We start from the raw sequence: 72089 nt of genomic DNA on the forward strand, positions 1-72089 counted from the left end.
TCAAGCTGTTGCAGGTGGCGTGGAATGCTAGCGTGTTTGGGGTGTATAATGATAACTCCCCATTTTGTACATAAAGCATGAAGATCTTTCTGAAATAGCTCACGATGGTCAATGTTTGAGCATCTGTTATACAGTTGTGGATTTTGTAAGTCACTTTACATTATTGTATATTAGCTAACTAATTGTTTTATACCCATGCATAATGTACTATATTTTAACAATAGGCATATGGCTGAGACAACTATGCGAGCAGGGAATGTCGATGTGTATGGATTTCTCAAGCCATAATCTATACAAAGATTTGGGCAATCACATTTTTTTGAATTAGAAGATTATATTAAGAAATGGATGCAGAATTCACAAAGAGATGTGTACCCAAGAGCCTACTTGAATGTGTAAGTTAAACTGAACAAATCAATTTAAATCATGTATGATTTATAATAACTTAATGTTCTCCATTGCAGTGCATATTGGCAAATGGTCGTCATTTTGCCTAAGGACAATGTTGTCATCTGGTTTTGTTCATTGCACAATAGGCCAAACAACTACTTGAAAGGAATTATTAATAGGTCGGTTGTATTTTGTAATACATTTACTTTATGATTACAATTTGACATCAATATTTTTATTGTATAATACACATGCATGTTCCTTTTAATCGGTACTTTGAAGGGATTCAAAGACAGTCAAGGAAGTAAATCCAAGGCTGTTGCTAGATGGATCGTAGTTAAAATAAGTCATTTAAATAATGTTTCATGTCTTCAAATTAATTTTTATTACGCTTCGGTTAACTTTGAATATCTAAATATCCTATTCAATTTAGTGTAATAAGCAAAAAGGAAGCACTGCGTGCGGGTACTACGTAATACACTAGATGTCAACAATAGTCCTAGGAGGGTTCAAGGATAACTGGGAAATGGTAACTATTTACTTCAAAACTAATTCAATTTCTTATAATTGTTATTATTTACACTCATTTATTGGAAAATCAATGTTGTTAGTAAAAAACAACATCGATTTTTTGGAAAACCGATGTTGTCAGCAAAAAACAACATCGATTTTCTGCAAAATCGATATTGTCAGTTGATTAACAACATCAGTTTTCATAAAAAACCGATGTGGCTTCCAACATGTTTTTTTGTTTCTTTTTATGATACCACATCAGTTTTTCTACAAAACCAATGTTGTGTAATTTACTTAACATCGGTTTTGTAAAATCGATGTTAACGTTGACACTTTTAATGTCGGTAGTTTCAACATGGATTAATAACCGATGTTGAAAGTTCTTACTAGCCGATGTTAAAAGCCTATATTCTAGTAGTGTGGCTTGCATAGTTGATATGGTGGGTTGGTGATGGCAGTGTTTTGACTGGTGGTTATGGATGAAGTGCTCTTATAGTTAGCACCTCCTTGCCTTTTTGCTCCTAAAGTCTTCAATATTGTCAACCGGCCTTGTGTGTTAGGGGGGACTAATTGAAAACTCTCGATGATGAGAATGTGTATCCATGTAGGAGTGTTGTTTGCTCATCCTCCCATTGCTATGATGCCTTCCTCATTGGTTTGTGAGGAAGCATCCCATTGCTGTTTTTTCCTTTATGGTGTCTTCCACAACGGTGTATTCAAGTCTTAATATCTATTCCTTCATAACTATTTGTGATATGTATGAGAAATGCTATGGACCTATTGATAATATAAAAATAGTTCAGTTGTCTTTTATGGACGACCTATTCAATATAATTGCTGCATATATTTTAAACATAATTTGTTGTGTCGTCTAACTCGTAATTGTTGATCTCAAGATTGTCCTTTCGTGGATGACTTGTCATAGTGAAGGATAATAATATAACACGTCCATTCGTGGATGATCGATTGAAGTAAGCATAATACCTTAGTGATAATCATTTCACTTTGGAGTCATCCTTTCTAGGACAATCGATTGAAGAATCATAAACTATCTATTGTAATAGTTTTACCTTGGAGTCATCCTTTCATGGATGACCAATTGCAGAATCATAAACATACTATGTCGTGATTTCCTTACTTTAAAGTTGTCCTTTCATGAATGACCGATCGAATGCACTTATATGTATCCCAAATTAACCATGTGGGTTAAGTCTGGAAATAAGAGAAGTGATAGGGAAAACCCATGGAAGATGAGTATCTTAGAGAGAGTCTCTCTAAGATGGTAGCCTGAAGAGGTGAAAAAAACACTTGTATTGTCTCTCCTATGACCAAGTGAGTGTCGTGATTAAGTGAGTTTTGCTTTCCAAGAGTAAGGAAAATCATTTTGTGGGTTAAGCATACCTGAAGAAATGAAGAATACTTGGATTGTCTATCCCATGGTGTTGTGGTTGAGACGAGCTATCTCCAAGCCAAGACCAAGTGCGATGTTATGGTAAGGGAGATTTTATGAAGTCCAACAAGTGGTTGGCAGTTGTAAATATCCAACAGGTTATTAGTTATGTTAGTGGAAAATCTCATCTTGAAGGGTGAGGACTAGATGTAGCCCAAGGTTGGGGTGAACCAGTATAAAAATGCCTATGTTGAATACTTTCTTCCTTTCCTCTTTGCATTATGTTATTTGTTGTCATATATACTGCATCTGCATTAGAACGTTCTAAGCATCAGAATGACATATATTAGAATGCATACATGGGAAGGTTTTCATAACAAGCTTATTTGTTTTGTAAAATGGCTTATCTAAACTAAATCATGTTTATGGTAACAAGATTTGTATTAAACCATTTCAATCATATGCATCAAAATATAAAAGCTTTCATAAAACATGAAAACAATTTTGTGCATGAAAAGCTAGAAATAACATTCTAAATAATAGCTTTCTAAACACAACATTTTGAGTATTGAATTTACATAACATAAATTGAGTTTTTCATAATAACAGTATTTTGAGAAATGTTTTTATTTAAGTAATGAACTTCTGAACATGAGAAAATGTGCATTGATATTAGGTTCTCATAATCATATCAAACATTTAATAATGAGTGTTGTGACTAACCACATAGAAAGCTTAGTTACCTAAGTGCTTGAACCTTTATGTCAAGACTTTCTGAACACTAAGGTAATATTGAGTGAAAGTTCATAAAGGTTAAAGTTTCAAGAAAAGTTGGAAAAGTCATAATTCAACCTCCTTTCTTGTGACATTTAGATCACTTCAATTTGGTCATTATAATTTGAGATCCATTCAATTTACTCAAAAGCATGAATTTGTGAAATATTTTCCAAATATTCAAGTTGTTTTTGAAGTTTCTGAAGGTTGTCAACTAGGTAAGCAACATAGATTGCCTTTTCCTAGTTCAGCTACATGGAAAGCAAGTGAAAAGCTTGATTTAGTCCACTCTGATGTTTCTAGACCTATGAAAACCACTTCAGTTAATGGCAACAAGTATTTTATTTTGTTCATAGATGATTTTACAAGAATGACTTGGGTTTACTTTCTTAAACAAAAATCTGAAGTATTTTTTTGTTTTTAAGAAGTTTAAAGCCCTTGTTGAAGCTGAAAGTGGTTGTCTTTTAAAGAAACTCAGAACCAAAAATGGAGAGTATACCTCTGCTGAATTTTATTAAATTTGTGATGATTTGGGATTTGAGCATCAATTGATTGTGAGTTATTCACCCCAACAGAATGGAGTGGCAGAAAGGAAGAACAAACAATTTTTTGATATGGCTTGATGCATGATTTTTGAGAAGAAGTTGCCTAAGACATTTTGGGCATAAGCTGTAAACATAACTATCTTCCTCCAAAATAGACTCCCTACAAGAGTTATGGAAAGGATGACACCCATTAAAGTCTGGAGAGGAGTCAAACCATCCATTAGACATCTAAAAGTGTTTGGTTCACCTTGTTATTGTTATGTACCGAATTTGAAAAGAAGCAAATTAGATGAGAAAGATGAAAAAGGAATTCTAATATGCTATAGCTCAAAATCTAAGGGCTATAAAGTCTATGAATTGATTCAAGCCAAGTATTTGTTAGTAGAGATGTAAAGATGGATGAAGATGCTTATTAGAATTGGGAGACTTCTCAAATGGAAAGGCATTTAGTTTTTCCTTCTTTTGAAAGCACTAGTGAAGATTAAGAAAAAGAGATTGATGAGGATTTTGTGCTGAGAAGCACCAGGCCTATTTCAGAAATTTATAATAGATGCAATGTTGCTATAGTCGAACCTACCAATTTTGAAGAAGCTAGTAAGTTTGAAGAATGGAACCATGCTATGAAGGAGGAGATGGCCACCATTCAAGACAACAAGACATGGCAGCTACTTGACTGAACAAATTTATGTAGCTCAACCTGAATGCTTTGCTATGAAAGGAAACAAAGACAAGGTGTATAAACTTCATAAAGCTTTTGTATGGGATGAAACAAGCTCCTAGAGCTTGGCACAACAGAGCTGATGCTTACTTTTGCAATCAAGGTTTCAGGAGGAGTGAAAATGATGCAACTCTTTATGTGAAAAGGTTTTTCGATGGTGGCTTTTGAATTATCTTTTTGTATGTTGATGATTTTCTAATGACTAGAAATAATCAACAAGAAGTGCAACAATTTATGGAGGAGATGCCAAATCAATTTTAGATGTCCAGCTTAGGAGAAACGAACTATTTTCTAGGCTTGGAAGTGCATCAAACTAAAGATGGTATTTTTTCTTAATCAAGAGAAATATGCTCATGATGTTTTGAAGTTTAGGATGGATAATTGCAAATTCGTCCCTACTCCTTTGGTGCAGAATTTGAAATTGTCCAAAGATGATGAAGTTGAAAAAATAAATGCTTCTCTTTGTAAAAGCTTGATTTGAAGTTTGCTTTATCTCACTTCATCTAGACTAGATCTTATGTATGTAGCCAACACTTTCAAGATTTATGAAAAGTCCAAGTGTGTTACATTTTGTAGCAACAAAGAGTGTACTTAAGTACTTGAAAGGCTGATGTGCCATCATTTTCTTCTATTTTCTAAACCCTTTTTGCACCATTTTAATTATTGATTGGTCTTAATTGTCAATTAATTAGGCAGTTTTATTATTTGGGCTCATTTAGCTAATTTGATGTTTTTAATCTAATTTCAGGAATTAATGAAACATTGGGCTTAATCCGGATTTTAGTTGTGGACTTGAAGAGGGCAAATAAAGCAGCGCTTACCTTAGTTAATATCTAATTAGGAAATTTCACAATTTTATTTTATGTTATTCAGTGTTTATTTCGTTTTGGGTCAGAGTATTGTAATAGGGCCCAGTGACTTTGAGTGACTCTTTTTAAATAGCTGCCTTGGGATTCGTGCAAGGCATTCTATTCTGTTATGCTATTCATTATTCAGAGCTTTGTTTTAGGGTTTTCGTTTTTCTGTTTTGATGCTTCTGAGTTCGTAATGCAATTTTACGTTTTCTGCTTCTAACTACAATTTCGTTCTTGCTTCTTCTTCTACTCTCATTTACATTTTTGTTCCATTTTACATTTCTGTTCGTTTACGTTTCTGTTCATTTACGTTTCCGTTCATTTACGTTTCTGCTTCATGTTTCAATTGCGTTTTCTGTTTGAATCCATGGAAGGCTAGATTTTCTGGTGTTGTTTCCTTTTGAGGACGAAGCCCAACTCTCTTTGAGGTTTCGCTTGTAATGTGGTTTCCTGGCAGTTCTCCCTTCACCAGTATCCCAAATTCGTGAATATTAATCAGTGCACGCTTCGTGTTCGATTAATTGCCTTTGAGCCTAACTTGCGTTCATGCTTAATGGACGAAGGGCTAACTGGTGTATGTGGTGCCTAATCACGTATTGAAAACCCTAAGTTGATTTTCGCTTAGTAAATTGAAATAGGGTGGATTAAGTGGTTGACTGTTAGGGACGAATTCTCCATAACCCAGGATAAGAGAATGGTTTCTGAATCAGAGGAAACAACCCGTTTTTAATATTAGTAGTTTCGTATTCCAGTTTACTTGTTCTGCTCTTTAATCACAAAACAAACAAACCCCCCCCCCCCCAATCGTTACTGTTACTGCAAGTATATTATGAACATTTGGTTTGTCACTGCTCGTTGGGAAACGACCTAGGATCACTTCCTAGTTACTGCATTTTCATGTTTATTTGATTCGGGTATGACCTCGATCAAAGGCACTATTGAATTCAGAATTTGGTTTAAACCCAATGAAAATGGAAGCTTGTTTGGCTATGTTGACAATGATTAGGCTGGAAACCTTGATAACATAAAGAGCACAATTGAATATGTTTTTTCCTTAGGCTCTGGCATGTGAAACTCAAAGAAGTAGACATTGTAGCTCAATCCACTATTGAAGTTTAATATGTAGCGGCAACTACAACAGCAAACCAAGCCATTTGGTTGAAGAAAATTATTGTGACAGCAAATCATCAATTCCCATTGCTGAAAATCCAGTTCAGCATGGAAAGACAAAGAACATTCAAGTGAAGTTTCACGTTGTTCATGAGGCTGTCAAGAATTGTAAGATCAAGCTCATTCATTGTAGTTCTAATGATCAAGTTGTTTATATACTAATCAAAGCTCTTCCTAGAGAAAGATTGAGAAGCTTAGAGATTCGCTTGGAGTGTCCATCAAAAATTTCATGGAGGAGTGTTAATGCTACTGAAATTTTATGATGTCTTGTCTCTGATACTGGTGCTATATTTTGATTGTATATTTTTATGCTTAATGCAGTAGCCAAAGTCTTTAAGACTAAAGTACAAGTATAGGGCTTCGTGTTTAAGATGGCTAGATGAGCATTTAAGTAGATTGGTTGAACTAATTGTTGTCTTTACTTTTTTGTATGCATATATTTGTAACTTAGACAAGCACTATGTGTTGCATGAATGAAAGCTCTCTACCTTTATGAGTTGTAAAACAATTAGACGTTAGTTAAAACTTGACTAGACGGTCCTTTGTTTTGAAAGCATTTTTTCTTTGATTTCTAAATTTGAGAGCTTCTTGTGCCAACAATTATAATGGGAATTGCACGAAGGTCCATTGTTTCTCTTTGACAACCAATTCATGGAGTTGCATTATGGTTGCTATTTGGTATGATTTCTATCATTGGCAAAGACACAAGTTGCTCTTGAATGGGGCTCTTCATTGGTTGGATCAATCCTATGATTATCCTTGGGTAATTATTGTATTTGATGAGAGGAAAAGGAGTTTATCAAAGATTCCATAGCCACATGGTTTAGCTGAAGATGACTGGTTGTAATTTTTGTGGATCATGGGAGGATGTTTGTGCCTCTATGTCTATGATAAGTTTATCCATTCAATAGGGATGATGAAGGAACACAAAGTATGGTCATCTTGGATGAAGTATTTTGTTCTGTCAACTACTAACTATGATCATCTTCTCTCTTGGTTCTCCCCAATATGCTTCACTAAAACAGGCAAAACTTTGGGATCAAGTCAAATTAAAACATTAGTCAGACTTAATAACAAAGGGGAGTTGCTTAAGTATCACAAATGTGAGCATATGATCAAAATTCTTAGTTTATTATATTTTGTGTACGAAGAGAGTTTGCTATCAACACCTAAAGAATTTGAGAAAACAAGTTATATGCAAAATATATGATTCATAGCCTGTCTTGTAATCTCCCATTTTCGATCAAAGTACAAGTTAATTAGCAAATCATGGGTGGACTTAGTGTATACTACTTGGTATCATCAATGCTTTGATAGTAAATTTGTCTTATAGACTTTCACATGATTTTCTGGTTTACTTTGTTTTTATATTTAAAATTTTCTTGCATGTCACTAGTTTAATTTGTTTCTCATATTGATCATAATAAGCCTTATACCACATAGAACTTCATAATATCCCTAAGGATACATGCATGGGAAATGAATGAAACAATTATAGCTTTAGCAAAACCTTCCTAATATTTCCATTCATAATTTATCTTCCTATGTTCAGATTTTACTATCTGCATAATTTTTACATGACCGTGAGACAAGAAGCTCACTTAGTTAGCAAACTTATCTTTATATGAGGAGTTTCTGTTATATGAAAATTATGAATATTTAATTAAGTTTAGAATAAACTACACGTCTCCCTGAGGTTTGTAAAAATTACACATGTCTCCCCTCTGTTTTCAGACCTACCAATTACACCTTTCTATTCCCCTTTTTGTCTCCCTAAGGTTTGTAAAAATTACATAAGTCTCCCCTCTATTTTGAGACCTAACAGTTACACCCTTCTATTACCCTTTTGTTTAATCTATTTATGTGATCGTGAATAATAAAAATAATTGAATCAAAATTCATTTATGCATTTTTGTTATTCCTTTTTTACCCTTCCATTGTAACAAAAAAATTAACACTCTACAACCTATGAAAATGCACACACCTACCTCTTTGTCCATGAAACAAACTCCTACCTTCTTTGTCTCTACAACATGAAATGCATCATGCACTCCACATCCTCCATCGCCTCCACCTTCCTCTTCACCCCCACCTCCTTCCCTTTGTCGCCTTCACCTGAAATATCATTTAGGAAGGGTTGACACTAGTTAGGGTTCACAAAGGAAAGGTGTTTGGGTGGCTGTTGTTGGGGTTTGCACTTCTCTAGTTGCAAGAGGGTTTGGGCAATTGTGGTTCAAAGCACAATTGTTGGGATTCTCTTGTTCTTTGGTTGTAAGGGTCACAATTTATTTGTATAGCTCTATATTGTGGGACTATACTGGCCCAAATGGTATGGATAATTTTGACCCGAATTATGCACAAAATGGACCACTTCAACCCTAAAATCCCACTTTAGCCCTAAAAATTATCATTGTGCATAAGGTTCTCTTCAACATGTAAATTTTCATTTAATTCATAAAAAGATTTGAGTCATTAGATGCAAATAGTTCTAGTATGATAGTAATGAGTTTTCTTAGGTGTAAGTTTTGGTAATTGGTTAGTTAATTAGTCACTTAGTGACCTTAATTTGAATTATCAGAAGCCACGCCACAGTATATTAGTTATTTGAAACTGTGCAATTGTGGTGTGGCAATTAGTTGTTGACTTAATGAAGATTATGTCTCAAAGCAATGAGGAAAGGGTTTGGATATGCATTGAATTCTATGCATGTTTAGGTGCCATATGCTAATGGGGATGTCGTGTTGCAGAGGGATAATGTGGAGGTGGGTGCTGGTTGAATTCATTGGAGGGGCTGGATTAGACAAACACACCACAAGTATTTGTTGACAAGTTTGACCCCTTGTTTTTTTTTTTGTATTTTTGAACCACATTGAAGGAGATGGACAAGTTGGCTTACATTTGTCCTATCCTAGGAAATGTGGACATTTTGGTCAACTATATGGAGCTTCCTTATGAACCTGTTAGTGTGAACGAACCTAAGAAAGAACCTAAATTAATTTGCTTGTTAATGAACATCGTGATCTTAGGTCCAAATCTGTCAATGTACCTATTGAGTGGTTAAAAAAAGGAGTTAGTGATGTTGTTGCTATAGATAAAGTCTATGTTAGTGACGAGGACATGACCTAAAATGGGGTTAATACTAGTATAGAGTCATCTGAAGCTGAACATGATGACATTGAAGATGATGTTGATTTGGTTAATGGTAATGAGAGTGATAAATTAAGTGGCTTTGAAAAGAATGTTAATGTAATAGGTGAAGTGAATTTGGATGATGATATAAATGAAATATATGTTGAGAGAGGTATTTTGGGAAAACCTTTTGAGAGGCAACCAGATAGCAAGATCAAGTTTATAAAAGGGCAATTATTCTCAAATGTATCTCATTTTAGGGAAATCCAGAGTGATTTTTCTATTCAAGAAGGATTTGAGTTGTATGGGGTTAAAAATAAGCCGTCAAGAGTGACTTCTCAGTGTAATGCTAAAGGATGTACCTAGAGGATCCATGCATCCCCAACCCCAGATAAAATAACCTACCAGATCAAGTCATACTATGGTAAATACTCTTGTATTCAAACAACAAAGAACTTTGAGGCAACATCCATGTGGATTGCAAAGAATCTTGAGATCTTAATTCTTCCAAATCCCAATATTAGTTATTCAATAATGAAGCAAGCATTGCTTGACAACTATGGAGTTGAACAAATAAAACAAATGCAATTGTGTTGTGCCAAGAATAAGGTCCACCAAACCACTAAAGGGGTACACTCTTTGTCATACAATGTTTTGCCTCCTTAGGTGTGGGTAGTTCTAAAAACAAATAAGGGGAGCTTAGTAAAGTTTGAACTGAAACCTAGGGTGCCTGGAACCTAGGGTGGGCATGAATACTAAATTTAAGAGGATTTTTGTTTGTTTAGATGCCATGAAAAAAGATTTGTAAGAAGGTGCATGCCTTGGTTTGGCATTAATGATTGCTATTTGAAGGGGCCATTTGGAGGGGTATTACTATCTGTTGTTGAGCTTGATGGAAATAAAGGCATGTTTCATATTTCATTCACAATGGTTGAGATTGAAAATACAAATTTGTGGAAGTTTTTTCTCACTTTGTTAAGGGAATCATTGCAATCAGTTCCTGAATGGAAGGATGACTTTGTTACTATCATGTCAGATTAGAAAAAGGTATGTGACATTAACAATTTTTCATTTCCAATGTTATTTTGTAAAATGTTATTAATGATTTTTTTGTGTGTTGCAGGGTCTTTCCCAAGCTGTAACAGAAACTTTCCATATGCAAGACATAGGTTAGATTTAAATATAAATTAAACTAGTTCTATGAAATTTGTAAATGATTACTACATGATTCAAAAACTTGTTAGAATTTTATTTCACGTTAGGTTCAACTTATAGACCAAGTGTAACTCAATCATGATGTAATAACTAAACTATCATCCAGGTCATCTCCTAAATGAATAAATGAGGGATTTCATGTAATTATCCAACTAAGAACTAAGTTTTTGCATTCTTTTTTGTGATTGTCATGAAATAAATAACATAAAATAAATTATAATAAAAATTAAATGACAATAAAATAATTAAGTAAAGATAGAAATACTAGACTTGGATGGTGACGTCAATCTTGATGAATGAATATATTGTTTTGGACTTGCAATTCGCTCGACCCACTATAACTTCATAATTTTCTACTTATCTTTCTTGCCATCCTCAATTCACTAATGTATTCTATCCCAGATTCTAAACTACTTGTCTAATACCTAATCCCTTGGACATACTAACACAAGCAATCGACATTAATGGTTGAGAATTAGCGAGGCTTAACCAAGATTATTCTATCCCTAGAGATAATCCCAATTAAGTACTTGATTCATGTTCGGGTTTCTACAAGACTCCCCAAAGTGCAAGTCAATTCTTGAATTCATCTGTAAGATGGTCAATTGAATAAAAGCATTAAGTATGGAAACAAATAAAGAGCTCAAGATGAAGTATTGAATTGATAGAATTAAAATGAAACAAGGTTCATCATTTCCTCTCCTAGGTGGAAGGAATTGCACTCATAAAAATAACACAATGAAACCTAGAATGTCTAATGGAATAATGGAGGTGTCTAGTAGGTGGAAGTCTAAAATATAATTATCTTCTTCTTCAACTGATTTATCCTTGAAAAATATCTTGCTCTTGATTTCCCTAGCTTTCATCTTCAATTTTCATAATTTTTCCTTCTAGAACTTTCAGCTGATTTTGGGCCTCTAGAACTCTGGCCAGAATGACATGTTTTTGTTTAAAAACTACCAAATATTCATTAAAAATAAATAAAACAAAAAACTCTACCTTAGACAAAGTAAAAACTGAATTTAAAGCTAATTTGATTCAAAACAAAACCTACAGTTAACTAAAATGTCAAATAAATGTCACAAAATACATATGAAAATCTGGTAAATTTGACATTTATCAATATGTTTTATTTTATTTGTAAATGACTACTGCATGATTTTAAACTATTTTATGATTGAACATGTAGGTTTTGTTGTAATGTTGAACCGCTATAAGACCAAGTTTAAATCTCTTTTGTTGACTAGCCAATTTTGGGCATGTGCCATGCATACACTAAGGCCAACTTTGATAAAGCACTTAATGCTTTGAGAAAGAACAACAATGAGTTTTGATTGGTTTTTGGATGAAGATAGACCAAAAACTGTTAGAGATAGGGGGAGCAACATGAGCAACATGAAGACTTAAGCTTGAAGCTTGAAGAAGAGCTTGAAGATGTTTTGTCTTTTGCATGCCCAACTCTTTTGAGTGGCATTTGTATTGGTTGTTATATTGAATATTGCATCTTAGTCCATATAATATCTTTTGTACATCATGCATCATCATGAGTAAGTGAGAAGAAAGTTTCTATGGTTGGAAAACTTCTTCAGAAGGCAAAACTCTCTATTTTAATCAATTACAACCTTATCGTAATCGATTACACAAGTTGTTTTAAGCTTATAGAGTTATGTCTCGTATCAGTTTAATCGATTATATGCTTATCATAATCGATTACATAGCTGTTTTTGAGACAATGACTAATTTATTCAAGAGTCTCTGCTTCAAAAGTAAACAAGAACACTTTAATCAATTACTTTGAGTATCAAATCGATTACATTGTTCTGGAGCTCTTTCCAGGTGTTTGGAAGAACACTTTAATCGATTAAAAAGATAATCTAATCGATTACTTCATTGAATTAATCAATTACCTTGTAGATTTAATTGATTACATGCAGTTATAATTGTTTTCTTTATAAATAGCCACCTTGTGTTCTCTCTAATAACACAACAAAATAAGCTTCTGAAGAGCTAGGATCACGTGTTGTTATTAGTTAAAGAAAGAAAAGAAGAAAAGTGCTTAGAAACAATAACTCACAACTTCAAATTGTAAAGATTTTTTTGTGATAAGTGAGTTGTGTTACTTTCTTGAGTTCAAGAAGCCCCCTTATTCAGTCAAGCAAGGTTTTTTTGGAAAGGATTGATCAGGTTGTGTATACCTTTGACTCTATTTTTTTGTGTATGGTTTTACGCATCTTCTGTTTGTGTATGAATCTCTAAAGGCATGCTAGAATAAGTGTTTCTAGTTTGGGCTAAGGGTAGGTTTCTCTTAGGCTCTTATTCACAGAGGACCCTAGAGTTGGGTGCCTAAGTCTCTTTTTCTGGGGTGGGAACTGAGATGGCTTGTGATTGCTTGTAAGAATTTTATATGCATAATGAAAATCTAATTCGGGTTTTGGATTAGATAACTTGATTAGCTTCTCTAGTGATAGAGAGTGAACCAGTATAAGAAGATTATGTACTTCTTTTCTTGATCTTATCTTTCTTTCTCATTTTGGTCTTAATTAGTTTACTAAAGGTTCAAGAAAATATCTTTGTGAAATAAAGAACTTTGACAAGGATCTTGTGTAAAGGGTGGATTGATTTAGTATGGATTTAGTTCGGTTTATGAAAGTTTTGTGATATGATCCATGCAAAAGAATTTTTTGCAACTCTAGTTTTAGAAGTTTGTTTTGTTTTGAAAACCAATTAACCCCCCCCCCCCCTCTTGGGTTTGTGAGTACCATCATCTTTTTCAAAAACAACGTGGAGGCACACATATCACCCTCTATGTAGGAGTAGTCATGTCACAAACAGTATTTGTGAAGTATTTAATGCTTGGTTGGGTGATGTTAGAAAGAAAACAGTATTATCCATGCTTTAGTCTATAGTTTGTAGGGTCATCATAACTTTCCAAAAAAGATATGAGACAGCAGCACTAGTCAAAATCATGTGTCACCTATTTGGATAAAACCATGCGGGAAAGAAGGTTTTTGGCTTTGAAAAATATGGTGGAAATGATGAGTTTCAAGTGAGTGATGAGTACACCAATTTTGTGATTAAGTTAAGGGACAAGATGTGTAGGTGTAATGAATAGAACCTCACTAGATTGCCATGCAAACATGTATGTGCATGCACAGTGTACCAAAGAGAAAATTTTAAGAGTTATTATGATGAAGTTGTTACAACTTCCAAGTTGTTGGTTGCTTATGGTGAAGTTATTCATCATATGCATGACATTGATGTTAATTCTAATAGGGGAGATTATCCTGATATTGGTCCTCTAACTTTGAAAAGACTACCAGATCGACCAAGAAAGGCAAGAAGGAAAAGTAATGTTGAGGGACCTTCAGGAACCCAACAAGCAAGAAGGTCCAATACAGTAAGGTGTTTTGCTTGCAAGCAATTTAGACACAACTATAGGACTTGCTGAAGGGCTCTAGTAAAAAAAAATTCTATAAAACAAGTTAGTGCATTAACAAAAATTTGAATTGGCAAGTAATTTGTTGGATATGTAATCTGACATTCATTTGTTTATTGAAACTCGATGTTAGCAACAACAAAGTGGGAGCAATGTCAATGCTGAACCTAATGGCAACAATGTGAATCTAGCACCTTTGCAAACTAATGTACTTGCATTACAACAATCTAGACTGACTAGGGAAGTATATTGTTTAAAAACCTTATTGTTGAATTTGAATGATTTATGTTGAACTTAATTGCTTATGTGGTTCATATTGTTATATGTTGAACATGACTCTGTCATATAATAGGTAACACAATCTGAAGCTATCGATGCATCTGTTGCTTCCAACCAACTAATCAACATAGACAATGGTGCAAGGAAAAAGAAGAGGAAGAGACCAAGAGCCAAGCCTAGGAATGTTTAGGATCATTGTTATATTTTTAAAGTTAGTCATTTTACTTATACACAAACTTACTTTTTTTTGTTGTGGGAAAGAAGCCAAATATTATTACACATTTGCAGGGCCAAATATTTTGTTCAAAACCAACATGTTCTTATATATTGTGTTGTTCCTATTTTTTTAGAACAACCTTGTTCCAAGAATATTCATCTTCAACATGGCTATTTTGTCAAACAAGCTTGTTCTAACTACATAGCATGCAACTTGATGGAATCAACTTGTAAGAACCATGATATTATATTAATGAAGTTTCTTATTTCATTCAATGTTGTCAATACATATGTGTAAGAATGATACAAAGTATGTCCTTTTTTTAGCAATGAAATGAATTCAATTTGGTATTAGTCAATATGCCAGTGCATAGAATTATTAGGTTGCAAGACTATTTTTTTGTGTTATTGGAATTCAATTATGCTTTTCAATCGTTGGAATTCAAGCGATCTATTAGCAAGTGTTTTCTTATTATAGAATTTTTTTTCACGTATATGCTCAGATTCACATAATATAATTTTTCATTACAAAAAAGATGTATACCAGATGCGAAAATAGGAACCAAGTTATTATACCAAACACATGTCATGTAAACAAATATGACAAATAAGTTGTTAGACTAAACAACCACCAACAAAACAAAGAACCATCTAAACTTAGTTACAAAATTCTTAGTAAGGACCATCTAAACTTCAACTTACGACTACCTATACAATAACAATGCCAACAACAATTACAACTACAATTATGAAACCAATTAAAACTCATAAGATGGTCTTCATTTTGTCATCTTCTTTCTTCAAATCTTCGATGTCCATCTTAAACAATTCATAAGATGCTTCACCTTTACGATGCCAATGTTAGTTTTATGTTAATTATCCTCGGTTTCATTTTGTCAACAAGAAAGGTTTCATAGTGAACCTATTTCTTATGTAATAGATTTCATAATCTAAGAATTCCAGGCTTCCATTACGTAAGAACTAGCATTATTTTTCACTGAATCATTCAAAGTTCAAACATTCTTTTACCTTTAGTGTTAGTTTGTATTCTGTATCTTGTGCTTTCGTTTAAAAGAGCAGTCCCATTTACTTACCGACCACCTAAAACATTACGACGTTGGAGGAAGACTAAACCTTGAGCAATAGGATATGATTGGCTCATTTGTTTTAAAATTTGTAAAATTAATTTTTATGAAATTAACGTTAAAATATAAGTGAATATATGTATCTAAATCTCAGTTATATACGATTAGATATTAGGAATATATTGGATACAACATTTACTGAACAAACACAATATAGTATATCACGAAAATTACTTCTACATTGATTAGATCATAGGCTTAGTGAGCTGTAAATCTATAGTTTATAATCCCCCATCCCAATTAATCACTACTCCATAAGTATAATCATGCTGCTATTATTAAAGTTGCTTCAGAGATCTCTGACAATGTCTTCTATGTGAAATGACAAGCACACTCTTTCACATTGAATTTTTTAATTTTTATTTTTTTTACCAAAAAAACTTATGTCATTCTATTCATAATAATAAAATAAAAATTTAAATATTTTTGGTCCCAAATATATACTTATTTTTGGCATTTGATCCCTAACAAATTTTTCCTTCGAATCAAGTCTCTAATATTTGAAAACTTTTGACCGAGATCCCTGCCATTAATTAGAATTTGTTATTTATTTATATGACTGTTAATCAGACACATAAGCATGTCACATGTAGTATTTGTTTGAGTCGGGAATTACAGGTAGGAAAGATGAAGGGTGATGACCCTCTTCCTCTTCCTCCTCACTTTCTATATCCTCCTGTTCTTCTTCTCTCTCTCCTCTGTGCACCCTTCTTCTCCTTCCCCCACCCATTTCCACATTCCCAATACTGAAACCTCATTCGTGGCTTCCCTTGACCACTTCCTCACCCAAGCTCAAACATCCCTCAAAGACCACACAACGTACAATGTTACAAAGCTCGACGACGTCATTTTTTGCTCCGAGATAGACAGGCTGTACTCGGAGACAAAGTCATCACCACCCCTCCAACCCTTTTCTTCCACCACCCCTCTTCTTCTTCACCATCACCAACAAAGTCATCACCTCTGATAACTATGAAATTTAGATTTAATTGATAGTCAATTTTGACTAAGAATGATTAAAATTCCTCTACTATACTGTTGTTTTTAATGAAATAATGATGATTTTAACACCATTTTAAATTTTGACTAGCAGGATTGATCGAGGTCGTACCCGAATTAAATAAACATTAAAAATGCAGTATCTAGGAAGTGATCCTAGGTCGTCTCCCAACGAGCAATGGTCAATCAAACGTTCATAACAAATAGTAATAAAATAGTAACGAATTAGGGGGGGGTTGTTTGTTTTTGTAATTTAAACAGCAAGCAAATTTGAATTAGAAAATAACATAATTAAAACATGTTGTTTCCCCTTGATTCACAAGCAAGTCTCTTATCCTAGGTTATGAGAATTTATCCTTAATCAGTTCAACCACTTAATCCAACCCTAAATTAAATTACTAAGAGAAAATTAACATAAGGTTGTCATTATGTGATTAAGCAACACATACACCAATTAATCATGAACGAAACTGATCATTAAGCATGAACGTAAATTAAGCGCAGAGACAATTAATCAAGCACTAAGCATGCATGGATTAATAACAACAAATGCAGAGTAATTGGTGAAGAGGAAAAACTTATCAGAATTCAATAGTAATAACAAAACCTCAAAGAGAGTTGTGCTTGATCCTCAAGAGAAAATAACGCTGGAGACTTAGCCTTCCATTAATAAGTAGAAAACGAAATTGTAGATTGAAGCAAAAACGAAATTGTAGAAAACAAATTTTATTCTACGTGAACAGTGCGCATGAACAGTAAAAACTGGAATTCTAAAACCCTAGAATTATTCTCTTCTCCAAAAATTCTGTAAACTAAAACCCTGGTGCTGTTATATAGGTCCTCAGCCCCAAAGCTTACAAATCTATTTTAATTCCAAACCCATAAACGAAATAAAATAAAATCTGGACAAGATAAGATAAGATTGGATGAAATAAAATCTGGACGAAATAAAATCTAGATGAAATAAAATCTAGATGAAATAAAATCTGGATAAGATAAAATTTGATAAAATAAAATTGTCTGCTCTTTTCAAGTTCAAGCCCAATTTTGGATTCAAGCCCAATTGCTTATAATTCTCCTGAAATCAAATTAAAAACACAAAATTAGTCAAGTAGGCCCAAATGATAAAACTGCATAATTAATTTGACAATTAAGGTTAATCAGTAATTAAAATGATGATAAAAAGGGTTAAGAAATAGGAGAAAATAATGACACATCAAGGATACAAAAGAATGAAATAAGTGCTTTTGAGGAAAAATTGATGAAAAAACTTGAAGAAAAAGCCTTGAAGAAAAAGTCGAAGATTGGATCAGCACAAGCTTAGCACGAAGAAGACTCACAAAGAAGCCCAAAGACACACTTAGTGCGAATCCTGCGGTAAGCACGTGATCACCGCCATATTCGCTAATCCTAGAAGGCCTACTTAGCATGATGTCGCATTAATTTTAAGCTACCTTAGGCCTACAAAAGGAGTAGGAAGCAAAGGAGAAAGACACACCGAGACTCAAAACTCTCTAATAAATACATCCAAAGCCTGAGCATCTCTAATAGAGGAAATCTTCCTTCTATAGCTATTCCTCCTTCTCTTCCTTTATTCATCCCTCTTCTTCTATCCATATCAACCCCTACAGTGTAAAGTCTCTCATGACTACGAGAGACTAAACCTCCATTGTTGGGAGCCTAGCAGGCCAACCTCTTGTAATGTAACTCTTCCTTACTATCTATTTAATGCAATTCCAGTTTTTATTGTTCTTTTCTCTCCTTTATTGTTGCTGATTATGGTCTGATCACCCATACTCATGCATTGTTTAGGAAGTAATGCATTGGAAAATGGTTATTTTCTAAAGAACTGGGAAACGATATCTAAATGAAATCATTGCTAGGAATAGAGTGATGTTTGTTTAGCATATTTCATGCATTTTTATTCTTAATGTGATTTACTATTTTATCTTTGCAAAGGAATTTGGGAGAGAAGATAAATTAGGTTCTTCATGAGAGGAACCAAAAATAGAGTATCATAATAGATGTGGGTGAAATCTGAGATAACATTAAATAGAGAAAAATTATCACAGGTAGTTCTGGCATGCTAGGACCCAACATATTTTAAATTCTGAATTATCTTTAAGCATTCAAACTTATTATCATTATCTTTATCTTCTACTTTTATTATCTTTTACCTTAAAATCTCTTATCTATTTTATCTTCTACTTTTTTATCTTTAAATCTCTTATCTCTTGAAATTTTTATCTTATCTCCTACCTCTCTTTATCTTCTATTTTAAATTTTTTATCCTTCTTATCCCTTACTTTCTTTAAATTTTGCATCTACAATTATTCATTCCTTATCTCTTCTATTCCTTGAAAATTGGCTTTGCATCAATCTAAGTACAAACAAAGTTCATGTGGACTCGACACTCATACTTCCTTTTTATTTTATTACTTGTGACAAATTGATATACTTGCCAACAAATTAACAACCACCACCCCCAAAACCACAACAACCCTAACCACAACCTCACTCAAAACCTTCCTATCGAATTCGCAGTCAAGCGCAATCAAGAAACACAACTATTGTGATCTCCAGCACCACCGCCATTGCGAAACCCAACAAGCCTCACCATGAACTCAGAGCAAACCCCATCATGAAACCCCCCATGAAGTCCAACTACGAACCTAGTGAAGCCCACCAAACAAAATCGATTTTTCTTTTCTTGGTTCATATTCAGATTTGTTGTTACTATTGTTGTGGTTTGATGTTTTTTTGGGGGGATTTTAGGTTTTTTTTTGGAGATATGTTCAAATCAGTGTTTTTGTTTTCTCAATTTTGTGGTTTGATGTTTTCTTAATTTTGTTCACCATCGGTTGCATACTGGTGGGATGAGGAGGATAAAGGGTAATGGAGACAGATAGGAGAAAGAAGAAAGGGACAAAACAGGAAAAAGAAAAAAAAAAGTAAGAAAAAGAAAAAGAAAAAATATTGACCGTCATTTTAAAAGATAAAAAATCTAACGATGTAGAAACACAAAAATAATACAACATCGTTTTAACGTTTTTTTTTTAAATCCTACGTGTAATCCCACTTAGACAAAAATTACACGTGACACTACATGTTGCATGCCTACGTGTCAGGTTAACGGTCACGTAAGCAAATAACAGATTTCGACTAATGACAAGGACTTCGGACAAAAAATTTCAAATATTAGAAACCTGATTCAAAGGAAAAATTTATCAGGAAACAAATGCAAAAATTGGATATATATCAAGGACCAAAAACATATTTAAGCCTAAAATCAATACAATATGATAAATACTCAAAAAATTAATGACTAGCATGAAATTTAGATGACCTTGCAAAAGCAACTTAGTTATCTTGCCTCATGATAAAAACAAACCATGACATTTTGACATACTAAGTTCTACAAATTGCCACAATAGAACCAAACTCGGTGTAATTAGGATTGATATGATACAGAGCATAAACTAATTGCTTGCAAACTAATTAATAACCACATTTTGTGACTTCACGAGACCAATCCATTTTAGAGCAAGAAGTGCAAGTACAGTAACCTCAGCCTCATCAATGAGATCACTAACAAGCAAGTGCTCTAAACCTTCAACAAAATTTAAAATTGAAAGAGTTTTTATCTCTCAACCAAGGATTGTTTCAGACATTTATTTTATAAGCATTTCCAAACCACCATCTCGAGACTTCATTGACGACAACTCATGAAGCATGGATGCTACCCCAAATTAAACTTAGGTTATGGCCCAACCGAGCCCCCAAAAAGTTCCCTTGTGGAATATATTTGGATTTGAAAACTAAATGATAAATATTAATTTCTTGTCACACTCTTACTCTCACACCAAATCAGTTACCAATATATCATTCTTTTCTTCCCACCCTTGGTGGCTAAAATTGATCAGACAAAACTGAAACGCAATAGTGGAAAACATCATAATACCTTCTTTAAACACTCAGAATGAGACTCTATTATCAGGCTTTAGATAATATCGGAGTTCATGATATTAGCAAACTAAATCCACACAGCTTTGGTTTAAACTACCGAAGAACAGAATCAAACCATTTTAAATAATCACACATCCACAGCATTTCATATATGAAACCACAACCACATTAGCAAGTTATTAGACTATTAGCAAGCTAGTAAAACAAATGTAGTGTAAATACGAAATGAAGTTCTGTCCAAACAAGAACTTCGATTTCAGCAGCAGGATACTTGCTATAATTTACGGTTCTAAAAAAAAAACGTGACCCAAAATACACAAAATACTGAAAACAAATGTGAATTCAAAAGTGACTAGTTCACTCCATTTACTCTGATATCCAAAAGTAGTGTAGCATAAAACCCATCCGAAATTAAATGAAGGGAAAAATTCAAATCCTAGAGCCTACGCTACATAACTTCATATAAGTCATCATGGAATAATATAAGCAAGGAAGAAGCACAAAGCCACAAATACTCAAAGCATTTTAACAATCCCCAAAAGATGGAGTATATACTGTCTAAGTGCATCGGAGGTGATTGCTGAGTTGGCAAAATACCAAAGTGCTTCAGAAGAACTCTGCGTGGAGTATGTCATCAGCTAAAAAGCACGCTGCATATGAACCAAAAATAATGCACGCACGTAAATGACCCAAAATTAGTGACATTTTCGTGTTAAAAGCAAACATAATTTAACCAATCCGTACTCCAAATTTAAAATCATTGTGATGATAAAATACCTAATATATCCTAAATGACAATGTTTGTAACAAGTCCATAAATAAGCTGAAGACACATAAACAGCTAATGATTTATAAATAAACATAAGCTCATAAATAACATTAAAGAAGACATAAATCCGGAATCTATACTCAAGGAGCCGAAGTTGGATCAACCGGTGGTTTTTCTTCATTCACAAGAAATGAGAAGCTTCATCAATATTGCTTTCATTTATATTCACATATTCACATTTTGCATAGTGTTTTCTTGGGCATCATCATCATTGTCCATAGTGTTGTCTTGTGCACCATCTTCATCATCATCCTAATCCAAATTTAATTGAACTATGACAACATCGTTAATGATAAAAAAAGAATTTAACAATTCACATCAAGTGATACCCATAGTAGTTAAATAGCATATGGCGGCGCGAAGCAGCCACCTCCAAAAAACGCTATAGCGGGATACAGGTAGTAGGATGACTGCTATTCTTTTTTTAGTTATTACGTATATTACTTATTATTAAATTATTTAGAAATTTTGTTATTAATTATTAATTTATTATATCACATATTTTCATTATATAATTTATTATTCTTATTATTATGTAGTTAATTATATTATGCTTTAAATATTTTTTATAATTTTTAAAACTATTATATCTTTATTATTATTATTCTTTAGTTCATTATGTTATATATACTTTAAATAGTTCTTTATATTTTATTATATTGTTATATTTGTTGTTGTTATTATTATTTATTAGTAGTATGTTATGTTTTACATAAGAAAAATAAAGCTAATGAACTCAAATTGAGGCCCAAAAACTCAAAACAGACAAGAGAAAAAATAAAAGGAACACCCAGAAATGAAACCCCAAGACCGAGCCCACTAACATGCAGTGCTCCTATGGAGGAGGAAGACAACGCAGATGGGTGTGTGAAAGGCCAACGACGGCATGACGGAAGCAGCAGAAGCTGTCGCTGGCAACGGTGAATGTCGCAACGCCTTGTCCAACGACGATGAGGGTCGCATGCAAAACCCACAAATTGCTGCGATTCTTCGCTATTTGCCCCGCTAATAGCGTCGCGACAGCCACTAGAACCAGGCGCTCCACAACGAGTGTCTTTGGAGCAGTAAGGGGCCGCTCTGCAACCGGACGATCGCAGCACTATCGTGCACGATTGACTACTATGGTGATACCAAATATCAGACAATGAAATTATAAGTACAGTGTAACAAAGAAACATACCAATGTCATCAGAAATTGGTTGGATGGACATATTTGCAAGGTCATTATGTAAAGCCTCCACCTCTTTATTAGTTAAGAATGGTGGTGACTCCTCCAATATCCTATTAAAATGATCATCTAATGCTTAAAAATTAATTGGGTCATAATTTTGATGCCTTAGACAATTCCTAATTTTATCAAATTGATCATAAGTAGACATTAGAAAATCCAAGCACAAAAAATATACAATCAAAAAAGAAAATATTATTTTTATTACAAAAAAAAAGAATGAATATAATAATACCTTTGTTGCAACCTCAAGTTGTAACGAACATAAATAATATCATTAAGCTTTTGATGCTCTAACCTATTTCTTTTATTTGAATGAATATGCTCAAATATACTCCAATTTCGTTCACAACTTGAAGCACTACAAATTTGACTTAGAACACGAATAGCCAACTTTTACAAATTTGATGCACTACATCCATAAGATTCCCACCATTCATCTAAAATATTACATATGATAAAATAAATCAATATGTCATCAGTCAACTAAAATAAAGATTAAGAATCACAAAAAAAAAGTTATCAACATACCTGGCATCACCGTATTCCGTTCATGTGTAGCAACTAGTCTCCCAAAATCTAACTCGGCATTTTTAAATATTCTCATTTCACTTGTCAAATTAGACTACAAATCAAGTTCTCCATGAGCACACCTTTCAATGACATCCAAAAGGCCAGATGTTGTGGACATATGCTATGCAAATTCTTCATTGAATTGACAAGCTGGATTTAACCAATAATCGGCAACATGTATACTTGTACAAAGTTAAAATCCCAATGCCTATCCAAGATATTCAAGTCAGGCTCTGCCTTCTTATTTTTCTAAAACCTCATGATCATCTCCTCTTTGGCTTTATACATAGCTTGGCAAAAACAATCCATGGCAGGTTTATCTTTGCCGTCAACAATATATAAAACACAAACCAATGACTCCATGAGCTTCACAATATCAACACATTTTTTCCAAAACCTGGAGTCTAAGATCTGTTCCGCAAATTTTTTTGCCCTAGATTCTTTGGCATAAGCTGAGCTTGTCCAATCTCTAGATGTTACCATGGCTCTTAGTGCATCTTTATGAGCCAATATATTTTGCAAGACAATGAAATTAGTGGCAGACAGAGTTGGAGCTGGACGAAGTATATCTCTTCCACCTGTATATTTTTTCATCAAGTATAATGAATAACAATGATTGTAAATATACTTGGTAATTTTTGAAGCAAGTGTCACAATCTCACTTACTTCCTCTAATTTCCCTATGTCATCCAACATCAAATTAATGCACTGTGTAGCACATGGAGACCAATATAACTTAGAAAAGTCAACTTCCAATAATCTACCAGCAACAACATAATTTTCAGCACTATTTGTCACTATGTGAACAACATTCTCAGGCCCAACTAATAACACCTTCTCCCTAAAAAGCTTATGCAACATTTCAGCAGATTTGGAAACATGAGAAGCATCTACATACCTTAAGAAAACAGTTCCTTTAGGACAATAAACTAGAAAATTAATGAAAGTTCTCCTACAACAATCAGTCCACCCATCAGCCATAAGAGTGCATCCAATTTGCTTCCAAACAATTCGATAACCATCAACAAGCTTCCTCACATCATCAACCCATTTATTTAACAAATAACCACAAACTCTATGAAAATTTGGAGCTTCATAACTTGGACCCATGCTACTAATAGTATCAATCATAGGTTGATAATATGCTTAATTAATTGCATTAAATGGCACAGAAGCATCAATCATCCACTTTGCAATGGCAAGGCCACACTTTTCTATGACTTCCTTACTTTGCAACACACCCTTTAAGGTAGGTTGAGCTCTAGGGGTTGTTGTAGGCATGAAATACTGACCTAAGCGATTGATGTTCTTCCCCTTTTGAGGTTGATTGACATTACATACTCTTATTGGCTCTTGCACTTCATCCACAATTATTCTCATTCGATCTTTACCAAATTGACCACTATACACATATTCTTCTCGGACTTTACTTCTCTTGGTGTTACGTTCATCAAGATTTTGCTTCATTTAAAATCGAACATCTGCAGGCACATTCTTACATTGTTCACATTACCCTTTTTCTCCAGCCAAGTGATTCTTGAACCTATTAATGCCACCTCCCCTAAAAATTGTATTACAATAGAGATACAATAGAATAGTTTTTTTCATTCTCCTCAGCAACTTTAGAATGTCCCCAAGCTAGATCACTTTTCACTCTAATGTGTCTGAGTTTGAGATGAATTTTGAGTGAACGTTTCTTGTGATGATGGGGCTGTGGTAGATGACATCTCCAAGTTCAACTGCAAAATTAAAAAGCAAAGAAAAGATGAGAAATAATTAATAACTACTAACTTAACTCCTAATTAATAATTAGGTGTGAAAGCTCAATTAAAAGAGTGTCTACTTATTACTAATGAGCATGGTTAAATATTAGAATTTTGAAATGGAACCATCAATACACCCAGTGGAATTCCTACATCATGATTAAATATTTGGAATGGAATCAATACTACCAGTGGAAGTCCTACGTCATAATTAAATATTTGAAATGGAACCAATACTATGCTAGGATTAAATATTTGAACATTCCTAAATTGCAAACAGTGGATTATTTAAGATTGTAATGATGTAGAATTTAAGAATGTAATTGATAGATAATATTAACTTACTAACAATAGTGAAATCGCTAAATAGATAACCCCTAGCATTATTAATTTATTAGCCAATGCAAAACTTTATCTTCATCCAATCAAGTATAATAAAAGCAATAGCAGTTAAAATTAAGTTGAATGATAACAATTACATTTAAGTAGAATAGTCGAATAGCACTGCCATATGTCATTTAGTTCACAAACACCAAATCACGTGTAAGACTGTCTTCTCTTAAAAAATCAAGATTAAAGTGGAAATATAGCAAGCAAAGTAACAACAGTAGCCAGTAGTATCTATTACAACTCACAAGCATCAGTTGCAGTATTTATCAAGATTGAACAAGAAATAGAAAAAGAATCAAAACCATCACCACACTACTAAAAAACGTGCTTTTTACGTCGCTGATTCGACGACGATTGTTGGCAATCGTCGTAAAATGTGAGGCGGTGACATATTCGTAATTAAGAAGGAGACAACCACATCGTTTCTCGGCATGTCAAATTGTAATTATGTGATTAACATACAAAGACGATCTTGTGGTTAGACCCGTCTTTGTATCATTAGTGGTTACATGTGCCTAACACGTGACTGTCGCAACTACTATACAAAGACGGTCTTGTCGTGAGACTGTCTTTGTATCGTTAGTGGTTTCACGTGGCGGCCACGTGATTTTACCCTTTAAAATAAAAAGATGGTCTTATCCGCAGACTCGTCGTTGTATCATTACTGGTTTCAAGGTGCAGTGACACGTCATTTTCATCATTAGCATACAAAGGCGGTCTTGTGGGAAGACCCGTCTTTGTATCGTTGGTGGTTTCACGTGGCGGACACGTGATTTTCCCATATAAAATACAAAGATGGTCTTATCCTGAGACCCGTCTTTGTATGTTTACTGGTCACACGTGGCGAACACCTAATGTTCCACTTTATTGCCACGTTCTTGACTGAGACCCGTCTTTGTATCCTAAATTGTTTCACATGGCGGGCACGTGATTTTTCCTTTCTAACTCTTTGGTGCTTACGAGCTCGAGCAGGTAGCACAGCTACATAGCATATCGTCTCCGACAAAGATAGTGCCATTGAAATCCCACTTGGTCCGAGCTCCGGCGTTGCTTCTTATTCCGTCTGTAGTCACCACCGACAAAGCTGAGGCCACATTTAGGTAATGTTCATTTCCATTGCTTATATTGCTTCATTCATTCATTCACATACTGTTCTCATCTCCGCCACACATTGTCATGAAGCTGAGCCCCATTAAAGGTAACGTTTATAACATTGTAGTTTTTTAATGTTTCTATGCACAGTTGAAAGCTTTTTGTTGTTGTCTTCTTTAATTTTTGTGCTTGTTACTTTGGTTATTGTTCGACAATATGATTTTAGGACCTAGGTCTAGTTTGAACACTTAATTGTTCTTCCTTTAGCTTGCCTCCATAAGGGTTGCCCGAGTGTGGAACAAGACACTGAGTCACACACACACACACACACAACCACATAGACACACTGATAGATGACAAGCAATTATAGGATTTGAGGCCTAGAACCTCCAGAACAGAGCAAGGAAAGGAAAGAGATTTTGTATTATTGTCTATGTATTCAATTACATCCCTCACAAATTTATAGATATTCTGATACAATGGTGGATGAAATGTCTTAACAGATTTTGGCAGCTAGTGCCTTGGAGGAAAGATAAATTGCAAAACGGATTGCTAATTGGAGACAATATCTAACAACCGTGATAATTGGGATATTCTGCTTCTAGAAATTCAGTGCTAGCTCATCCTTACTTCATTGTGTAGTCCTTCAGGTACTGAGGTTTGTACATTTCCCTTTTTTGAGCTTCTTCTTTCTTCCTTGTTTGGTTCTTTTTCATGCTCTATTTTTGCTACCTCTTCTGCAATACATAAACTAAAATATTAGTCATAATAACTGAGACATATTAAAACTCATAATGTATTAATCCAAGAGCTAATTTTAATACTATGCTAAAACTAATGTAATGTAATTAAATTTCCATTCACTGAAAGAGAAAGCAATCTTATATGGCAATATCATCCAACAAAAAGAATAAAAATAATCTTATACCATACAACTAGCCTCCTATTAATACACAACTAGACAATCAATTAAAAATTGAGTTCCTATTAGACACCAAATAGCTGGTTATAAAACTTATCTGGATTCTCTTCACGCTGATTATGAATGTCCAAAGCAACCTTTGCATCACAACCAATTCATAAAGCCAAATATTTGTTAGATCCAGAACTAATCAAAATGATGCAAGAGATGTGTGTTTGGGAAGCATAAAATAAGAGAAATAATTGTTTTTTAAAATAAATAAATAAAACCTCTTGAGAAATTGCTAAAAAAACCAAAAAATAGAGCTAATGTCAACTAAAACAAGCTAATCTAAACACACACAGTCATAGCTTCACAATTAGCAAATGGTACAATCTAACAAAATGCAAGTGGTATACAACTAATGTTTACAATTAAAGGCAGACAAAGAATAGGAACTTAATATAATTCAAGTAAATCTATGAGAGTAGAGACAAATTTGCTCTAGAATTGAATACCCAAATTCATATATGTTAATCCTCACTTCAACTATCCAACACAATGTGAGTAGAATCAGACTTGACAGGAAAAAATCAATATAGCCAGGCTTTCAATTTGCTTCAACCAAATTGACACTCAAACCAGAGTAGTAGACCATGCTCCAAACTCCTAAAGACATATTTCTCTCCATCCATAACCCACCCAACCCCCTTATCCAAAACACAAAGAAACTAGCTCCCTATCAAAGTGTAACAAGTTGACTTTCCAAATGCTTTAAGCCTACAAATTTTAATATAATTAACAGTAACAATGAGAGAGGTGTATTCACATACCAAGATAATTGTTCATTTTCACTTTGTTAGTTGCATTTGTTGCTTTCCTTGTGGATTACTAATTGTTACCTTTCAACTTAATATAATTGTGTGTGTGTGACTGCGTGTCCATGTGCACACATGTGGTTATGTGTATTTTGTTCCTTTGACTATATGTGTGTGTGATAAAGTAAAAAAGAGGGTTCTATAAGCCTGTAACCTTGAGAAGCAGCCGCAAGAGCTTGTAAAAGAATTTTGTTATCACCATTCAAACCCGCTAGTCCTCTCTTAATCAAACTTATTATTAAACATAAATAGTCTTCATGACTTAGTATAATCAGAAGTAAAACTAGATGTTTATTATAATCACCTATTTTAATTTCTTCAATTCATTTAGTTGCAATGAAAGTTATAATGATTGTAATCTGGATCTTCATGCATTGATCTGAACTTTAGTATCGATGTGGACTGAAGAGCATTATAAGGTTCAAGTCTGCTTATTAAACTTGCCTATTGTAGCATGGGTTTTCAGTGAAGACATCAAAATCACAAGAAACTTAATTGGAAATTAGGGAATTAAGCAAATCATGAAAAAATTGCTTTTGTAACCAGTTATGACTTTTGTGATGAATAGGTTTAAGTGCAATAGTGTAGTAGTTCCAACATGTATCGCTTATTGTCTTATGATAGTGTGCTCAATATCTCAGGTTTGTACAGAGGTGAGACCTGCCACAGACGAAGAACTTCCATCTCCATATATTGAAGAATTTCGGTGATTCTTTGAATTTTTTGTGATTGAAATATTTTATCTAATAATATGATGTTCCTTTACCAAAGTGAGCTTCACACTCTATTCAGGGGTTGAACATACTACTTCATGTTAACTTTCATTGACTTTATTTCTTTTTTCAAATAATTTTATCTCAAATACTTAAGTACTGTATTATTCCTCAACTTTTAACTGTCTAAAGTCGTTTACATTAGATTGAATGTGGAAATTTCTTCTTCAATGTTAATTCAAATCCTTTTAATTGTTGTTGTGTACTAGATTTGTGGTTTTGATGGAGATATTTTGATTGAGAATACATACTATATTTTTGTTAGGAAGCAGACTCATAACTTGAACATCCCACTTCTAAATGTTTCTTGTAATGTATAGTTTGCATAAACTAGGACTTAGTATAATAAAAAATAAAACATTCACAAAGGGATCATTATACTCCTCGAAGAAGAGATCTGAATCATCAGTGAAGTGAAGGTGTGAAACCTTAACTTCCTTTAAACCAACTTGGATACCTTTATGAGCTCTCCACCACAGTTACAGAATTACAAATATAGAAAACATTCCCCTTCCCTAACTCCTTATTTTCTAATTTTCCTAAATCATAATATACTTTTGTTGTTATACATAATCATAGAAAAAGTAGCAGGAAATCCACCTTCTATACATTTAGCATCAAAATCTTTTCTATCAAGATCCTTTTCCAAGAACCCTACTCAAAGCCCAATTTCTTCTATTTGTTACATCTTCTGCTACCTGATTTGCAAATAGAGTGACATCTAGACTTTGTCTACCTACTCTAAAAGCATTCTGATTTTTTAATCTTTGGAAGAATTTGAGTCAAAATGATAACAGGAAAGGATGAAGAAAAATAAAAGGAAAACAAAGGCAAAGAGGCAATCTAGTGATCTGTGTACTCATTTATTTCCATGTGAAACTTTTTATGCATCAGCAAGAATAGCCTCTATTTGCAGGATATTTCTATCTCTATCTGCCTTCACTGTTCATTAGTTGAGAAAAAACTTCGGTAGCACTTATGTCTGAATAAACATTACCATTATCTCCCTCTCTTATTACGTTACTAGAAGGACTCCCAGGAATTATTGTAGTTGTCACATTCACTGTTTCCTGAGCATTGCTATCATCATATGGCTCTCCTTCTTGTTCACTTTCTTGGAGCTGAAGTGCATATTCCAAATTCCACAATACAGCACCCATTGTTGGCCTATCAACACCATATTTAGCCAGACGTTTTTCTGTTGTTTCACCAAACTTCTTCAAAGAGCTTTGCTTTATCTTCCCAACAAGATAGGGATCAATAATATGCTCCAGCATGCCCTTTTTCTGCCATTCAAGCGCCTATTCGGCTAAGTTCACCTATTCCCTATCAAGTTGTGGATCAATAGCAGGTCCGGCACAAAGAACCTCAAAAAGCACCACCCCAAATGAGTAAACATCTGACTTATCTGTAAGCTGCTGCCTTCGAAAATACTCCAGATCAAGATAACCAAAACTACCTTTCACACCAGTGCTCACATGGATTTCATTGAGACAAGGTCCAGATCTTGAAAGACCAAAATCTACAACCTTGGCCACATAGTTTTCATCGAGAAAAATATTGGTTGATTTGATGTCACAGTGGATGATTCCTTGCACGAAACCAGTGTGTAGATAGTGGAGACCTCTAGCTGCACCAATGCATATCTCAAGCCACTACTTCCAAGACAAAGGTGCTTGTCCTGCTGAGCCATATAGATGCTTTTTGAGTGGACCTTTTTCCATATACTCATAGACAAGTATCATTTCTGAGTTTTCTTCACAATATCCAACTAGTGAAACAAGATGGCGATGGAAAATTTTGGAAAAGATTGTTATTTCGGTTTGGAATTCTAGAAGCCCTTGTCTGGATCCAGGCATGCCTCTCTTGACTGCAACCTTCACGTTGTCTTTGAGCCCTTTGTAAACCATACCAAACCCACCAGACCCTATAATTAGACTTCTATCAAAATTGTTTGTTGCTGATTGTATATCGGCAAAAGGGATTGTCAAGCCAAAATAACCATAAGAACCAAGAGAGGCAAAAGTTGTCCCTTCAGACATTCTACTAAGTGAACTCCCTCCGAACACACATAAAAGCGTCCATTCTACACTTTCCATTGTTCTTTGCGTTTTCTTCTTCTTCCTGCATTTGAGAGAAAGCAGCAAAGCAGCTATAACAAAAAGCAAAACAACAATTCCTCCAACAACTGAACTCACCAACACCCACAACCTCTTCTTCCTAGGAACAACATGTGAGTCCACAACATTCACTAGCTTTAAGAAAAACCTCAACATCAACTTGGTTGTTGGACAACAGTCCTAGAGCAAAACCTCATGTCATAGCCCCAAATAAAACTGATGCCCAATAGATGCTTATCATTTGCTATTATAATTTGAACCTTCTAATTGTTTAACATTTTGTCCATTTGTTATAAATATTGGTTCTTTTATGATTGGTTGTAGGAAATTGTATTGCAAACAAGGAATTTTTGGCGATTTTGTGGTAATAACCTGTTGCTCTACTCCCTCCCATCATCGCATATCTAGGATTCTTACACGTATCTTTCCAGGTACGTATGTCATACTTATGGTCATAAGCTACTAAACAGTTATACCAATATGTAAGTTGTTAAATATTAATTTGTAGTGCATGCTGAGAGAGCCTTAGTTTCCCGTTCAAGATTCAAAAAAAGGATTAATACAGACAGTTTGGATTAATCACTTTATTGGATCTTGAATTGTCCGTTTGGATAGTTTGGGAGCATCTATTTTTTTTTACTTCATTCACAGTTACATGTTACATGCGTTTTGGTGAATTTGATTAAGTTTCGGTTGACTGCATATGGCTTTGTTCTCCAGGTGCATACTTGAACATGGTCAACCGAGATGACCTATTACATTTTGTGCACTTGGAGACCAATGCGAAATGCTGCCAAAATTTAACCAAATTTACTATATCATACTTAACTTGTACATAAGAATGAGTAAAAAAATAGAGTTCTTGAATGGGATAGGACCACACCTTTGAATGACAAAAAAAAGATATTGGCATGCATTGAGTATGACGTAGCTAGTATTATAGAACAACGACCATGGATCAAAGTTGGATTACAACACCTCGCATAAGCGAAGCGTATGAAAACAGGATTGAAGAGTTTTTGGCATTTGCCGAACTAAATGCACCAGCTTCAGATGCAAAGTATTTTTGCCCTTGTGTTAAATGTGTCAACGGGAGGCGTCAGTCCTTGAATGACATTAGATCGCATCTGATATGTGATGGGTTTAGTCCTACTTACACAAAATGGATATGACATGATGAATTGCATGCTCATACAACAACATCTCAACCTGAGCCGGTTCAGGTAGAAAGCAGAGATTGAATGGAAGACATGATACATGATCTAGGGCAAGAGGGCTTTCGGGATTTTCATGCACATATTTATGATGATTTCAAAATAGATGCGCAGAAGCCATTGTATGCTGGATGCAAAAGCTTCAGTAGGTTATCAGCTATGCTTGCTTTGGTTAACTTGAAGGCCAGATTTGGGTGGAGTGACAAAAGATTCACTAAGTTGGTTTTGTTATTGAAAAATATGCTTCCGGAAGATAACAACTTACCCAAGAGTTACTATGAGACAAAGAAGATATTATGTCCCATTGACATGGTGATGCAATCCTACCCCGCAAGGGCATTGGATAGAAGACTCCAAGAAGATTGAGCCAGAGATGCAAGAGAAGGCCATAGGGTTCTCATGAGCCTTAGGGTAGATTTCGAGCTCATGGGCTAAGTATGAGCCCACTTATCTTAGTACATATTAGATTAAGGTTTCATTATTTTTTGGCCTTGTATTTAGGGCTCCATAATGTAGGTAAGGTACCCTAGAAATGTAGGATTTTTCAATCCTTGTATTTTAGGGCACCTAGACTAGTTTTTGTATTAGGGGTAGTTTTGTAATTTCACATGCATTAAGTGAATATTTGATGTGTGTGTTGGAAAATAAATTTAATTGAATTGAGAGAAGCCCAATCCAATTAAATTTTAGAGGGGGAGGTGAGCATTTGCTTGCTACACCCCATTGCCACATCATATAGTCACACTTTGTGCATGTGCTTCATGCTTTACATGCCTCATGCCACCTAAGCATACTTAGTGGAGAATCTTGGACTTGATCTTGAATTTAGTAGGCTGAACCATAGCTAAAATTCACTAATCATAATTAGTGAAATTTTGGCTCCAAAGTTTGGCTCCACAAATTCAATTTCAAATTCAAGTGAAATTTGAATAGAAATTCAAATTTCCCTCCAATTTTGTGTGACACTTAGGCTATAAATAGAGGCCTTGTGTGTGCATTTTTTTCAACTTTGATCATTTTAATATTAAACTTCAGATTTCAGAGCTCATTTAGAGCGCAAAATTTCATGCTCTTCTCTCCCTCTCCCTTCATTCATCTCCTTCTTCCTTCAAGCTCTTATCCATGGCCTCCTATGGTGGTGAGCTTCTTCTAGACTCATCTTCTCCTTGAAGTGGCGTCTCCTCTGTGGCGTCCCTAAATTAATGACTGGTTTAATAGTAATAATTTAAATAACAAAAACCATGGTAATTTTTTTTTCTTCTTTTTCTTTTTCATTTCTTTCTCTTTTCACCATAACTAGGTTTAGAAGGAAAATCCTCACTATAAAGTCCTGAATGACCAGTTCACAACTCTATTCGGAGTCATTTCTTTCTTACCGCTCATAATTCTCTAAATTATTTTGCTCTTTCAAAGGAAGAATATACCAGTCATTACTTTAGGTCGTCACGTGAAAATAAAAGGATAAAATACAGTCGATAAACTCTTTTACAAATAAAGTTGCTAATGCTTTCTTTTCAAATAACAAGATTGAATCATAAATGCATTCGTCATTTAAAGCTGTCCAAAATATGGGAGTTTTACAAAATATATAGTGTCATCCAGAGCAAAGGTGTCCATAGTGGTGGCTTCAGCCACATGTATACAATCATCAAATTCCTATACATCAGGTCTACCCATACAAAAACAAAAGAGTAAACCTAACAGTCAGTCCTAGATACACCCACCCTCAAAAAGTATATAAACTAGTCCATGGAACTGTCCACTATGATGAAGAGCCTCCACTGATCGCCATCTCCCCCGGGCCACTATCCTCCGTAGAATCTGCCTCTGATGTCGACATGACTTCCTCGGGAGAATCCACCTCAAGAAGTGGATCCTCATCGCCCAATAGAAAGTCAAGAGCATCCATAGCAGGCTCAGGAGGTAGCTCCTCAAGATCCTCAAAATCGGCACCTCGTGTTGCCTTCGAGGGTCTCCCAAGCTCCCTCTAGGCACTCCATCTCTACTCGATCACGGATTAGCAGCGCCGCCATCACGATCTACAAGGAAGAAAAGAAAGGGGTAGACTCTTTCACAAGAATCTAACTGCGCTGCACACAATTTGTCTCATAACTACTGCATGCAAGAAAAAGGGGTATTTTAAGGCTTTCCATCTCTGGTAATCGATTACACAACCTTGGTAATCGATTACCAGAGGCTAAACTTGAATTACACAGCCTCAGGATATGAAATATGCAAAAATGCACTGTGTAATCGATTACACATGCCTGGTAATCGATTACCAGTGACCCATTCCTCTGTGTAATCGATTACACAGGCTGAAAATCGATTACCAGAGGCCTCCACAATGTTCCAATCCCCTTTCTAAGCCTGGTAATCGATTACACCCCCTTGGTAATCGATTACCAGAAGCCCTCATGGCTTCCTGACCTCGTTTTCAAGCCTGGTAATCGATTACACCCCGTGGTAATCGATTACCAGAGACCATCTTAGCCTCCTGTCTTCATTTTTAAGCCTTGTAATCGATTACCCACCCTTGGTAATCGATTTCCAGAGACCATATCTCACATATCAATCAAGTTTCACAGCTGGCCAGCCACCACAAGCCTCCTTGCTTTGTGGTCTTTGTTCCTTTTATCTGTTGACTGCCAGGAGCTCGCCTGATTAGGTACATCACAGGTTCTCACTGACCGACTATGCCCAGGTTGGGTCGGGATTGGTCAAGCTTGGTTTTGGGCAATAGCACCCCACCTGACGTCCCCAAGGTCTCCTGACCCCCGCGACATATCTCCAGGTACCACTCTGTGGTCAACAATAAAAGCAGGAAGTTTCACCCTTCAACACTTCCTCATCTCAAGCCTGTAGGATTATGGGGTACCCATCACATGTGGTACTAGGTGGCGGTCGGGCGATGGTGCACAACAAGTTTTCCACATCCACAAAGCGCGCATAAACCCACCATCCCCTGTTGCCCACCTCCAACTGAGCTCACGTACTCCCACGTAGCCCATATCCTCGTTTCTCTCAACACCGGGTCCCCATCAATCCTCCCAAGCTTCCACAACATCCAAGAAAAACAACATTCAAACAGCACAAGCTATCACAGCCAAGCAAAACAGAGCAAAGGCAGACAACTCTGCCAAAACACCAACCAAATCACAGCTTTTCTCACTTAAAGACCCCAGTAACAATTCCCTCGTTCCGGTTCATCAACCGTTGGATCGACTCGAAAATTTTACTGGAAGTCTCTAGTACTTAAGCCTACATTGTGACCGTTGGGATCTACTAGCAAACATCCAGAACTCATTCTGTACTACTCTTCCCACAGTCAACCACACACAAGCGTTTTTCTGCACATAGCCAAAATTCTGCTGCACCCATTTTGACAGCAAAATTCTGCATAAGTGCAGATTTCGAAAATCACACTTCCTCTCATCCAATCTTGCCCAAATCAATTCCTACAAGTCCCAAATCATGTATCAATCATGTCTAACCCAAAGTCAAGCTTCAAAACACATCAACACAGAATCTAGGTGTCCGAAACCCCTCAATTCAATGGGTTTTCTAGGTTTGAAAAGTGAAATTTAGAATGAGGTAAATTTGAAGCAAACTCTCACCTCACACCAGTCCATAACATCAATTTAGACTTGTTCAAACTGGATTTACACCTAAAATCTCACCGAATCAAAATTTGACTCTTCAACACCCAAATTTGCCCTAGAAATGGCTCTTGGTTCACTTTGGTCATTTGTTGTTCTCTCTAGCACAGTCCAAGCTTTCTCATAAGTCCTAAATGACATTTCAAGCTAGGATTAACTCACTTTAACCTCCATTTACCACAGAATTCAGACTTAACCTTCCAACTCTCAAAGCCTCACTCTTTTTCCACTCATAACATCACATTCTCACTTTCTAACCCTAAGTTAACTCTACCCTTCACCTCTAACAGTTTTCAATAAGAAATCTCAGCATATAAACATCACAAACATCATCACAAAAACCCTAAAACAAAATGGGTATGTCTAACTCATCCAAACATGGCAATTTCAACAAACTTTCAACAAGAGTCTTCACAAATAACCATCATGAAGCAGAAAACTAACAAAACTACCCATCATATCTCCCAAAACCCCATACCCACGAAAATCAAAGGAGAAAGAAGTCCACCCAAACCTGAATTTTCGAAGTCCCACTCGTAGCCACACACTTCACGACCCCGAAAATGCCCTCCTTTCGCGATTTGGAGCAGAAATGATGGCCAAAGGTTGGAGCTTTGTGTGGAGCTTCAATGGAGAATGAAGAAGACGAAAATGGCAACGTGAGGGAGAGAGAGAGCTGTCTGAAAAAGTGTGGGGGCTGAGTGAAGAGAGAGAAAAGCTTTTTGGTTTTAAATAAAGGGTTTTCTCTTTTTCTATTATTTTATTCAAGCTCTGCCACATGTCCCTATTTGAGTGGAGCAAAAGGGCCCACTTTCCCTTTTTACTATGACCCACACTCAACCACAAAAGTGAGAAAAATCTGACCTTTGAAACGCTAAAATCCTACCTCGGTTTGCGTGCTGTTTCTCTGGTTCCAGTTCCTCGCGTTTCTCTGCGTCCGTCGGGGCCAGTTTTCGAAAGCAAGCAATATATATATCAAAACGCTCAGAATAAAACCCCGAGCGTGGTTCAGAGGTTGGTTTCGTTAAATTTTAAGTCGCACGAAAAATGATGATTTTTAAACTAATTAATTAGGAATTAACCCATAACCTCCCAGTTATGGATTTCTCTTCCTTAATTAGTCTAACCGGCACATCTTGCCCCCACTATTCCTACTTCTACCAAGAACATATAGACATATACACTGAATAATACTTATATATATATAATCATTCAAAATACATCGTTTTTTCAAAAATTCCAGGTAGAAATTTCCAGGATGTTACATCCTCTCTCTCTTCTTTTCTCCATTCCACTGCCATTCATATTCCAAGAAGCAAAGGAATCCATTGATGAAGAAGATCCTAGGCCTACAAGCTCCAATGGAGCTTACATCATGTGGAATACCGAAGAATCCATGCATGTCCGAATGACTACATTCTGTACAGAAATGAGTTTGCGGAAATGCAATTCTGCCCCACGTGTGGAGTTTCACGTTACAAGGCTAACGATGGGTAATGCAATGAAGGTTCAAGCACCACTAGTATTCGTATAGGAAAGGTTTGTTGGTATTTTCCAATAATACATAGGTTTAAGCGATTGTTTGTTAGTGCCCAGGATTCAAAAAACTTAAGGTGGCATGTAGATGAAAGAAGAATCGTTGGGCTGATCAGACATCCCGCAGATTGTACACAATGGAAGACATTTGATTGCTTGTATCCAACTTTTGCACAGGAGCCTAGAAACCTAAGGCTTGCGCTAGCTTCAGATGGAATGAATCCTTTTGGTAACTTGACCACCAATCATAGTTCGTGACAACCTTCCTCCGTGGTTGTGCATGAAACAAAAATACATGTTATTGTCTATGATGATAGCTGGTCCAAAACAACCTGGAAATGATATTGACGCTTATCTGGCTCCTTTGATTGAAGACCTGATAACATTGTGGGTAGATGGCGTTGAAGTGTATGATGCAAATGAAAAACAATCATTCAACTTACATGCTATGCTCTTTTGTACTCTTAACGATTTTCCCGCTTATGGTAATTTGAGCGGATATAGTGTGAAAGGACACCACGCATGTCCTATTTGTGAAAAAAAATACTTGTTACATCCAACTAACCCATGGGAAGAAGACGGTCTATACAAGGCACAGAAGATTTTTAAGCCATAATCACCTATATCGGCGTTTGAAGAAAGCATTTAATGGAGATAATGAGATTGAAAATGCGCCTGAACCATTACGTGGACATGATGTTTATGATCGGGTCAGAGACATAGTAACTACCTTTAGTAAGACAAAAAAAAGGACTTGTCTGCGATGAACATTTGGAAGAAGAAGTCGATATTCTTTGATCTCCCATATTGGTGCAATCTAGATGTTCGGCATTGTTTGGATGCTATGCATGTGGAGAAAAATGTGTGTGATAGTTTTATTGGCATCCTTCTTAACATTGAGGGCAAGACAAATGATGGTGTGAAATCTCATTTGGTTGAGTTGGGTATACGACAACAACTACATCCAGTTTTACGTGGAAATTGAACATATTTGCCCCCAGCATGTTACACAATGTCAACAACAGAGAAAAAAAGTTTTTGTCATTGTCTACTAAATGTGAAAGTTCCCCAAGGACTCTTCAAATATCAAGATCCTTGTGTCAATTAAGGAATTGAAATTGATTGGGCTGAAATCCCATGATTGCCACGTACTAATGCAACAACTTTTACCAGTGGTCATTGAAGATATTTGGGAGCTTGATTACGGTCAATTTAGAGTTCTTGTGTTCAATTGTCAATGGGTTAATGCAAATAGCAGGGTACGCAGAGACAAAATGGGCTTTACTTTAGTTGACCTCGAAAAGGGTGGTTACAATGACGACCCACTCATAATGGCAGTGCAAGCTAGAAAAGTGTTTTATGTCCAAGATCCGTCTGACCCGACATGGTCAATGGTTGTACAAGGAAGAAAATTTGAAATGACTGACTATAGTGATGGTGCAACATTTGATGTGACTTACATGCCACCTGTCAATCAACAACTACCCATGATCTCAGCCACCGATCAGGATGATGTTGAACATGCTTCTAGAAATGATCATCATGAAGGGTTATAGGAGAATAATGAAACTTAAATGCTTTTGATTTTTCTGGTAATGCATAACACCTATTGCATAATAGTAATACATTTATGTTTTTCAATATGATACAATTGTCATTTAACATTTGACTTTTTTGTGCAAATTAAAAATGTCATACATTGTGCATAACCAAGGTTTATGTTACTCTTGCTGACTGTTGGGCTCAATTTTTTTGTTTCAGTTGTATCCACTGAATGACAACACCCCCATCGTCACCTACACAGCCAAAGATTCCTTCCAATGGCACATCTAGGAAAAGTAGACAATCCACTCGACTCAGAAGGTTGACTGCAAGAAGCATGGATCAGCCAAGACCAACAGTTAACGTCAATCCAGCCACTGGATAGGATCAGGACCTCATAATGAAAAGTCTCATAGTTATCTTGGAGTTGTAGCACGAGACAAGATACCGATTTGCACTCCAGTTGGAATGATGTACCAGAAACGCTAAAGAACATGATATAGGGTGACATTTTGGTAAGTCCATTTTCTTGCTCATATAATATTTGTTACAAACATTGATATGTTAGTACATGTTATTTTTACACAAATGTTTTGTAGGCGAAATTTGACATCCCCGAGGGTGATAATGCTAAAAAAAGGTCATGTCAACAGTGGCAACGCGATGGAGGCAATTTAAGTCCTCGCTGACAACAAAATATGTCTATGGTAACAGTGACCGGCAACCAAAAGATGATCCTTCGGTTAAATATGGTATTGATGCAAAAGATTGGGCTGGATTTGCAAAAATGCGGCAAACCCCTAGTTGGTAGGTTTATTTCACTACTTATATTGCTGTATAAACATCCTCTCAATTAGTTTTGAACAAATGTTTTTCTTAATCATTGACAATTGCTCATTTTTTTGTAAGGGGATACGGAAAAAGGCACAGGAGATTAAAAAATACAATGACTCTTCGCACTTGTTGTCAAGGGGAGGCTATGAGCTACTAGAAAAAAAATTAATGGATGAAAAAAGGAAGACACGAGAAGAACAGGTAGAATTTACTAAAGAACCTTCATTGTACCTCCCACCATCCCCAATTTCTAGACACATGAAGTGGAAGATGGCCAACACAAAGCAATATGGCCAGATGACCTCTACAACCGCCAAAGAAATAGTTAACAAAATTGTGAGCAACTAACTTAGTGTTTGATAGTCACAATTAAAAATTTATTTCCAATAACAAGTTCCTTTGTAGCTTGTACATTTTTTGTGTATTTTCAACAAGACTCTTTGGAAGAACAAAGCACACAGGGCAACTTTGTGCCTTCAGGACGTGACGATTTTTTGAACACGGCTATTGGAAGACCGGAGCATTCAGGTCGTGTACGTGTGGCTGGGACAGGTGTGACAATTAGCCAGTACTTTGTTCCAGCATCACATCGCTCTACAACTTCATCTAACTCAATCAGTCCACAACAGCTGGCTGAAATCATTGGGAACTTAAAGGAAGAATGACGAAGAGAGGTAGAACAAGAAAACATAAAAAGAGAGGAGGCATGGTTGAGGAGGGTAGAAGAGGAAAAACAACGCATTATGGACTCAATTAAAGGAGAACTAAAACAAGCAATAAAGTTGGAGTTATCACAAATTGCATCACAACAGTCACCCCCACTTCAGGCACATGATATACAACTATTAGCAGCAAGGGTAAGCACCAAGGGGAGCTGTGCAGCACCGGAGGCAAATGCAATAGGTAAAAAAACCTCTAATATGCATGGTGATAGCGTCGGGCTGCATGTAATTGCCGAGAATGGTACCAAATTAGAGGCATTGGGCAAACTGTACGACAGTTTGGCACCATACACAACGTGCCTTATGCTGATGATGTGGCTCAAGTGAGTGTTGTCAAATTTTTCAACGGTGATGCATAGGTCCTTTTCCTAATAGCAAAAATAAAGTTTGTGAAAGAAGTTGTTGGGACTTTGGTGGGATGGCCAAGACATTTGGTGAAACCCATTTTGGATGAGGTAATTACGATAGTCATGGATACCAATATTATTGACTTTGTAAAATGGCTACTTAAGAACCAATTGTTTATGTTTTTTATCCCTGTAGGATGCAAAGAACCCTATGAACACACCATTTAAGATCGCTGAGGAGGACAACGCATTGGTGCTAGTTGATCTATTGGGAGATTTGGGGAAGAACTTGCTTGAAATTTACCAAAAGCCGATTGACTTGTCATGGGATGGCACTAAATTTGGGATCGATAATGTCAAAGATGTCTTTTTCATCACACACACTGATGTCACTGAGATAATTTTAGGTGACAATTTTTTGAACATCTCCATTCTACAGTTGTGGCTGATGTAAGTAAAATACGTTTATTAGGTCAAATATGTGTACACTGCGGATGTAAGTTAGTTAAAATAACCCACTAACAACTTTTATGTCGAATGTTTGAAACAGGTTTATGCATGATTTGAGTACAAGCATAGGTTATGGAGCACTGTATGGTTTCCTTGAACCTCAGTGTATCCACAATGCAAAGAACAAGCGTGAAGTTTGTGAAAATTACATTGCAAGATGGATAAAGGAATCACAAAAACAAATTTACATAGCACCTTATTTAAATTAGTAAGTTGAGTTAACGTTCTTCAACTATGGTTTGTTGTTACATATTATTGGCTGAATGAAGTTCCTTTATGTCTTCAGGGCCCATTGGCAACTGCTTGTTATCTGCCCAGGTGACAATATAGTGGTTTGGTTTTGTTCTTTGTGAAAGAAGTCTGATGCTGCCATCAAGGCTGCAGTGAACAGGTTAGTGTTGCCTTTGCTATATTAACTGACCTAATGCAATGGTACATCACACTAACAATAATTATTTCTAATGGCGTTTGAATTTAAAATAGTGCAATGAAATCACTAAACAAAACTGAAGAGGGAAAGCCAGCTCAACCTGTGCCTCAGTGGATTGAAGCAAAGGTACGTCATTATAATAAAATAATATATCCATATATATCTTTCGATGATGTGTGCTTGTATGAAATAAGAACCTTATGTGGACGTGTTGGCTGTAGAGTCATGTTCAAACGGGAAACTACGAGTGTGGATACTATGTCATGCACTGGATATGGTGCATTGTAACCGCCGGATTGAAGGATGAATGGATTCGCGTATGTTTGTTATTATTCATTTACTTGTTAATGTCATTAGACGTCACTAATTGACATGTTTGTATGTCAATTACTAATTTCATATTTACAAATGTGCAGTGGTTTTCTGATGGAACAGCGCTAACAAAAGAGACCATGACAACACTCTGGCATAAATGGGCGGGATATTTTCTCCAAATGAAGAACTCAGAACTTAGAAAAATTTAGCTAACTTAGGAACATTTATCGTTCATCCTAAACTTTTTTTATTGAGTATGACATTTTCGTCATTGATAGTTGTTTTATGATTAAAGTTGAGATCATCAAACCAATTTTAAAGAGTTCTCTTAGTTGTGGGCTTGTTGTATGAACAGTACATTACATCATGGTTCATTGTTTCTATATCCAAATTTATTTATAAGCTATTGAGTGGCTCTATGTAAGTTGCATTTGAAATAGACCAATTAATGTACCAAAGGGGTGAATTGACTATACGAACAACTAACCAATGGATATACAATTGTTGTTGTAGTCTACTTGTGCTTTTTACAGACACAATGCATATGGTCACTGCAGGGAACATCATCATGATCAGTACAATTTGTAGTCAGCATGAACATTGTCATTCATTTCTTATCCTGCACTAAAGCTGCAACCTTCATGTTTTGGTGGTTTATTTCAGATCCTTGGTTGATCCTGCTTCCAGTTGTTTATGGCTCAAGGTGTTTGTTGTCCACACCTGTGATTTGGTGTCCTAGTTTCATCAGATGGAATGCGTTTGGTGTCAATGCTTCTGATTCAGGAAAGCATCCCCAAACCTGGTACGTTAGAAGGTGATTAGAACACATGAATAACTTATAAGTTGGTTGTGCACTGCATCCCTTATCAACATCACTGTCAGCAGAACACTGGAATCGAGGCTAGTTCCTCCAAAATGATAAACAAAAGGTAAGGAAGAGGAATACGAGGAAGAAGCTTCATAAATTTTCATATATCTGATTGAATTATAGATTGCTTTATTTATACTAGTCTCCTAGCTTCTAATGGCTTTTGTTATTTTGTACCAAGGAGAATCCCTATGCAATCATTGGATAATCAAAATGATGATTACATTATTCCCCCAATACCCAACAATTACAACCGATAGCAATTTGGCCATTCAGGTTAGCTTCCTCCTCATGATACTACCTTAGACGTAGTCACTGAGGTAAGAGGGCCTTGTGAGGGTCCTCTTTGTCTTCACTACTATCTGCACCTCATGGTTCTACTTCTGCACCCCTGTTTGCTTCTCTATGTTGCTGTTGTTAGTTGTTTCTTTTTTCGTATTAATCACTGTGACTAAAATTTGAATTTTGGAATTTGGGGACTTATGATATCTGGTTGAGTTGGTTGTGCATTGCATCTCTTACATTATCAATGAGTGTGGTTGTGCACTGCATGTCTTTTTCATTTCTTATAGATCAATGGAGGGTAAGAAGATTTTAATTTCCTTATAGACTTTCTCTATTTCTTCCTTTAATTGCTCCTGAATACGATTTGATGATCTCATTAATTATTAACTGTTATTTTCTACAGGGTATGTAGAATTTTGAATTACTATTTAGTAGTCTTTACTAATGCAATCATATATGCTCTGCCCATATTTGATTAAAATGGTGGAGTGTGGAGCTTGCAGTCTGTACTATCTACCATCTTGAGGAGAATTTGACTGATGTTTTGGTCCGTTTCAGGAACAAACCCAAAAACAAAGAGAAAAAGTAAAGAGAGTCTTGCTTTGTCTTCTATGATAAAACAGAGATATATCACCTTCAACATGGATACAGATGGACAAAATCTAGACAGAAAGCGGTCAAGAATAGTCCATACCCAAGGTTACTTATATTTTCCAATTTCTAATATGCTTACTTGTACATTAATATTAACCTTGTAAGGCAAAAATGTTGAGGACTCTTGTATTTGTATCAGCCGAAAAAAAATGAGTAAGAAGGAAAAATAATGGTGGAGCTTGCAGTGTATTTTCACACTGTCTACATATAAGTATGTCTAGTAATAATTAAGCAGTAGCTTCCCCTTACTTGGTTAATTGCTTCCTCATAGTTGATCAGATTACCAATGACATTGAATATAACAAAGCTTCAAAGGTAGGAATTCAGATGATAGCCATAGATTAGGAGTTTAGACTTGTATCATGACTTCGATAGTAAGGATTAAATGAAGTTTAATTTCCATTTTCTTTCATGGTTCCTTAGATTGTTTGTGCTGTTTGGAAAGAAAACAAAGGTGATGTTCCTTAGATTGTTTGTGTTGTTTTTGTCAATTAAGGGTGCTTGAACCCTTTAACACCATTGTTATATTCCTGAATGATTTGTAGGCACAAAATTTAAAGAGAAATATAGGCCAGTTTTCTGGTTATGTGTGGACTGAAAATGAGGTACTTTTGTGTTTATTACAGAACTATGTTATTCTTCTCTTCTAATTCCTGAACTATTAAGATGAACTGATGAAGAGGAATGTTAATAATGCACTCAGGAGGAGTTATCTGCAAAGTTGTTGAGAATAGAGTTTTAGGACTTTTTAAAATTAAATTACTAAATGAAACATGCTTTCAGGAGGAGCTATCTGCAAAGTTGTTGGAATATTTGGAGTCCCCACATGCTACAACTGATATTCGACTTGCTAATAAAGAGCAGGTTTATTCTTTATAGATTATTTTAATCAATTGATGCTTTTGTTAATTGTAACATAAGTAAATTTGCTTTGTTGTATATCATTTCATTGTTGAACTACTTCATTGAAATTGAAAGCACCTCTCACAGATTGTCCATTTATTTTGTTAGTTTGAGATTTTTTTCTAATGAGAAACACATGAGAATTGAGGATATCACCTTTGATTAAATGCTTCATGGAGTTCTGCTGCATTAATTGAATGATTGTGCTTTACAACCTAATTAATCGTGATCTTTTGACATTGATATGGTATTGGATTGTGCTTTACAATATAGCTAATTGGTTTCTTTTGACATTGATGTAGTCTTATGATTTTTTGAATCAAGTATAGGCTAAACTGCTGTATTTTAAAAAAAAAACCATCATTCTATGACGGTTCTGATCATGACCGTCGTAGAAAGCAACAAATTCTAAGACGGACACTTGGACAGGCCCGTCGTAGAATACACCGAAGTCTACGACGATCATGGGGACACGACCGCCGTAGACTGCATTGGATTCTAAGACAGACACCTACACAGGCCTATCGTAGAATCCGATGCAGTCTACGACGATGGTGTCGAAGTGCCCGTTGTAGACTTCCGTGCATTCTACGACGGGCCTGTCCAGGTGCCCATCTTAGAATCTAATGCTTTCTACGAAAGTCGTGTTGTCATGATCATTGTAGACTTCGGTGCATTCTAAGACGGGCCTGTCCAGGTGCCCATCTTAGAATTTGTTGATTTCTATGACAGTCATGTGCAACTGTCGTTGACATCGTCACTACTTTCACTATGTTGGAGATGACGATGGTCGTTAACCAACTTAGAATGTCGTCCATAACCGATGTTGAATGATGCTTTTGTAGTAGTGCCATAGTAAGGCATAACTATGATGAACAGGGCCAAGCTCCAATGAAATAACAAACAACAGCAATGGAGTAGATTGAACAACTAGATGACAAACAGGGGCAAGACACAGTTGTGTGTGTGTTTCTTTCTCTTAGTTAAGGATTAGTGGGTGTTTCCTTTTAGCAACAAACTGATTGAATTGACTTAACAAAACAATGAGACTGTATTGTGTTTTTATATTTTCAAAACTGAAACTATGTCACTTTTGTATTTATTAAAAAAATGATCAACCTCATCTAGTTCACAAATAATCGGACAAGTCACTAGTCTTCTCATAACCAATCGTGTCATCTAAGTTAAACTGGTTCACATACATAGCCGATCAAGTAACCAATTCAAACTAGTTACATCACCAATTTTTGGTTGAACTGATCTGACCAGCCAATTCGAGTTAAATTTAAAAACATTGGTCCAAATAGAAACTATCAGCATCTCCTCTCACTTGAGAAAAACTACCTTAGAAATGTTGATAGGCCAGGACTGAAGTGGAATAAGAACTAACAGGTGGGGTTTTTGTAGTTTGTATGCAACTTCTAAGTTTGAGTATTTACAAAAAGAAAGAAAAAAAATATACATACATACATACATATATATATATATATATATATATATATATATATATATATATATATATATATATATATATATAATAACTCTAATAAAAGAGAAGCCCAATGAAAACCCTATTATACCCATACCTGAAATGTTGACACCTGGCACTTTTCCCGGTTTTTTAGTCTTTTTGCCCCTCCATTTTTTCCTCTGTTGGTTCTCCCACGTGTCTTGTTGTCTAACCTTCTCCGGTCATGTCATTGTGTACCTGCAACACGCTTCCTCCCATGTCCCATCCAAAAAAACCCCGTTCCACTTTTGTATCATCATTTATCTCTATTGGACAAGCAGCCTCAGAAATATTAAGAAGGGGGGTTGAATTAAGATTTCATTGACTTTTCCTAATTAAAAAATTTCCCTTTCTTTATTATTCCCTAGATTCAATTATTTCTTTGTTAACAAGTTACTGAAATAATAAATGAAGGAAAGTAACTTAAAGAAATATAAACACAACAGAAAGTAAAAGAGATTAAGGAAAGAGAGAATGCAAAATCGGATTTATACTGGTTCGGCCACAACCCGTGCCTACGTCCAGTCCTCAAGCAACCCGCTTGAGATTTCCATTATCCTTGTAAAATTCTTTACAAGAAATGAACCACAAAGGAATTCCCTCCTTTGTGTTCAGTGATTACAACCAAAAAGTTATTCCCACTTCTTGCAATGAACCCCAAGGAACGTTGGTCCCTTGTGTCCAGTGATAACAACCAAGAAGTTATACCCACTTCTTGCAATGAACCCAAAAGACGTTGGTCTTTTGTGTCCAGTGATCAACCAAGAAGCAAATCTTGCTTCTTGCAATGAACCCAAGGAACGTTGGTCCCTTGTGTTCAGTGTTTGCAACCAAGAAGACCTTATCTTGAAAATAGTCACCAAGAGTAGGTCTCTTGAAAAGCTTTTTTAAAGAATGGAGGAGAGGAAGAAAATAGAATAACACAATTTTTTGCCCAATGAACTTTTCTTGACAAAGCAAGTGTTGAACAAAAACTCTTAGAAAAATGTTGAGAATAAGCGTTAATCAGTATCCTAAAAATCGTGCCATGGTCACATATTTATAGTCAGTTGATGGCTCTTGAAAAACCATATTAAAAGTTGTGACTCTTGGCAAAAACTAATCACTTTAAAATTTGTGACTCTTTGACAATTTATTTTTCAAAACCAGTCATTGGTAATCGATTATCATTATGGTGTAATCGATTACACAGTTTATTTTATCAAAGGTTGTGACTCTTCATGTTGAAGTTTGAAATCCAACATTCAGAACCACTGGTAATCGATTACAAATATTGTGTAATCTATTACACTATTTTGAAAATATATTGTCACAAGTTGTGACTCTTGAGATTTGAAATTCAACGTTCAAAAACATTGGTAATCGATTACATGCCCATGGTAATTGATTACTACTTTGTAAAACAGTTATAAAACTGTTTTGGGCTTCGGGTAATCAATTACTGCCTTATGGTAATCGATTACCAGAGAGTAAAAACTCTGGTAAAAAAAATTTTCTTTGAAAAATTCTTTTGGACAAATTGTACTATTCAATCTTTTCATTGAAAAATTCTTTTTATACCTATCTTGATGCTTTTCTTAAGGTTCTTGCATATCTTGAGTCTTCTCTTGAATCTTCACTTTAATCTTCTTGATTTCTTTAATCTTGTTTGAATGTATCTTTTTAAAAATCTTTGGCATCACCCAAATAATCTTGGAAGCTTTGCTTCTACAATCTCTTCCTTCTTCAATTTACTTCGTTCTTCAATTGCCCTCGGTCATCCTTTTTTGCCCCTTTGTTGTTGTGCATGTTTGGTTACAGAGTCAAGGTTTTACTTTTGTTTGTTGTTATGCATGTTTTCTTGGTAACTTATAGTTCTTTGTTTCGTGTTTTTGCTTCCTTGCTGATTTTTCCACTTTGTTTTTGCTTCCTTACTGATTTTTCCGCTTGCAAGGCCATCTAGGAAGAAGCATCCAGCAGGCAAGTTTTTTATTTTTCCTGTTGACTTTGTTTGATTCCAGTAGTAACACTTTTCCATTGACATTGACTCATATTTATGCACATTTTCTTTCTTGCTGATTTTCTCACTTGCAACTACATGCAGGAAGAAGCATCTAGCAGGCAAGTTTTTATTTTGTCTGTTGTCATGCATGTTTGCTTCGTAACTGACAGCCTCACTTTGCTTGTTTCTGGTAGTGACGTTTTTCCACTGACATTGACTCATTTTTATGCATGTTTTCTTTCTTACTGATTTTGTCACTTGCAACTACATCTAGGAAGAAGCATCCAACAGGTAAGTTTTTATTTTGCCTGTTGTCATGCATGTATGCTTCTTAACTGATAGCCTCACTTTGTTTGTTTCTGGTGGTGACACTTTTCCATTTACAAGGTCATCCACGAAGAAGCATACAGCAGGTAAGTTACACCCATACCTGAAATGTTGACTCATATTTATGCATGTTTGGTTCCTTAGTCATTTTTTCATTTACAAGGTCATCTAGGAAGAAGTATACAACAGACAAGTTTTTATTTTGTCTGTTGTCATGCATGTTTGCTTTGTAACTAATAGCCTCACTTTGTTTGTTTCCAGTAGTGACACTTTTCCATTTACAAGATCATCCGGGAAGAAGCATACATAACTGTTTTTACATGCCTAATACGATATTCTTTTTCTATTAAATATTTTCTTCTTCGTTATTTTGTTCATTTTGCCACTGATATTCAGTGCGGTTTTGACCATAAATGTTTTAGTCCAAACCCTTTTTGACATGTCTTATTCAACGTTTAGGATGTACTTCATTATGTTTATAAAAGTTTTTTGTGTTTTCCAATTTGTTGCCTAATGTTACTCAACATTTGTGTTGGTTGTCATTTAGTGAGCATCGATAAATGAAAGGATCAATTGATTTAAACTGTTCTTAATAGCTGAGGAATGCCATTTGTTCTTTGATCTTTGTTTTTCTTTTTTCTTTCGATCATTATTGTTGTTGTTTTTTTGCGTCGTCATTGTGTTAGTTGTTGTCGTATTATTTGTCTGTTTTGTGGTCAAAATTATACATTGTTATTTTAGTTTTATGCAGAATTATGGCTCACATTCCGGATAAGATAAAGGACATCAATGGATCTAAAGAAACCCTTAAACTTGCTATGAGGATAACTAATCTTTGGTTTGTTGGGACGCCTGACAAGTCTGAACAAGATGAGATGGTTATAGTGGACTCCGATGTATGATTTTATCTTATGTTTGTGTTTGGTCCATTATTTACCATTCTAACAATTTGTTATATACTTTGCCCATGACCAGGGTGATGAAATCCATGTTGTTTGTAAGATGGATTTGAAGGAAAATTGTACTTATGTCATGCACAGTTTTAAAGTCATCAAGAATGACGGTCAGTATAGAGTTTGTGACCACCAATATAAATTAGCATTTATTGGAGTTACTGTTGTTAGCCAATCTGATTTGGATGGTCTTCCTTTTAAAAAATTCAAATTTTCTGAATTCGCCAATGTCATTACTGGCCGCTTCAAACCTGACCTGTTGGTTGGTAAGTTCAGCTACAATTTGGCCGCTCACTTTGTTCATAAAATTGCAGCCATCTTTTTATAACATGTCTTTCATTTTTCTACTTTCTTAAGACATTATTGGTGTCGTTGATGAGGTGGTCTTTCACCATGTTTCATCAAGGAGTACAAGGGTTGTTTTTAAACTGAAGGGCTTGATGTTACGTTGTCCAATTTACCCATTCATTTTTAAAATTGGTTCCTATCTTATTAATGGTTGACTCAATTTAATTTTCCTGCTTTGTAATGTTATGTCCATGTTGGATTATTATAAACTAATATTGTCATCATCATTTGTTTGTAATAGTGACCAATTGCTATCTTGCACTCTCTGGGAAGACTATTGCTTGCAGTTCTTAGAATACTTAAATGAGCTTGAAAATGATGGCCCCATAATTGTTTTGTTGACTCATGCTAGAATTAAAGAAGCCCATGGTATAGTCTCATGTGGAATTTGTCGATTCTTCAGCTTATTAAATGGCATCTTATGTTCCTATTTTTGACAAATGTAGGATCCTATCCACCCTCAGTGAGTAATTCTTTGAAGGCTTCAAAGTTACTTATTAATCAACTGGTGGTTGAAATTCAAGAATTCAAGCAGAGGTATTTTGCTCGTGTGGTTAATATAGTTTGATTATTTTTTTCCTAGCCTTTGATATTGATTCTATATGTGTAGGCTTTCTGAATTAGGCATTAAGGTTCGGTCAGTTTTGACACCTCGTGGTCAAGGCAGTTCACAGCTTTCAGGTTCTACCCAATTATCATCAAAGGATGCATCTTTTTCAAAGGCTGAGGCAAAGAGCATTTCTAAGATTAACAACATTTCTGAAGTACTAATCTTATTTATGTTTACTATTTATTCAACTCCTCAACTAGTTGGTGATAATTGTAATCACTATGTTGTTTTGACCAGGAAATTGTTTGTGTTACCATTGGCACGATTACCAGAATTGTTATGGAAAATCATTCATGGTGTTATCCAGCTTGCATTCAATGCCACACAAAAATTGATATAGACACCGCTCCGTTCACATGCGCATGTGGCAAATATAATGAGCGAGTTGTGCTGAGGTCATTGGAGTCATTTTTAAATTTGTGTGGCCTTCATTTACGCCTTATTTTGACGCTATTATATATGTTGTCAGGTATAGACTTGAGGTGATGGTCAACCACAAGGAGGAAAGCACAAAATTTCTACTCTGGGATCGTGAATGTACTGACTTGATTGGGCAATCAGCTGATGAAGTTAATAGGCTAAAAATAGCAGTACGTCCCTACATTATCAAACATCACTCTTGAATCTTTAAATTATGTTTTTTTTGTTTACTATCCAATCTCAGAACAGATGTTTAATGCACAAACTGATTATCTTTGCACAAGGATGGTGATATCGATTTAAATGCTTCGCTAGAAGCGCTTAATAACTTGTTGGGTTATGTGCTTGCCTTTAAAGTCAAGGTTCAACCAAAGTTCAGGAATGTTGTTGTTCTGAAATACTCAAGTGACTTAAGTTTGATTAACACTGTGATGGACTTACTGCCTGATGCTGAGGTAATAATTTGTAAAGTATATTTCAGGGGTTATTGGGATAGCCATATATTATACCTATGTTCATTTGTTTTTTCCGGGTTGCGTTACTGTTGTTGTATATCTCATGCAGGCATCTTCCAAGATCCATATTCCAATCCTTGATTCCAATGATCCTCCCCAACATGAATCTGTAAGCTGAAATTATGATGCTCACTTTTCAATCTGATATTTGTTGCGACTATCCCATTTTAAAACTGCACCAATGTCAAATTTCAATTCAACTTATTAATTGGAGTATCTTTTATGCAGCAATCCCTGTCTAGAACAGCAGATCATGATCCGCTTCTCGGACTCCCCTTAACACCAACAAAGCAGCAGACATCCCCGGAATGTGATGATGAAGCAAGAAGCTCTCAGATTTCACTCGCGCAACTTTCATCTAACAAATAAGGGAAACATGCTAAAATTGAATGAATATGGTTACTTGGAAGTTGTCAAAATTGCTTCTTATTTTTCCTGTTACTTGCAAGTTGTAAAAAAACTCTCATATTTTACTTCTTTTCCTATAGTATCCATGTCTAACATTTAGTAAACATTGCCATATGTTATGGCTCTCCAACGTGGGATGTAAAGATTACTTTTTATTTTGCAACTCATTTTGTATCCGAATGTTGTGCAATTTAAATTCTATTTTTAATCGGCTCTCAAGTAAATTATAGGAAGTTATTACCAAATTGTGTTGGGCTTTAATCATTTTTGTCATTTGAAATTAACATCATGGTTTTGTATGTATGTTATTTGTTTCATCATAACCAAATTTTTTAAAAAAAATAGTCAATAGAATGGGCCACATAAATTCAGGCATCTTATGTTTTAAAGAAAACTAACGTTTAACCGAATACCATAGGCTCTTGCTTAAGGTTTTACACCCTGTTACCTATCAAGCTAATTTTATTGCTTAATGTTTTGCGTTGTTTTTCTTAATAAAGGTGAGAAAAGGCATTTCTCCTTTAGGCTTGGTTTAAGTCTTTTCTTACCATCATTTGTTCTTTGATGTGCCATATTTTATTTAATCCAACTTTCACAAATGCCAAAATAAATATTTTATAAATTCATAAAGTAGAATTACAGAATATGAGATATAATTAATTGGGAAAAAAATTTGGATGTTTCTAGATTGGCGGCCTACTCCTACCATACACAACATCTTTCATATCCGTTTTTCTATCAACATCACCTACCCATGCCTATACATGCATGTGTCATCATTCCGATAAAAGTGTGGTCCATTTAACTAGCTGTCAATGTTGAACTGTAGCTTTAGTTCCTCATGCATCTGTTTCCCTTATCTTCCAATGTTTTGTTCCATCCTTTTCAAATTTCAATATAGCATCTCTTACTCCATTCCAGCAACGATCGTCTGATAAATTTTAAACTCGGAGCAACATCAACAATATACATAAACAACATGGATAACCATGAATATACAAACAAGTCAAATTCAACAAAAGCCATAATGAACAGAAAACGTATTGATGCAATCCTATCCCGCAAGGGCATTGGGTAGAAGACTCCAAGTAGATTGGGCTAGAGATCCAAGGGAAGGCCCTAGGGTTCTCATGAGCCTTAGGGTATATTTTGAGCCCATGGGCTAAGTATGAGCCCGCTTATCTTTGTAAATATTAGAATAGGTTTTTCCTTCGTTTGGGCCTTGTATTTTAGCCATTCTAGTAGTATAGGGTTTTAGCCTTGTATTTCGGGGCATTTTGAGTAGTCTTTGTAGTAAGGACTTTTTTTTTTATTTTCATGTTTTTTTTTTTGTCATGGGGGTGAGCTTAGTTATTATAAGGGGTGTGTAGCTAAGCTCTAGCTTTTCATCTCAAGGAGGTGAGCTTAGCTATTAGAGAGGTATGTGTAGCTAATCTCTAGCTTCTTTAGGAATCTTCTTAAGGAAGCTTCTCAAGGAGGTGAGCTTAGTTTTTAGATGGGTGTGTGTAGCTAAACTCTAGCTTCTCAAGGAAGTTTTCTCAAAGAAGCTTCTCAAGGAAGTTTTCTTAAGAAAGCTTCTCAAGGAAGCTACCTAGTCTATAAATAGAAGCATGTGTAACACTTGTTGTAACTTGGATGAATGAGAGTCTTGTGAGACATACTTCAAAGTTCCACTTCTCTCCCTCTTTTATTCCTTCAATTTCGTGCTCCCCCCCTCTCTTTCTCTCCCTCTTTCTTTTCCTCCATTGAAGCATCCTTCCAAGCTTCTTATCCAAGGCTCATCTTGGTGGTGAAGCTCTTTCTTCCATGGCTTATTCCCTAGTGGATGACGCCTCCTCTCACCTCTTCTCCTTTGTCTTCCACTGCATCTCCATGGTGGAAAATCACCATTAAAGGACCTCATTGAAGCTCAAAGATCCAGCCTCCATAGAAGCCCCACAAGCAAGTTTGCATCACGTATCATGCAACAAAAACGACATGCTCAGACTTAGCTCCCTCTACATGCAACTCTGCATCCTGCTTCACAATATACAAAAGATCATAGTAAGAAATTATATATACCATGTTTCAGATTGAAATTATCAGCTAACATTACTTAAATACAATGTTCCAAATTTTGTACCCTTCACCGGGATCTTTGTTATAAAAATTTTGTTATGCAAAGGCAACCAAACTATAAGTTGCATGCAACCTAGAACTAGATTTACACTTATTTAAGTTATTATGATCATGCATGCCACTTAATTATTGTATTTAAATTATGGTCATAGATTCCACTTAACTTTGATTTATCCCTATCTTTAAGTAATTGTTTCTGATTCATCGGAGGATGTCAATTCTGAATCAAGACAAGGTACTACTAGAAAACTCCTCAATCCAATTGTTTTCTCATAATTAACATGTAATAAGTATATCTAACTACAATTTTTGCAGGATCGGATTCCATTTCTTTCGTTGGAGATGAAAATTGTCAATTCCCAGTTAATGACCCAACAATTAACACAGAAGGTAACAATTATAATTCTAAATCACTATGTTAGTAACTTCACCTACAATGGATTTAATTTTCCAAAACCATTTGTATTTATCATGTAACAATTTACATGTTTTTCTGAAAATGTTATCAATTGTTACCATCATGTTGTCGTATCTCATTAAACAATTTCAGGGTATTTTAAACTTGGTGATCAACTCATGCAATGTAGACCCTGTAATGCAAACATGTGGCATAATGAAAGAATATCAAAACGTAAAAATAGTTCAAGCCCGAGGTTCAGCTTACGTTGTGGAGATGGTAAAGTTGAACTTCCATTATTACAAAATCCCTCCAAACATCTCCAACAACTTTTGTTTGATCATCATGGAGCTAATGTAAAAATTATCAACAAAACATACGGACATATAACATGATGTTTGCATTTAATTCTGCTGGTATTAAGCTAGACAAATCAATTAATGATTCAAGAGGACCTCCTACAATTAGAATTCAAGGCCAACCATGTCACAAGATAGGCAGCCTATTACCAATGCCTGGAAAAGAACCTTTGCACAATTATATATCTTTAACACAGATAATGAAGTGCAAAATAGAATTAATGTCATCAGGTAGTAATTCTTTTATTCTTATTATTATAAAAACACATCACTAATGAAGCATGTTTGATTTTTAAAAAAAAAAATTCTTCCTTTTTCATTGATGTTCTCTAAATTATATATGCATTTTAATATCCCATTTTATAGTCACCATAATGAAATTGAAGCACACATTGTTTCAAGTTTAAGTCAAATGCTAGATGAACACGACATCCATGCAAAAAGTTTTAGGATGGTAGGAGATAGATTGGCACATAATGAAGTACATAATGTCACGCTGAAATTGATCGCTAATCGTGAAAAAGATGGTCGTACATATAATGTACCTACTGTTTCAGAAGTTGTTGCACTTATTGCAGGTGATTTTGATACGAATTCAAGAAGAGATATTATTCTTGAGACTCAGAATGGCCAATTACAAAGGATACATGAATTGCATTCTAGCTATCTAGGTTTACAATACCCTTTATTATTTCCTTATGGTGAAGATGGATATATAGCTGACATACTTCATCGTGCTACATCAAGTGGCCAAAAAAGAAAGAAATCATCTTACAATGAGGGAGTGGTTTGCTTTTAGACTACAATGCAAGTCAAATGAAGCACAAACTTTGTTGCATTCTAGGAAACTGTTCCAGCAATTTGTTGTCGAAGGGTATACCATGGTTGAACCAGAAAGACTTTCCTTCATCAGAAACAACCAAAAAAAACTTAGAGTTGACAAGTTTTGCAGCTTGCAAAAGTCATTGGATGTTGGTACCACCAAAGGCTTAAATAGAAGTAAAAGGGTCATTTTGCCTTCAACCTTTGTCGGGAGCCCACGGTACAATGATCAACTTTATTTTGATGGTATGAGGATATGTTGTCATGTTGGTTTCCCAAATCTTTTTATTACTTTAACCTGTAATCCAAATTGGCCTGAAATTCGTAGATTACTGACGCCATTGAATTTGAAAGCAACAGACAAACCAGACATTATCTCGCGAGTTTTCAAATTGAAGTATGAACAAAGGCTTTCGAACCTAACAAAGAATCATCTGTTGGGAAAAGTAGTTGCATGTAAGTTGATCCATATTTTTACCAATCCAGCTTACAGATTAGTTGATTATTTTTTCCTTTTGGATGATCATCTAACACGAGGTTTCAATATTTAAATGTAACTATTGATACTAACCACACAAAGAAATCTAATCACTTTAATGTCTATCTATTAATACTATTTTCTAACAATGGCACATATGTATACAATAGAATTTCAAAAGTGAGGACTTCCTCATGTCCATTTATTGCTATTTTTACACCCCGACAATAAATATTCATCTTCAGATGACATTGATCAAATTATATCAACAGAGATACCTTCACAGGAAGATGACCTAGAACTGTATACATTAGTACAAAATCATATGGTTCATGGCCCATGTGGAATTCTGCGAACAGAATCTCCATGCATGAAAGAAGGCAGGTGCAGTCGTTTCTATCCTAAAATGTTTCAGTCTCATACTCTTTTAGATGCATATGGTTATCCGATCTATCGTAGAAGAAACAATGATCGAATAATTTCCAAAAATGGTGTTACAATTGATAACAGATATATTGTACCTTACAATCCAAAATTGCTTAGAAAATATCAAGCCCATATCTATTGAATGGTGTAACCAAAGCACTTCTGTCAAATATTTATTCAAGTACATAAACAAAGGATATGTGATGTGCCATCATTTTCTTCTATTTTCTAAACCCTTTTTGCACCATTTTAATTATTGATTGGTCTTAATTGTCAATTAATTAGGCAGTTTTATTATTTGGGCTCATTTAGCTAATTAGATGTTTTTAATCTAATTTCAGGAATTAATGAAACATTGGGCTTAATCCGGATTTTAGTTGTGGACTTGAAGAGGGCAAATAAAGCAGCGCTTACCTTAGTTAATATCTAATTAGGAAATTTCACAATTTTATTTTATGTTATTCAGTGTTTATTTCGTTTTGGGTCAGAGTATTGTAATAGGGCCCAGTGACTTTGAGTGACTCTTTTTAAATAGCTGCCTTGGGATTCGTGCAAGGCATTCTATTCTGTTATGCTATTCATTATTCAGAGCTTTGTTTTAGGGTTTTCGTTTTTCTGTTTTGATGCTTCTGAGTTCGTAATGCAATTTTACGTTTTCTGCTTCTAACTACAATTTCGTTCTTGCTTCTTCTTCTACTCTCATTTACATTTTTGTTCCATTTTACATTTCTGTTCGTTTACGTTTCTGTTCATTTACGTTTCCGTTCATTTACGTTTCTGCTTCATGTTTCAATTGCGTTTTCTGTTTGAATCCATGGAAGGCTAGATTTTCTGGTGTTGTTTCCTTTTGAGGACGAAGCCCAACTCTCTTTGAGGTTTCGCTTGTAATGTGGTTTCCTGGCAGTTCTCCCTTCACCAGTATCCCAAATTCGTGAATATTAATCAGTGCACGCTTCGTGTTCGATTAATTGCCTTTGAGCCTAACTTGCGTTCATGCTTAATGGACGAAGGGCTAACTGGTGTATGTGGTGCCTAATCACGTATTGAAAACCCTAAGTTGATTTTCGCTTAGTAAATTGAAATAGGGTGGATTAAGTGGTTGACTGTTAGGGACGAATTCTCCATAACCCAGGATAAGAGAATGGTTTCTGAATCAGAGGAAACAACCCGTTTTTAATATTAGTAGTTTCGTATTCCAGTTTACTTGTTCTGCTCTTTAATCACAAAACAAACAAACCCCCCCCCCCCCAATCGTTACTGTTACTGCAAGTATATTATGAACATTTGGTTTGTCACTGCTCGTTGGGAAACGACCTAGGATCACTTCCTAGTTACTGCATTTTCATGTTTATTTGATTCGGGTATGACCTCGATCAAAGGCACTATTGAATTCAGAATTTGGTTTAAACCCAATGAAAATGGAAGCTTGTTTGGCTATGTTGACAATGATTAGGCTGGAAACCTTGATAACATAAAGAGCACAATTGAATATGTTTTTTCCTTAGGCTCTGGCATGTGAAACTCAAAGAAGTAGACATTGTAGCTCAATCCACTATTGAAGTTTAATATGTAGCGGCAACTACAACAGCAAACCAAGCCATTTGGTTGAAGAAAATTATTGTGACAGCAAATCATCAATTCCCATTGCTGAAAATCCAGTTCAGCATGGAAAGACAAAGAACATTCAAGTGAAGTTTCACGTTGTTCATGAGGCTGTCAAGAATTGTAAGATCAAGCTCATTCATTGTAGTTCTAATGATCAAGTTGTTTATATACTAATCAAAGCTCTTCCTAGAGAAAGATTGAGAAGCTTAGAGATTCGCTTGGAGTGTCCATCAAAAATTTCATGGAGGAGTGTTAATGCTACTGAAATTTTATGATGTCTTGTCTCTGATACTGGTGCTATATTTTGATTGTATATTTTTATGCTTAATGCAGTAGCCAAAGTCTTTAAGACTAAAGTACAAGTATAGGGCTTCGTGTTTAAGATGGCTAGATGAGCATTTAAGTAGATTGGTTGAACTAATTGTTGTCTTTACTTTTTTGTATGCATATATTTGTAACTTAGACAAGCACTATGTGTTGCATGAATGAAAGCTCTCTACCTTTATGAGTTGTAAAACAATTAGACGTTAGTTAAAACTTGACTAGACGGTCCTTTGTTTTGAAAGCATTTTTTCTTTGATTTCTAAATTTGAGAGCTTCTTGTGCCAACAATTATAATGGGAATTGCACGAAGGTCCATTGTTTCTCTTTGACAACCAATTCATGGAGTTGCATTATGGTTGCTATTTGGTATGATTTCTATCATTGGCAAAGACACAAGTTGCTCTTGAATGGGGCTCTTCATTGGTTGGATCAATCCTATGATTATCCTTGGGTAATTATTGTATTTGATGAGAGGAAAAGGAGTTTATCAAAGATTCCATAGCCACATGGTTTAGCTGAAGATGACTGGTTGTAATTTTTGTGGATCATGGGAGGATGTTTGTGCCTCTATGTCTATGATAAGTTTATCCATTCAATAGGGATGATGAAGGAACACAAAGTATGGTCATCTTGGATGAAGTATTTTGTTCTGTCAACTACTAACTATGATCATCTTCTCTCTTGGTTCTCCCCAATATGCTTCACTAAAACAGGCAAAACTTTGGGATCAAGTCAAATTAAAACATTAGTCAGACTTAATAACAAAGGGGAGTTGCTTAAGTATCACAAATGTGAGCATATGATCAAAATTCTTAGTTTATTATATTTTGTGTACGAAGAGAGTTTGCTATCAACACCTAAAGAATTTGAGAAAACAAGTTATATGCAAAATATATGATTCATAGCCTGTCTTGTAATCTCCCATTTTCGATCAAAGTACAAGTTAATTAGCAAATCATGGGTGGACTTAGTGTATACTACTTGGTATCATCAATGCTTTGATAGTAAATTTGTCTTATAGACTTTCACATGATTTTCTGGTTTACTTTGTTTTTATATTTAAAATTTTCTTGCATGTCACTAGTTTAATTTGTTTCTCATATTGATCATAATAAGCCTTATACCACATAGAACTTCATAATATCCCTAAGGATACATGCATGGGAAATGAATGAAACAATTATAGCTTTAGCAAAACCTTCCTAATATTTCCATTCATAATTTATCTTCCTATGTTCAGATTTTACTATCTGCATAATTTTTACATGACCGTGAGACAAGAAGCTCACTTAGTTAGCAAACTTATCTTTATATGAGGAGTTTCTGTTATATGAAAATTATGAATATTTAATTAAGTTTAGAATAAACTACACGTCTCCCTGAGGTTTGTAAAAATTACACATGTCTCCCCTCTGTTTTCAGACCTACCAATTACACCTTTCTATTCCCCTTTTTGTCTCCCTAAGGTTTGTAAAAATTACATAAGTCTCCCCTCTATTTTGAGACCTAACAGTTACACCCTTCTATTACCCTTTTGTTTAATCTATTTATGTGATCGTGAATAATAAAAATAATTGAATCAAAATTCATTTATGCATTTTTGTTATTCCTTTTTTACCCTTCCATTGTAACAAAAAAATTAACACTCTACAACCTATGAAAATGCACACACCTACCTCTTTGTCCATGAAACAAACTCCTACCTTCTTTGTCTCTACAACATGAAATGCATCATGCACTCCACATCCTCCATCGCCTCCACCTTCCTCTTCACCCCCACCTCCTTCCCTTTGTCGCCTTCACCTGAAATATCATTTAGGAAGGGTTGACACTAGTTAGGGTTCACAAAGGAAAGGTGTTTGGGTGGCTGTTGTTGGGGTTTGCACTTCTCTAGTTGCAAGAGGGTTTGGGCAATTGTGGTTCAAAGCACAATTGTTGGGATTCTCTTGTTCTTTGGTTGTAAGGGTCACAATTTATTTGTATAGCTCTATATTGTGGGACTATACTGGCCCAAATGGTATGGATAATTTTGACCCGAATTATGCACAAAATGGACCACTTCAACCCTAAAATCCCACTTTAGCCCTAAAAATTATCATTGTGCATAAGGTTCTCTTCAACATGTAAATTTTCATTTAATTCATAAAAAGATTTGAGTCATTAGATGCAAATAGTTCTAGTATGATAGTAATGAGTTTTCTTAGGTGTAAGTTTTGGTAATTGGTTAGTTAATTAGTCACTTAGTGACCTTAATTTGAATTATCAGAAGCCACGCCACAGTATATTAGTTATTTGAAACTGTGCAATTGTGGTGTGGCAATTAGTTGTTGACTTAATGAAGATTATGTCTCAAAGCAATGAGGAAAGGGTTTGGATATGCATTGAATTCTATGCATGTTTAGGTGCCATATGCTAATGGGGATGTCGTGTTGCAGAGGGATAATGTGGAGGTGGGTGCTGGTTGAATTCATTGGAGGGGCTGGATTAGACAAACACACCACAAGTATTTGTTGACAAGTTTGACCCCTTGTTTTTTTTTTTGTATTTTTGAACCACATTGAAGGAGATGGACAAGTTGGCTTACATTTGTCCTATCCTAGGAAATGTGGACATTTTGGTCAACTATATGGAGCTTCCTTATGAACCTGTTAGTGTGAACGAACCTAAGAAAGAACCTAAATTAATTTGCTTGTTAATGAACATCGTGATCTTAGGTCCAAATCTGTCAATGTACCTATTGAGTGGTTAAAAAAAGGAGTTAGTGATGTTGTTGCTATAGATAAAGTCTATGTTAGTGACGAGGACATGACCTAAAATGGGGTTAATACTAGTATAGAGTCATCTGAAGCTGAACATGATGACATTGAAGATGATGTTGATTTGGTTAATGGTAATGAGAGTGATAAATTAAGTGGCTTTGAAAAGAATGTTAATGTAATAGGTGAAGTGAATTTGGATGATGATATAAATGAAATATATGTTGAGAGAGGTATTTTGGGAAAACCTTTTGAGAGGCAACCAGATAGCAAGATCAAGTTTATAAAAGGGCAATTATTCTCAAATGTATCTCATTTTAGGGAAATCCAGAGTGATTTTTCTATTCAAGAAGGATTTGAGTTGTATGGGGTTAAAAATAAGCCGTCAAGAGTGACTTCTCAGTGTAATGCTAAAGGATGTACCTAGAGGATCCATGCATCCCCAACCCCAGATAAAATAACCTACCAGATCAAGTCATACTATGGTAAATACTCTTGTATTCAAACAACAAAGAACTTTGAGGCAACATCCATGTGGATTGCAAAGAATCTTGAGATCTTAATTCTTCCAAATCCCAATATTAGTTATTCAATAATGAAGCAAGCATTGCTTGACAACTATGGAGTTGAACAAATAAAACAAATGCAATTGTGTTGTGCCAAGAATAAGGTCCACCAAACCACTAAAGGGGTACACTCTTTGTCATACAATGTTTTGCCTCCTTAGGTGTGGGTAGTTCTAAAAACAAATAAGGGGAGCTTAGTAAAGTTTGAACTGAAACCTAGGGTGCCTGGAACCTAGGGTGGGCATGAATACTAAATTTAAGAGGATTTTTGTTTGTTTAGATGCCATGAAAAAAGATTTGTAAGAAGGTGCATGCCTTGGTTTGGCATTAATGATTGCTATTTGAAGGGGCCATTTGGAGGGGTATTACTATCTGTTGTTGAGCTTGATGGAAATAAAGGCATGTTTCATATTTCATTCACAATGGTTGAGATTGAAAATACAAATTTGTGGAAGTTTTTTCTCACTTTGTTAAGGGAATCATTGCAATCAGTTCCTGAATGGAAGGATGACTTTGTTACTATCATGTCAGATTAGAAAAAGGTATGTGACATTAACAATTTTTCATTTCCAATGTTATTTTGTAAAATGTTATTAATGATTTTTTTGTGTGTTGCAGGGTCTTTCCCAAGCTGTAACAGAAACTTTCCATATGCAAGACATAGGTTAGATTTAAATATAAATTAAACTAGTTCTATGAAATTTGTAAATGATTACTACATGATTCAAAAACTTGTTAGAATTTTATTTCACGTTAGGTTCAACTTATAGACCAAGTGTAACTCAATCATGATGTAATAACTAAACTATCATCCAGGTCATCTCCTAAATGAATAAATGAGGGATTTCATGTAATTATCCAACTAAGAACTAAGTTTTTGCATTCTTTTTTGTGATTGTCATGAAATAAATAACATAAAATAAATTATAATAAAAATTAAATGACAATAAAATAATTAAGTAAAGATAGAAATACTAGACTTGGATGGTGACGTCAATCTTGATGAATGAATATATTGTTTTGGACTTGCAATTCGCTCGACCCACTATAACTTCATAATTTTCTACTTATCTTTCTTGCCATCCTCAATTCACTAATGTATTCTATCCCAGATTCTAAACTACTTGTCTAATACCTAATCCCTTGGACATACTAACACAAGCAATCGACATTAATGGTTGAGAATTAGCGAGGCTTAACCAAGATTATTCTATCCCTAGAGATAATCCCAATTAAGTACTTGATTCATGTTCGGGTTTCTACAAGACTCCCCAAAGTGCAAGTCAATTCTTGAATTCATCTGTAAGATGGTCAATTGAATAAAAGCATTAAGTATGGAAACAAATAAAGAGCTCAAGATGAAGTATTGAATTGATAGAATTAAAATGAAACAAGGTTCATCATTTCCTCTCCTAGGTGGAAGGAATTGCACTCATAAAAATAACACAATGAAACCTAGAATGTCTAATGGAATAATGGAGGTGTCTAGTAGGTGGAAGTCTAAAATATAATTATCTTCTTCTTCAACTGATTTATCCTTGAAAAATATCTTGCTCTTGATTTCCCTAGCTTTCATCTTCAATTTTCATAATTTTTCCTTCTAGAACTTTCAGCTGATTTTGGGCCTCTAGAACTCTGGCCAGAATGACATGTTTTTGTTTAAAAACTACCAAATATTCATTAAAAATAAATAAAACAAAAAACTCTACCTTAGACAAAGTAAAAACTGAATTTAAAGCTAATTTGATTCAAAACAAAACCTACAGTTAACTAAAATGTCAAATAAATGTCACAAAATACATATGAAAATCTGGTAAATTTGACATTTATCAATATGTTTTATTTTATTTGTAAATGACTACTGCATGATTTTAAACTATTTTATGATTGAACATGTAGGTTTTGTTGTAATGTTGAACCGCTATAAGACCAAGTTTAAATCTCTTTTGTTGACTAGCCAATTTTGGGCATGTGCCATGCATACACTAAGGCCAACTTTGATAAAGCACTTAATGCTTTGAGAAAGAACAACAATGAGTTTTGATTGGTTTTTGGATGAAGATAGACCAAAAACTGTTAGAGATAGGGGGAGCAACATGAGCAACATGAAGACTTAAGCTTGAAGCTTGAAGAAGAGCTTGAAGATGTTTTGTCTTTTGCATGCCCAACTCTTTTGAGTGGCATTTGTATTGGTTGTTATATTGAATATTGCATCTTAGTCCATATAATATCTTTTGTACATCATGCATCATCATGAGTAAGTGAGAAGAAAGTTTCTATGGTTGGAAAACTTCTTCAGAAGGCAAAACTCTCTATTTTAATCAATTACAACCTTATCGTAATCGATTACACAAGTTGTTTTAAGCTTATAGAGTTATGTCTCGTATCAGTTTAATCGATTATATGCTTATCATAATCGATTACATAGCTGTTTTTGAGACAATGACTAATTTATTCAAGAGTCTCTGCTTCAAAAGTAAACAAGAACACTTTAATCAATTACTTTGAGTATCAAATCGATTACATTGTTCTGGAGCTCTTTCCAGGTGTTTGGAAGAACACTTTAATCGATTAAAAAGATAATCTAATCGATTACTTCATTGAATTAATCAATTACCTTGTAGATTTAATTGATTACATGCAGTTATAATTGTTTTCTTTATAAATAGCCACCTTGTGTTCTCTCTAATAACACAACAAAATAAGCTTCTGAAGAGCTAGGATCACGTGTTGTTATTAGTTAAAGAAAGAAAAGAAGAAAAGTGCTTAGAAACAATAACTCACAACTTCAAATTGTAAAGATTTTTTTGTGATAAGTGAGTTGTGTTACTTTCTTGAGTTCAAGAAGCCCCCTTATTCAGTCAAGCAAGGTTTTTTTGGAAAGGATTGATCAGGTTGTGTATACCTTTGACTCTATTTTTTTGTGTATGGTTTTACGCATCTTCTGTTTGTGTATGAATCTCTAAAGGCATGCTAGAATAAGTGTTTCTAGTTTGGGCTAAGGGTAGGTTTCTCTTAGGCTCTTATTCACAGAGGACCCTAGAGTTGGGTGCCTAAGTCTCTTTTTCTGGGGTGGGAACTGAGATGGCTTGTGATTGCTTGTAAGAATTTTATATGCATAATGAAAATCTAATTCGGGTTTTGGATTAGATAACTTGATTAGCTTCTCTAGTGATAGAGAGTGAACCAGTATAAGAAGATTATGTACTTCTTTTCTTGATCTTATCTTTCTTTCTCATTTTGGTCTTAATTAGTTTACTAAAGGTTCAAGAAAATATCTTTGTGAAATAAAGAACTTTGACAAGGATCTTGTGTAAAGGGTGGATTGATTTAGTATGGATTTAGTTCGGTTTATGAAAGTTTTGTGATATGATCCATGCAAAAGAATTTTTTGCAACTCTAGTTTTAGAAGTTTGTTTTGTTTTGAAAACCAATTAACCCCCCCCCCCCCTCTTGGGTTTGTGAGTACCATCATCTTTTTCAAAAACAACGTGGAGGCACACATATCACCCTCTATGTAGGAGTAGTCATGTCACAAACAGTATTTGTGAAGTATTTAATGCTTGGTTGGGTGATGTTAGAAAGAAAACAGTATTATCCATGCTTTAGTCTATAGTTTGTAGGGTCATCATAACTTTCCAAAAAAGATATGAGACAGCAGCACTAGTCAAAATCATGTGTCACCTATTTGGATAAAACCATGCGGGAAAGAAGGTTTTTGGCTTTGAAAAATATGGTGGAAATGATGAGTTTCAAGTGAGTGATGAGTACACCAATTTTGTGATTAAGTTAAGGGACAAGATGTGTAGGTGTAATGAATAGAACCTCACTAGATTGCCATGCAAACATGTATGTGCATGCACAGTGTACCAAAGAGAAAATTTTAAGAGTTATTATGATGAAGTTGTTACAACTTCCAAGTTGTTGGTTGCTTATGGTGAAGTTATTCATCATATGCATGACATTGATGTTAATTCTAATAGGGGAGATTATCCTGATATTGGTCCTCTAACTTTGAAAAGACTACCAGATCGACCAAGAAAGGCAAGAAGGAAAAGTAATGTTGAGGGACCTTCAGGAACCCAACAAGCAAGAAGGTCCAATACAGTAAGGTGTTTTGCTTGCAAGCAATTTAGACACAACTATAGGACTTGCTGAAGGGCTCTAGTAAAAAAAAATTCTATAAAACAAGTTAGTGCATTAACAAAAATTTGAATTGGCAAGTAATTTGTTGGATATGTAATCTGACATTCATTTGTTTATTGAAACTCGATGTTAGCAACAACAAAGTGGGAGCAATGTCAATGCTGAACCTAATGGCAACAATGTGAATCTAGCACCTTTGCAAACTAATGTACTTGCATTACAACAATCTAGACTGACTAGGGAAGTATATTGTTTAAAAACCTTATTGTTGAATTTGAATGATTTATGTTGAACTTAATTGCTTATGTGGTTCATATTGTTATATGTTGAACATGACTCTGTCATATAATAGGTAACACAATCTGAAGCTATCGATGCATCTGTTGCTTCCAACCAACTAATCAACATAGACAATGGTGCAAGGAAAAAGAAGAGGAAGAGACCAAGAGCCAAGCCTAGGAATGTTTAGGATCATTGTTATATTTTTAAAGTTAGTCATTTTACTTATACACAAACTTACTTTTTTTTGTTGTGGGAAAGAAGCCAAATATTATTACACATTTGCAGGGCCAAATATTTTGTTCAAAACCAACATGTTCTTATATATTGTGTTGTTCCTATTTTTTTAGAACAACCTTGTTCCAAGAATATTCATCTTCAACATGGCTATTTTGTCAAACAAGCTTGTTCTAACTACATAGCATGCAACTTGATGGAATCAACTTGTAAGAACCATGATATTATATTAATGAAGTTTCTTATTTCATTCAATGTTGTCAATACATATGTGTAAGAATGATACAAAGTATGTCCTTTTTTTAGCAATGAAATGAATTCAATTTGGTATTAGTCAATATGCCAGTGCATAGAATTATTAGGTTGCAAGACTATTTTTTTGTGTTATTGGAATTCAATTATGCTTTTCAATCGTTGGAATTCAAGCGATCTATTAGCAAGTGTTTTCTTATTATAGAATTTTTTTTCACGTATATGCTCAGATTCACATAATATAATTTTTCATTACAAAAAAGATGTATACCAGATGCGAAAATAGGAACCAAGTTATTATACCAAACACATGTCATGTAAACAAATATGACAAATAAGTTGTTAGACTAAACAACCACCAACAAAACAAAGAACCATCTAAACTTAGTTACAAAATTCTTAGTAAGGACCATCTAAACTTCAACTTACGACTACCTATACAATAACAATGCCAACAACAATTACAACTACAATTATGAAACCAATTAAAACTCATAAGATGGTCTTCATTTTGTCATCTTCTTTCTTCAAATCTTCGATGTCCATCTTAAACAATTCATAAGATGCTTCACCTTTACGATGCCAATGTTAGTTTTATGTTAATTATCCTCGGTTTCATTTTGTCAACAAGAAAGGTTTCATAGTGAACCTATTTCTTATGTAATAGATTTCATAATCTAAGAATTCCAGGCTTCCATTACGTAAGAACTAGCATTATTTTTCACTGAATCATTCAAAGTTCAAACATTCTTTTACCTTTAGTGTTAGTTTGTATTCTGTATCTTGTGCTTTCGTTTAAAAGAGCAGTCCCATTTACTTACCGACCACCTAAAACATTACGACGTTGGAGGAAGACTAAACCTTGAGCAATAGGATATGATTGGCTCATTTGTTTTAAAATTTGTAAAATTAATTTTTATGAAATTAACGTTAAAATATAAGTGAATATATGTATCTAAATCTCAGTTATATACGATTAGATATTAGGAATATATTGGATACAACATTTACTGAACAAACACAATATAGTATATCACGAAAATTACTTCTACATTGATTAGATCATAGGCTTAGTGAGCTGTAAATCTATAGTTTATAATCCCCCATCCCAATTAATCACTACTCCATAAGTATAATCATGCTGCTATTATTAAAGTTGCTTCAGAGATCTCTGACAATGTCTTCTATGTGAAATGACAAGCACACTCTTTCACATTGAATTTTTTAATTTTTATTTTTTTTACCAAAAAAACTTATGTCATTCTATTCATAATAATAAAATAAAAATTTAAATATTTTTGGTCCCAAATATATACTTATTTTTGGCATTTGATCCCTAACAAATTTTTCCTTCGAATCAAGTCTCTAATATTTGAAAACTTTTGACCGAGATCCCTGCCATTAATTAGAATTTGTTATTTATTTATATGACTGTTAATCAGACACATAAGCATGTCACATGTAGTATTTGTTTGAGTCGGGAATTACAGGTAGGAAAGATGAAGGGTGATGACCCTCTTCCTCTTCCTCCTCACTTTCTATATCCTCCTGTTCTTCTTCTCTCTCTCCTCTGTGCACCCTTCTTCTCCTTCCCCCACCCATTTCCACATTCCCAATACTGAAACCTCATTCGTGGCTTCCCTTGACCACTTCCTCACCCAAGCTCAAACATCCCTCAAAGACCACACAACGTACAATGTTACAAAGCTCGACGACGTCATTTTTTGCTCCGAGATAGACAGGCTGTACTCGGAGACAAAGTCATCACCACCCCTCCAACCCTTTTCTTCCACCACCCCTCTTCTTCTTCACCATCACCAACAAAGTCATCACCTCTGATAACTATGAAATTTAGATTTAATTGATAGTCAATTTTGACTAAGAATGATTAAAATTCCTCTACTATACTGTTGTTTTTAATGAAATAATGATGATTTTAACACCATTTTAAATTTTGACTAGCAGGATTGATCGAGGTCGTACCCGAATTAAATAAACATTAAAAATGCAGTATCTAGGAAGTGATCCTAGGTCGTCTCCCAACGAGCAATGGTCAATCAAACGTTCATAACAAATAGTAATAAAATAGTAACGAATTAGGGGGGGGTTGTTTGTTTTTGTAATTTAAACAGCAAGCAAATTTGAATTAGAAAATAACATAATTAAAACATGTTGTTTCCCCTTGATTCACAAGCAAGTCTCTTATCCTAGGTTATGAGAATTTATCCTTAATCAGTTCAACCACTTAATCCAACCCTAAATTAAATTACTAAGAGAAAATTAACATAAGGTTGTCATTATGTGATTAAGCAACACATACACCAATTAATCATGAACGAAACTGATCATTAAGCATGAACGTAAATTAAGCGCAGAGACAATTAATCAAGCACTAAGCATGCATGGATTAATAACAACAAATGCAGAGTAATTGGTGAAGAGGAAAAACTTATCAGAATTCAATAGTAATAACAAAACCTCAAAGAGAGTTGTGCTTGATCCTCAAGAGAAAATAACGCTGGAGACTTAGCCTTCCATTAATAAGTAGAAAACGAAATTGTAGATTGAAGCAAAAACGAAATTGTAGAAAACAAATTTTATTCTACGTGAACAGTGCGCATGAACAGTAAAAACTGGAATTCTAAAACCCTAGAATTATTCTCTTCTCCAAAAATTCTGTAAACTAAAACCCTGGTGCTGTTATATAGGTCCTCAGCCCCAAAGCTTACAAATCTATTTTAATTCCAAACCCATAAACGAAATAAAATAAAATCTGGACAAGATAAGATAAGATTGGATGAAATAAAATCTGGACGAAATAAAATCTAGATGAAATAAAATCTAGATGAAATAAAATCTGGATAAGATAAAATTTGATAAAATAAAATTGTCTGCTCTTTTCAAGTTCAAGCCCAATTTTGGATTCAAGCCCAATTGCTTATAATTCTCCTGAAATCAAATTAAAAACACAAAATTAGTCAAGTAGGCCCAAATGATAAAACTGCATAATTAATTTGACAATTAAGGTTAATCAGTAATTAAAATGATGATAAAAAGGGTTAAGAAATAGGAGAAAATAATGACACATCAAGGATACAAAAGAATGAAATAAGTGCTTTTGAGGAAAAATTGATGAAAAAACTTGAAGAAAAAGCCTTGAAGAAAAAGTCGAAGATTGGATCAGCACAAGCTTAGCACGAAGAAGACTCACAAAGAAGCCCAAAGACACACTTAGTGCGAATCCTGCGGTAAGCACGTGATCACCGCCATATTCGCTAATCCTAGAAGGCCTACTTAGCATGATGTCGCATTAATTTTAAGCTACCTTAGGCCTACAAAAGGAGTAGGAAGCAAAGGAGAAAGACACACCGAGACTCAAAACTCTCTAATAAATACATCCAAAGCCTGAGCATCTCTAATAGAGGAAATCTTCCTTCTATAGCTATTCCTCCTTCTCTTCCTTTATTCATCCCTCTTCTTCTATCCATATCAACCCCTACAGTGTAAAGTCTCTCATGACTACGAGAGACTAAACCTCCATTGTTGGGAGCCTAGCAGGCCAACCTCTTGTAATGTAACTCTTCCTTACTATCTATTTAATGCAATTCCAGTTTTTATTGTTCTTTTCTCTCCTTTATTGTTGCTGATTATGGTCTGATCACCCATACTCATGCATTGTTTAGGAAGTAATGCATTGGAAAATGGTTATTTTCTAAAGAACTGGGAAACGATATCTAAATGAAATCATTGCTAGGAATAGAGTGATGTTTGTTTAGCATATTTCATGCATTTTTATTCTTAATGTGATTTACTATTTTATCTTTGCAAAGGAATTTGGGAGAGAAGATAAATTAGGTTCTTCATGAGAGGAACCAAAAATAGAGTATCATAATAGATGTGGGTGAAATCTGAGATAACATTAAATAGAGAAAAATTATCACAGGTAGTTCTGGCATGCTAGGACCCAACATATTTTAAATTCTGAATTATCTTTAAGCATTCAAACTTATTATCATTATCTTTATCTTCTACTTTTATTATCTTTTACCTTAAAATCTCTTATCTATTTTATCTTCTACTTTTTTATCTTTAAATCTCTTATCTCTTGAAATTTTTATCTTATCTCCTACCTCTCTTTATCTTCTATTTTAAATTTTTTATCCTTCTTATCCCTTACTTTCTTTAAATTTTGCATCTACAATTATTCATTCCTTATCTCTTCTATTCCTTGAAAATTGGCTTTGCATCAATCTAAGTACAAACAAAGTTCATGTGGACTCGACACTCATACTTCCTTTTTATTTTATTACTTGTGACAAATTGATATACTTGCCAACAAATTAACAACCACCACCCCCAAAACCACAACAACCCTAACCACAACCTCACTCAAAACCTTCCTATCGAATTCGCAGTCAAGCGCAATCAAGAAACACAACTATTGTGATCTCCAGCACCACCGCCATTGCGAAACCCAACAAGCCTCACCATGAACTCAGAGCAAACCCCATCATGAAACCCCCCATGAAGTCCAACTACGAACCTAGTGAAGCCCACCAAACAAAATCGATTTTTCTTTTCTTGGTTCATATTCAGATTTGTTGTTACTATTGTTGTGGTTTGATGTTTTTTTGGGGGGATTTTAGGTTTTTTTTTGGAGATATGTTCAAATCAGTGTTTTTGTTTTCTCAATTTTGTGGTTTGATGTTTTCTTAATTTTGTTCACCATCGGTTGCATACTGGTGGGATGAGGAGGATAAAGGGTAATGGAGACAGATAGGAGAAAGAAGAAAGGGACAAAACAGGAAAAAGAAAAAAAAAAGTAAGAAAAAGAAAAAGAAAAAATATTGACCGTCATTTTAAAAGATAAAAAATCTAACGATGTAGAAACACAAAAATAATACAACATCGTTTTAACGTTTTTTTTTTAAATCCTACGTGTAATCCCACTTAGACAAAAATTACACGTGACACTACATGTTGCATGCCTACGTGTCAGGTTAACGGTCACGTAAGCAAATAACAGATTTCGACTAATGACAAGGACTTCGGACAAAAAATTTCAAATATTAGAAACCTGATTCAAAGGAAAAATTTATCAGGAAACAAATGCAAAAATTGGATATATATCAAGGACCAAAAACATA

At 34.9% G+C, this 72089-nt stretch overlaps 1 protein-coding gene and 1 pseudogene across 1 annotated transcript; both read right to left on the minus strand.

Moving 5' to 3' along the window:
- Positions 1-23618: 23618 nt before the first annotated feature.
- Positions 23619-24479, minus strand: LOC102669844 (uncharacterized). The gene has a single exon (XM_006603266.1). It carries the CDS (start codon positions 24477-24479, stop codon positions 23619-23621), a length of 861 nt encoding a protein of 286 aa, XP_006603329.1.
- A 5616-nt stretch (positions 24480-30095) lies between these two features.
- LOC121173934 (probable receptor-like protein kinase At5g24010) lies at positions 30096-31442 on the minus strand (annotated as a pseudogene).
- Positions 31443-72089: the final 40647 nt, after the last annotated feature.

This window comes from Glycine max, chromosome 18 (genome assembly GCF_000004515.6).
Source record: "Glycine max cultivar Williams 82 chromosome 18, Glycine_max_v4.0, whole genome shotgun sequence".
NCBI lineage: Eukaryota > Viridiplantae > Streptophyta > Magnoliopsida > Fabales > Fabaceae > Glycine > Glycine max.

Bases quoted from the DNA above. Each gene is read 5' to 3' on its own strand.
- LOC102669844 (XM_006603266.1), bottom strand. From the start codon at position 24,479: ATGGGTCCAAGTTATGAAGCTCCAAATTTTCATAGAGTTTGTGGTTAT.